This window comes from Lynx canadensis, chromosome B3, assembly GCF_007474595.2.
Source record: "Lynx canadensis isolate LIC74 chromosome B3, mLynCan4.pri.v2, whole genome shotgun sequence".
In the NCBI taxonomy this organism is placed as follows: domain Eukaryota; kingdom Metazoa; phylum Chordata; class Mammalia; order Carnivora; family Felidae; genus Lynx; species Lynx canadensis.
In genome coordinates, this window is record NC_044308.2 from 64,957,715 (window position 1) to 65,029,803 (window position 72,089).

Consider the following 72,089-nt stretch of genomic DNA (forward strand, 5'->3'; position numbering starts at 1 on the left):
CACAAACCATGAGATCATGACCTGAGCTGAAGTCAGATGTTTAACCAACTGAGCCAACCAGGTGCCCCTCACTTTTTTTTTCCCCTAATGTCTCTTTTCCTATATTATTTGGACTGATGTTTCTTCCTTCTTTTTACCTTTCTACAAGCTTGAATGTTATGTGGTCTCTGTATAGTCTTTTAGGTATTATTCTAAAAATTAAAACAGGAATATTTAGTACAGTTTAAAGTTAACATCTTTGTCCTTCTCCCAAACAGTATAAGCAGCCTAGAAAAATTTATCCTGATCACCCTCCTGACTTATATACTATTTTGTTTTCATTTCAGTTTTCTCTTTGTTAAAAAAGTTCAACATTATTAGTATTTCAGTCAGTTCTTCTTTGTTAATCTCTGTTGACATGTTTACATGTTTCTTTGCTATCATTACTTCTTACATTCTGTGTCATTTTTTGTGTGTGTCCCTAGTGCTTATTATTGAAGAAGAACTTTTAGAAATGTCCTTATTGAGAACCTGTGTGTTCTTTAGTTTTTGTTTGAAAGGAGTATTTCCATTTTACTCTCATTTTTGAAAGGAAATTTCACTGAGTATAGAATTCTGGGTTGTTAGGTTTTTCTCTAAGCCCTTTAAAGATTTTTTCCATTATATTTTGCTCTTGTTCCCCTCTTAACTTAAGAAGTCAGCTGTCTGGGGTACCTGGGTGGCTCAGTTGGTTAAGTGTCTGACTTCTGCTTAGGTCATAATCTTGCAGTTGCTGAGTTCAAGCCCCACATCAAGCTCTCTGCTGTTCAGGGGGGAGGGGGCTCTGCTTTGGATCCTCTATCTCACTCTCTCTCTGCCCCTCCCCATGCACTCTCTCTCCTTCTCTCTCTCAAAAATAAAAACAAGGAAATCAGCTATCCATCTTCTTCATTTATTTGTAAACTCTGTTTTCTCTCATTGCTTTGGGATTTTTATCTTTATCTTTGGTTTTTCAATTTTAAAACAATGAGTCTAGGTGTACATTCCTTTTAATATGTGCTAGTTGTCATTCACAGAACTATTTAAAACTGATGATTCTTTGGGGATCATTCATCAGCTTTGGGGAGTTTTTATGACATTCCCATTATATACTGTACTTTCCCCACTTAAAAAAATTCTTCCTTAACACAAATTAGATGTATGTTAGACCTTATTTTGTCTTATAGAACTTCTTTCTCATTTCCTTTTGCTTTCCCTTTCTTCTCTGTGCTATAGAATGGCTAGCTTTTTCATTTTTATATTCCAGTTCTCTTATTCTCTCTTCAGCTATATCAAAGCTGATTAGCGTATTTATTGAGCTTTTAAAATTTTTTGGTCAGTTTAGTTTTCAAGATTTCTATTTAGTTCTTTTAAAAATATAATTTCTTATAGTTTCTGGTTCATTATTCACACTGCATTCCATTTAGCAAAGATTAACTTATTCATGAATGCAGATAGGCAAATCAAAAGTAATCTACTCATGGTTTTATATCAACCTCTGATTCCACTTTTTATTTTATTTTTTTAACGTTTATTTATTTTTGAGACACGGAGAGACAGAGCATGAATGGGGGAGGGTCAGAGAGAGAGGGAGACACAGAATCTGAAACAGGCTCCAGGCTCTGAGCTGTCAGCACAGAGCCTGACGTGGGGCTGAAACTCACGGACCGTGAGATCATGACCTGAGCCAAAGTCGGCCGCTTAACCAACTGAGCCACCCAGGCACCCCTGATTCCACTTTTTAAAGCATAAGTGAAATGCTTAACTGAGTGGGCACACAGAAAATGTCTCCATTTTGTTACTTATTTCTATTTTTGTTGTTCTGAATTCTTTCTCTGTATACAATTATATTTTTGCTTCTGCTCTTCTATAAAAATAATTGTTTCCTTGAATTAAAACTTTTAGTAGTTGAGAAATTTCTTCATTTATAGTTGGAAATTTCTCAAAGTTCAGACTTTAGTAAATATGTAGTCTAAATTGACTGTATTTCTAAAGTTTTGTTTCCTTCCAATGCATTCTGCAAAATGTCTACCACCAATTTATTATTGCCCTGGGAATGGCTTCTGTTTGTTTAGGAGTTTCTTGAACCCTGTTTTGTATCTCTAATTTGATCCTTAGTGCTGTGTCTGGTGCTTTTTTCTGTTGACCTTTAGTACTCTCTTCTAACTTTTTTTTATTAGAAAATTAACCTATTGAATAATCTGAAAAGATATTTCCCTATCTAAATATATAGGCCCTCTGGAAGCACCTGGGTGGCTCAGTTGGTTAGGTGTCCCACTTCAGCTCAGGTCGTGATTTTGTGGTTCGTGCATTCAAGCCCCATGTCAGGCTCAGAGCCTGAAGCCTGCTTCAGATTCTGTGTCTCCCTCTCTCTTTGCCTCTCCCCTCCTTGCACTCTGTCTCTCTCTCAAAAGTAAACATTTAAAAAAGTATAAACATATAGACCCTTAGATACTTACTGTTTAATTCTATTAAATATCTTCCATGGCTCAGGCACATGAAGTTATATAATTTCATTTCGAATCTTATTATGTAAGCTACATAAGATCTATGGTGTAGATGCCTTGCCAATTCTTTGATTAGGTCAGTGTTATTCTAGAAAGAAGCCCTTGAAATTCAAAATAACTTATTGATAAAAGTGGCCCTCAGTCTGTCATTTTTTTTCTGTAATTGTTATGTGCATCAAGTCAGATCATTCTAACTAACATGGTCACAGATATTTACTAGGGTGTAGTGCCAAATGCAAACATTTATAGACTTGCTATAAGCAAGCACTAATCTGACCCTCATTGTGGATGGTGAAAAACTGACTGTGGTGGTTAATTATGTGTGTTAACTTGACTGGATCACAGGGTACCCAGATTTTTGGCTAAATATTATTTCTGGGTTTGCCTGTGAGGGTTTCTGGATGAGATTAGCATTTGAATCAGTAGACTGAGTAAAGCAGATTGGTCTTCCCAATATAGGTGTGTACCATCCAATCCTTTGAGGGGTTGAATAGAATAAAAAGGCAGAGGAAGGGAGAATTTTTTTTCTCTTTCTGATTGGTGGAGCTGGAGCAGGTCCCAACCTGTCCTCAGATTGGGACTTGCACCATTGGCCCTTCCTTTTTCAGAATTGCACCACTGGTTTTCCTGGGTTTCCAGCTTGCTGATGGTAGATTGTGGGACTTCTCAGCCTCCATAATTACATGGGCTAACTCCTTATCTTTTTGTATATATATTGTGTATTTATATGTAGATGACACACATACAGGTATAAAGAGATTATATCTGTATCTATATATTTTATACATAAATATCATCTATTATATATATGTGTGTATATATGTATATGATATATAGATACAGATATTTTATTATATTATTATAATATATTCTATTGATTCTGTTTCTCTGGAAAACCCTGACTACTACGCTGACATAATCAGATCTCCTGTCTTGGGTAGAATGGAAGCCAGAACATGTGGGCCACCAGAGCTGATAATTGTCAAGCAGTGTCCCCACTGTGTCAGGGTCACTTATCCTAGTTATGGACCACCAATTAAATGTTAGGAGATTGACAAGAGCCTCAAGATCTAGAGAAAAAAAAAGAACTACAAATGGATAGATTCCAAGGCCAATGCTATTTATTGCCTTGCTGTGGGTTTGAGGAGCAGAAATAATGTGAAGAAAAAATTAGTAGGACAACAACAGTGGGGCAAATGCTAGCTATAATCTTCAAACATACTGAAGTCTATATATTTTTTTAATTTGTAACATATTTTTGTTTTATAATGACTATGGTTTGTGAAAACAACATAACCTCCCTAATTCTCTTCATGTAGATGGGTGGATAGAGAATAGCAGTCTCTTTTTCTTACAGTTAATTGGTGGTCTGTAATCATTGGTTGATAGGCTACCCTATCACAATAGTGACATTATGGGCACTTGATCCTTTCAAACTCACCTCTTTCTCATCCTTCCTATCTTTCCTCCACATCCACTTCCTTTTATAATATTCTACCTTTTGACCTTTCATTTTCTTCTTGATTTAGAATTTCTTTTGCCTCTGCTTTTGGCCTATTGGTGAAACACTTAGACACTCTAGAGACACTCCAGGCTAAGAGAGCATGACTTATAACTACAAAGCATTTTGACACAAATCATGAAAACATGAGGCATTATCATCAGCACAGAATTTTTTAAAATCTATTTTAAAATTATTTTTAGCACTGATACGAACAGCAAAAGACCAGACATAGCTAATTTTATCCTAATATGCTGGTGGTTGTTTTGAAGTGCATATTTTTGTTGACCTGCGTATTTGGAGGTCAGTCTAGGTGGAGAGAACATACAAAATATAGTTAAACATTCCATTACTTAGGACAAGAAAAAGTACCTGAGGACACTTGAATTGTTTTCCACAGAATTTCTCACATTTTTATCACTTCATGTTTATTTTAGGGCACAAATCTTCCCTTGGCACCAATAGAAGATGTGGGTTGCTTGGGATGTGCTCCAGTCTGTCATTTCACTTAGCTGTCACAGAAAGGCATTTTCTGCTAAGTCATAACAGACCCATAGGGCCATATTTTTAGTTCATATCTCTTTAAATGTACACATGTACTTGCTACTACTACCAACACTGTCTTAGCAGCTTAAGAAGAGGCATCTTTCAGTCAGGGTGGGAGTAGGGGTGTTACTCCCTATTGTCATATTTGAAAGTCCAAAAATGGTGTTTGCAGACATTCTTTGGAAAACTGGACATCTTTAGAGTCTGTGATGAAGATATAAAAGATGGTAATAATAAGTCATGTTGGTAAGGTGAGTCTGTGTATTCAGAATGCCCAGGATAACCAGAGTCATAATTCTGTGGCTGGCAAATATAATAGTAGCATTCAGTCATTAACAGCCCTCTAGGTAAACATTTTTCCCCATAGGAGAATGTGTTAAGAAAATGATCTGGTAGGTTGCACATTATGATAGTCTCTGGAAGACATGCTTGCATTTTTCGCAGAAACAGAGGCTAGCTCTCTGCTATTCTTGAAAGACTGTGTTGCCTGTTTGGAGTGATATTTGTGAGAGTGGCTCATGTTCCGCATTGTAAGTTTCTTTGTTGCCTCCCCTGAAAAGTGGTTTTATCTTTTTAATCCTGTGCTCTGTGGATTTGAGAGTAGAGTGTAGTTGAGAAAAAGCATAGGCAGTCAGGGCCTTGAGACAGTTTTGGCAAGGGCAGTTCAGCAGTAAATGTTCTAGGGAAGGGGTGTGTTTATGTTTTTTTATGTTAGGAACAGTTTTCATTTGAACAAAAGGCTACAACAGCTAGGAAGTAAAAAAAAAAACCAACTTAAGGCATTTTTGTACATTCCATGTTTTATTTTCCCTGGGCAAAAAATAACAATAGTAGTTAAACCCTCACCCCCAAGGTACTCCCTGCTTGTCCCCTACTTTCTTCCTAGGTGCCATTAATGTTGTGCAGGAATAATTAGATCAAATCTATAACGCACTTTGAGCTTTGAGAGAAAGGCCCTCTGAAAATGCAAGATGTCATTGTGCTGGTCTCTTATAGATATATTCAACCACAGATGTTTCCATCTTAACTCAGGGCCCATCAATTTGTGATAGTTAAACTTTAGAAAACAGTTGGAGCTATCTGACAACTTCTAAAGAACTGCAAATCTATAGATCTTAGTGGGAGACAGAGCAGCAGGATAATATGCCCAGGAAACCAAATATGTATTCTTTATTGTTCTTATTCCCTCCTCCACCTTGTTTTCTCTGGTCACCCTCTCTCTTCTCAGCTCTACCTCCAGTCCTCTCCCCATATGGTCCCAAGATCTCAAAAAAAATTTTTTTAATGTATTAAAAGAGGTATCTTTATTAAAAGGGGTGGGTTTATTAAAAGGGTCCAAAGATAGATCATTGTCATCACTGCAGTCTTTCTCCCTCATTTAGAAGCTGGCATGAAAGGCTTGATGTACAGAACAATATCATCTGCTCTAATGATCTGTAGACTGGAACCAGAGCTCAAAGGCTCCAGCCTTTCTGGCTCACACTGTGAGAGGGAAACGGCTGGTGCTCATGTTTTATTGGAAGGATGGGAACAAAGGATGTTAAGAGGACTACACAGGGGCCATGTGAGTCATAACAAGCCTTGTGAAATTGTTTCAACTCTTTTCCTCAACCTTAGCTGTTGTGACAAATGTGTCAAAGCTTTAGACAGGGAATACTGGATGCTGATGGAGCCTGGGTCGATGTAGAACAGGATTGTGCCTCTAAGTTAAGATACGGAAGCAGGAAGGAGAGAAAAAAGGAGAGTCTTTGTAGAAAGATAAGGTTACTGACATTTACTCTTAAACTAGCAAAGTATTGCTAGTTTAAGAAAAATTTCATTTCTGGTCTGGAAAGCCACTTTGTCACAAACATTCCAACGGCTCTGTATTTGTATTGGTGCCATTACAATTCATTGACCTGTGATTGAAATATAAAGAACAACTGAGTCATCAGAAAAATGTATTTATCTCAAAGGGTGCAAGTAGCTCACTCTCAGGGTGTTCTTGCCTTTCCTAGGCCAGCTGTCATCAATCTGGAGATTTCATTTAGATTGTCTGTGAACGAGTATGTTTGGGTAAGTTGTGACTTCTCTGCAAGGGAACAAGACGTGCATTAAAGCCCACATGGCTTCCCTCTGGGGCATATATCTAGGGTTTCGCTCAAAGCGATGATCGCAAAAGTGCCCTAAGTAAGTTGCCAATGTTTCTGCCGCCTACTATACAGAGATTTCAAGTTCGCAAGCCTGTGAATTCTCCATGACTCTCCAGGAACACAGAGAGAAGTAAATATTGAGTTCTGCAGATGGCACCTTATTTTCTGCTCATTTCCCTTCAGATCACCCGTTAGTCGATGAAAGAACGCTAGTAGCCTTTGCCAGAGGGAGCAAAGGCCGCCACATGGCTGGGAACTGAACTTGAAGTTTCATTGGCTTAAGCCCCAATGTATTTCTAAATTATCATCCAGCTTTAAGTGAAAGTTAAAGCAGAAATATGCTTCTAATGCAAGTAGCTGGATTTTGGCTGGCTTCAAAGGGGATACAGGTCAGAGTTTTGTTTCTGAGTTTGAGAGGCTGCTTCATCACCAAGAAATGAGGTGGGGACTCAAAAGAAGTAGATTCTTTTTTTCTGTTATTGTACACAGCCTGATGGAAAATTGTACTTATTTTTTTTTTTTACTTTAAAACTTGCATCTGCAAAATGGGGAGAAGTGACCTTTGTTGACCTCTTAAGAACAGTGTAACCCAGGTAGTTAATGTCTGTAAGTCCAAAGTAAATAGCTGTTCAATCAAGAGAGTTTTCTTTATTATTATTATAATACCAATCGCAGAGTGGGCTCACACAAAATAATTGTTTTCTTTCCTGTCTAATGATACATTCTTTTTTTTTTTAATTTTTTTTTCAACGTTTATTTTATTTTTGGGACAGAGAGAGACAGAGCATGAACGGGGGAGGGGCAGAGAGAGAGGGAGACACAGAATCGGAAACAGGCTCCAGGCTCTGAGCCATCAGCCCAGAGCCCGACGCGGGGCTCGAACTCACGGACCGCGAGATCGTGACCTGGCTGAAGTCGGACGCTTAACCGACTGCGCCACCCAGGCGCCCCGAATGATACATTCTTAAATCTCTTAGGGAGCCACTTTCATCACAGAGTTAACTGGAGTCCTGTTGATTAGTCTTTGAAATTGAATGCAAAAAGATTGCTAATATCCAGTGGGGAAACAGGTACTCTTAGACACTGTTGGTGGGAGTATAAATTGGAACAGCCTTTTTGGAGGGCAATTTGGCAAATTCTATCAAAATTTTAAGTGCTCAAACTCCTTTAACCAAACAGTTTCATTGATGGCTTTCTTTTGTAGAGAAAAACTTCCACATGGGCATGAAGTAGCATATACAGCAATGGCCATTTGAGCTTTCTTTTAGATAGGAAAACGTTAGAAACCCTTAAATTTCTGTCAGTGAACAACTGGGAGAACAGTGATGGTTCACCTCTACTGTGACACTCTATACACCAGTAGGATAGAATGAAGATCTTTTTTACTGATGAAGAGCTCTTCAGATATATATTTGAATGGAGACAGAGAAAACAAGAGTGACATGTTCCTATTTATGTCGCAAAAGATTTATTTTTATACATAAATATATGTAAAGCTAGACAAAGTTTGGGAGGTTTATATACCAAACTGATGACATCTGAGAAGGAGAATGGAAAGAATACAAAAACAGGCAGGCGATTTTTACTTTTACTCTGTATTTCCATATCTTTTGAGTTTTTGTAGGCTATAGACAACATACTTAGCTGTTCTTATATAAAAATAATAAATAGATTTGAGAGACTTTTCCCTTTGGTCTGGAAAAAGTCTAATTAGCTTCCTCTGCTTCAGGTGTTTCATCTAAAAATTGACAAAATAGTTCTATAATATACCTCTGTTGTAGCTACCATCAGAAGTGATGAGTAGAAGCAGATTCAGAATTGTCAGGAGAAAGTCAAGTCTTGGATTATATTGTATTTCTTTAGAGAGTTCAGCCTCCTTGGTTACCCTTTTTTTCCATTTTGCCATAAAGAGTATAAGATCAAAGAGTATAAGAATAAGAAAAGTATGGAGTGGTATTTTTGAAAGTATATTCCACACAACCCTTGTCTCAGCTTTGATTGGAAGTCTTACTCAAAGCACAATCTATAGGACTCCATTTACTCTTCCTCTTTCTCAAAAGGAGCATATTTCCATGTTATGTGGTTTGGAACTGGCCCTACTCTTAGCTTCAGCAATGGGGCCTGATTGATATCAGCCATTACACGTCACCTTCATCAATTGAGGAATAATCAAACTTAAAATAATCAGCACAACACATTTCATTGGCCATAGCAAAAATGACCCATGGTGGACCTGTGACTTAATCAGAAGCCAGTAATTTTATTTGATGGTTGAGGAAAAGAAGCTTTCTCTCCTATTTGTTGGTAAATAAAGACTATCTGGGAGTGACTACGATTAGGCAAGCCCACTTAAGGATGAAACTGGCATAAGGAGGGGTACAGAAATGAGTGAATTTCCGGGACCAGAATTATACTCTTGGTGCCTGAAGCTCATGCTGCTTTTTTAGTTAAATGAGAATATGAACTCCTTTTATTGATTATATTGGTTTTGGTTGGGGTTTCTGTGATTTGTAAGTGAAAACATTCTGACTGGACATGATATGCCTCACATTGTGAAGAGATAATGTAAAGTGCTGGTTCAGAATATGACTTTAGTGCCAGAGTGTAGGATTTGAATCCTGCTGTCACTTACTCGCTGTCTAATCCTGGGAAGTAAAACAGAATTAATAATGGTACCTATTTCATAGTATTGTTATTGTGATTTAATAAATTAATACATGTAAAATGCTTGACGCTGTGGCTGGCATGTAATAGTACCTAACGAATTATTAGTACATCAGTAGTCATTGGATGAAAAAAAGAGTTGCATTCAGATTGGTTTTGGGGAATCTGTGTCAATCAAAATAAAGATAGTTTCTCCACTGCAGATCTTCTTAAAGCCTTTAATATGCTAATGTGCATTGTGAATTTCCAAGACTGAGATGTTGCATGTACTATTATCCAGAGTCATTTGTCCATAGGAAACATTTTCTTTTCTCTGAGAAATAGCTGACTGATCTTCTGCAGAATCTGCTTCCAGAAATACTGACTTTGAGAGAACATTAAATAAAATAGTACTCAGTGTGTCAGATGCCCAAGAGTCTATTGGTTTGACTCCATTACAACTATGTCCTGTTTCTGCAACTGGAGGTGTACACCTGAGGTATTTTGTCCTATGACCCCTGCACAAGAGGGACACTGTCTAATAGTCAGTCTTGCTTTTTTTTTTTTTTTTTTTTTTTTTTCAACGTTTATTTATTTTTGGGACAGAGAGAGACAGAGCATGAACGGGGGAGGAGCAGAGAGAGAGGGAGACACAGAATCGGAAACAGGCTCCAGGCTCTGAGCCATCAGCCCAGAGCCCGACGCGGGGCTCGAACTCACGGACCGCGAGATCGTGACCTGGCTGAAGTCGGACGCTTAACCGACTGCGCCACCCAGGCGCCCCATAGTCAGTCTTGCTTTAAAAATGTATTTTCATTTGCATCCAAAACTATGAGAATTTCAAGGCAGATTGCTTCTAATAATAATAGCCACCAGTTACTGAATAGCTGTAATGCACTATGTACTTTGCTAAATTCTTCACTTTCATTATCTCGTTAATCTTCTCAATAGTCATATGATGCAGGTATGATGATGCTCTCCCTTTTGTAGGTAAGATAACTGAAGCTCAGAGTGAGTCCATAATTGCCAAGGTCAGCAGTTGGTTAGTGGTAGAGCCTGAATTTAGAACCAGGTCTGTCACCACCTCCTGTAGTAACCAACACATTAAGTAGGTATACAGAACCCTTCCATTAGAAATTGTCTTTGAGTGCACATATAGATATTTTTAATCTCAGACTGGTGACCCAGTAGAATCCTTAAAACCAATCTGTGCATGGACAGTTAAGTGTATACATAATACCACTAGCCTAATGAAAGTGTTTCTTTTTCTTTTTCATCTTATATGGATTTCAAAGCCATCCATATCAAAGCACCATCACCTGAGAAACTGAAAACCCAACAACATGGCTTCTTTATCAAGGAGCATCTGTTTCTTACAGTGATCACATTGCCTTTCAGCCTTTTTCTGCATAGTTGATAATTCAGAAGCATTCTCCTATACAGTAATTAAAGATGAGTTTTCCAGCCCTGTTGAAAAACTCCTCAATTTAGCTATGACAGGTTATATTTTATAATGAGGTGAAAGGATATCACTGCTGGAGAAAAAAAATCCACGGACTCTGCTACTCACAAAAGGCTGTCAAATATCATATGCTTCAGTGTAGAGGCTCATTGTGGAGGAATGCTTCTGTGGGGTTTTAGATTTTCCTAGGTCTATCTGTATTCTCAGAACAAACAGTGTAGAGAAATGGTAAAGCTCTGGAAGGAGTCAAACTCTCAGCAACTGGCTGGGATGTTTTTCCCTCGGAACAGAAGCAAATGTTCATAAATAGCCCTTTTCACCATCTCTCCACTGCCCACTCAGAAGAGCCCTAATTAAAGTCCAGACCTTCACATTAAAGGCAAGGACATAGCTAGAGGATGGAAAAATTCACTTTGGGTTTCACAGCCTTTCTGTGGGCCTGGGATGTTTATTATAAACAGTTTTTCTGTTTTGGTAGACTGTCTACCCCCTGTCACACCCTTCTGTTTCCTCATTTGAGTGTGTTTTTGCAAAATTATTGTGATTTTCACCTTTGCCCTGACTGAAAGGTAACAATGACCTAATTATATTTCCTATTTAGATTTAGACCAGGGTATTTGTGGAGTTCATATTACATTTATTGGCTCTCTGTATGTGTTTTTTTTTTTTAGATGTGCACGTGTGCGTGCGCGCGCGCGCGCACACACACACACACACACACACACACACACACATTCAAGGCTGAGGCTGTTGGGCCAAGGCCAGTTTTCAGTTTTGGTGTGCCATCTCAAATGAGATCCCTCAGTCCCTAAGGGCTTGCAGCTACTTGCAAGTGCCTGACAGATTGGAGGTAGGTTCATTTCCTTTAGTTCTTTTAAATACAGCCAGCTGTGTGAAGACGAAACTTACTATCTTCCATATTGTTCCAGTAGGTGTTTTAGAAACTTCCTGAATAGGACTCTGTTAATCCCCCCTCTTTCTTTTTCCTCACAAAATTAAGACTCTTTTGGAGATATACATATAAAATGTATATATAATTTTTTTAAGAGAAAAAGATTTTATGGGAAGTTCATAGCTATAAATGAGAGATAAAGAGTCAAAAAGGAAGTAGAGAGACATGGAACACCTACTTTTGTGTTCACTTCCATGACACCAGGGAGTCCAAAGTATAAACAAAACCAAAAGGGGAAATTAAATTTGTCAGCTAGAAAATTTTATTTAAAAAATAGTCACAGTTATAGGAAATATTACAGATTGTGTGACACCGGATAGCCTTTATTTATCTGCCTTTTCATTGCCGCAGAGCACATGTTAACCTTGAGAGCACCTGAAAAAAACTCAAGACATCTGAGTCCTTGATTTCCTATTTACTTTCAATAATAATTCAGGTTTTGTGTCAAAATACTAATAAATATTGCCAAAAAGAGAAATTATTTCTGGACTTTGTTTCTTCAGAGGATGATATCACATTAAAACTTGGCAGAAAATGTGTTTGTTAAATATTAACTTCAATAGCTTGAAAGGAAAAATATTGAGAACCAAAATATGTTGGACAAATAACATTATATCTTCGTGTATCTAGAGAGAATCTAGTCATAAAGCAGAATCTTTAGTGATGTATGTCCCAGTGGGACAATACTATCTCAGTGTATTTTGTTTGTTTGTTGCACTATTCTCTGCATCACTCTAATGTTTATTGCATTTTGGTATATATTTAATCTTTATTGCTTTCTCTTAAAATTGTTTTATTTATAAGTTTGGGGCCTCCGCAGTACTGTCCATCCCAGTTTGTGGCAGTGCCATCTAGTGGCAGAATGATAGCTCTTTCTCACTAGATTTCAGTGGGGTAATGGATGAAGAGCATGCTGGGAGCAGAAGCCATTTTGTGAAGTGCAGTGCTTGCCTAAAATGGGCTGAGAACTCAAATTCAGCTATGTAATCCTTTATTTGCTTTTTGTGACTCTTTTATTTTTTCCTAAGAAGGAAGAAGATAATAAGCAAGGCCACTTTACCAATTCAGCACATACATATATACATATGTATATATGTATTTTTTTTGTTTTGTTTTGTTTTGTTTTTGAGAGAGAGTAGTGAGAAAACACAAGTGTGGGAGGGGTACAGGAGGGGAGAGAGAATCTTAAAGAAGCTCCATCCCAAGTGCAGAGCCCCACTCAGGACTTGATCATATGACCGTGAGATCATGACCTGAGCTGAAATCAGGAGTACTGCACTTAACTGACTGAGCTGCCCAGGAGCCCCTATCAATTTAGTTTCTTTATGAAGACTTATGGTAGCATTTTATATTCAATGAAAGCTAGTAATTTTCCTGTGTCTCTGTTCAGTCTCTCCTTTGGCTGGTCATCAAATTGATGATTACTGTTTTATAGAATTTATACCTTAATTGCCTCCCCAGTTTGTTTTCTTTCCCCATGTAGGTTTTCTTATACCATTTCATATAAGAGTCTGATTTTAAAAGATGTTTAAAAGAGGAGATATAAAGACCTTATTTATTTCCAGTGTTAAACAACTGAAGGAAAATATTCTTCATGCTAGGTATTTCCCAAATGTTGTATGCTGTATTTAATTCCAGTTTCCCCCCTTCCCCACCCCCACCCTTCATTTTCATTGTAATTTACTTCTGGGGAATTAAAATTGGTTTTATTGCCCTAAATTTGCAAGTCCTAGATATTTGTACCCAGGGAATTACATGATTTTCTCTGACTTTTCCATTCTTGCCATTGTGACTAGACCTCTGCTTTATGAATCAGTTGGAACTGGAGTCCTGCCCTTGACACTCAGCCAGATTTCTTCTTCAGAAATACAGGTTCTGGAATCAAAGAAGTTGGTACCATTTCCTGGTTGTGTGATGGAGGGTAAAACAGTTAACTCTTAAAAATCTGTTTTATTAACTATAAAATACACTTTTTAGAACATGGTTTTGAAGATTCAGTACTTCTTCACTTCTTGGCATATAGTAAGCACTTAATGCATTTCAGGTGTTATTATTATTACATATCTCTTCCTGCTAGAGGTTGGATTCTGTTCCCTCTAGCTACAGTCTCAGACTCAAATGGGATAGATAGGACTGCTGTGAGGAGACTTCTGTGCACTGGCCATGCCTTTCAGGGGACATCTCCGAGGCTGCCTCAGTTTTCCTAGCCATAGCCGGCTCCCTCCAATTTACCTTCTTTTCCCTACCTGTCCTCTTTTAAAGCTTCAGTGTGACTCAGAGGCGATCTCACCTGGGTTGCAAATGATAAAGTGTCTCCCCCACCACCCTTTTTTGAAACCCGCTTCCATCATCTGATGGTTAATGGGGGTTAGAAACTGATGGGAAGGTGACATCTGCACATGGTTTACTTCATGAAATGCTCAAAGCATGAAAATGAGACTCTCAGAATGAAAACACTTTTTAACATAGTTTTTACAACTAAACCAAGAGTGAGTATGTGAGTCTCTATTCCAGAATATCTTATTATATATATGCTTTGGTATAGTAATAGTGTTGCCCCCTTTTTGGCATCTTAGGAAAACCTGCTTTATTCAGAATTCCTTGATAGCAGTCACCATGGCTTTTTCTTCTCTGTAGCCCATGGAGAGCTTAGTACAAAGTCTCTCCTGTGATAGACACTTTTTAAATATGGGTTGAGAGAAGTGACTGCATCTCCCAATCAGCCCTCCTAGAAAGATCATTTCAGTAAGTAAAGGCACCTAAGTTTGATGGTTGATAGACTAGGCCCTGAGTATTTTGAAGTTGACTCTTGTCATTAGTATCATTGAATAACTTCTTGCCAATTTTAATAAAAATTCAAACTACACATATCATTAGTTAATTTTGATTTTTTGACATTTGGGTATTATTATTTTGTTGATTTTTCTGGTGTAACGACCTAATTCAGAAATCTAGATATCTTTAAGAAAGACAACTATGGCTTTATAAATTACAGTTACCCCAAGTGTTTTATTATTATTATTCCATGTGCCAGTGAATAGAACATCTGTTTTATTCTTCACCCTCACAATATCAAACAAGTGAGGGTTTATCGCCTGGAAAACATCAAACTTTTCATGGATAAAATTTGGTCCCGCACTTTGCTCATCCATTCTCTTAAGAGGAAGAATTATTTAGAAGACGTTGCAAATAGAGCTGTGTATAATTTCTCTTACCTGGTTTGGTTTTCTGCTTGAGCTTAAGATCAATGTGTGTTCATTTATTCTTTTCCTTGTTTATTCACTAGCTCATTTATGTAGCCAGCAGTTAGTGAGTGCCTTCTATGTGCCAGGGCATAGGGGAGTTCTTGCAAACCAGAAACATCAATTAAGTACTATCCTAACCATGATGAGCTCACAATCTTCTATATTGGAGAGTCAGGTAAACAAATATTTTGTCACAGCAATGTGACCTGTGGCCTGGTGAGATGTGAAGAGCTCTTTGGTAGTACTGAGGGAGGCACATTCTGTAAGAGCTGTAAAAGACCTCACACTGAGGTGGGAAGGGGTGAGCTTCACTGTGGGTCTTGAAGAGGAACTAGAGGTTTAGCAGGTGAAGAAATGGAAGAATTAATATGGACTTCAGAAAAGATTATTAACCTTTTGCCTTACTCTTTTAACACAAAACAGGGTCTTTACTCTAATTGTAATTAATTTTTAATTAGCCTTTTTTTTTTAACCAAAAGCCTGTAGTAAACGTGGAGCAGTGGGTTGAGCTTACCTAAAGATGATAGTTATGTAGCAAAGTAATTATTAGGGGAATTTTGCTCACCCATTATGCCGAATAATAAGAATAATTCACATTTAGTCCTTATTCTAATTAAGCACTTTGGGTGTGCTTTCCTTTGCAGGGACAGGAAAAGCAAGTAAAGTGACAAGTTTCCCAAGTTGCTAATAGCCAAGCTAAAAGTCATTAGGAGACTGAGATTTACCTTTTCCCAGTGGGAAGGTCTGTTTATACATGGTGATGGTGTTTGGCAAACTAGACTGTGATTTGTCTTTTCATATATAACCATGTATTTGTTTCGTTCATTCATTTAGTCGGTCCACAGGTATTTACTGAGTACCTGTATGTGCTAGCTACTGTTCTGTGTGATAGAGATTTAGTAGTGAAAAAGACAAAGTACCTACCCTCAAAGAAATCTATATTTAATTGTGTGTTTGTATGTTTGGATGGGGCATGGGGAGAGAGTATAATTGAAATAATATGAAAAAGGGGCGCCTGGGGGACTCAGTTGTTTAAGCGTCTGACTTTGGTTCAGGTCATGATCTCATGGTTCATGGGTTTGAGCTCCGCATCAGGCTGTGTGCTGACGTCTCAGAGTCTGGAGCCTGCTTCGGATTCTGTGTCTCCCCCCACCCCCACCCCCACCCCGCTCCTTCCAGCTGGCACTCCTTTTCTCTCTTTCTCTCTCAAAAATAAATAGACATTAAAAATTTTTTTAAAAAGAAATAATATGAAAAATATGTATAATATGATAAGGTATAAATGCCATACAAAATGTAATTGAATAATTTTGGTAGTGTTAAACGCCATGATGAAAAAATACATTAGGGAAGAGGAATAGAAAATATATTGTCTTGGGGCTTCCTAAGACCACTGTCAGGTTCATTGTTGATCTAGCAGGACTCACAGAACTTGGAAAGCTGTTATATGCACTGTTACTTTTTGTCACAACAAAAAACACATCAGATTACAATATAAAGGAAAAAGATGCTTAGGGCAGAGTCCAGAAGAAACCAGGAATCAGCTTCCAGTTGTCCTATCCCAATGGAGTCACATGGCTTGTACTGAGTTTTCCTAGCACTAAGTGTGTAAAACTTGGAAAGTCTTTCCAACCAGGGAAGCTCACCAAAGCCTTGGTGTGCAGGGTTAGTTATGTAGGCATGTAACACCATCCTGACTGAATTTAGCTATTCAGTCTCTAGGCTGCTAGAGGTCAAACTGCTACAGTGTGGCTCAAAGCCCAGGCATGCAAAAATAGGCATTCACCATAAATCCCATTGTTAGCCTAAACTATTATGGCCCTAAGCTTCAGATATACAAAGAGACTCTTGTCAGGATACTCCAAAGTCCCAGAGTTCTTCTCCCAGGAGCTACATCAAGGAAGGGTAGGGTTTAAGCAGTGTAGGTATGCTAAGTTAACTGTTTACTTTCCAAAGAGAGGCAGAAGGATTTTCTAATAGGGATTTTCCTTTTAATCTCTTCTTTAAATGTAACTCATTTTACATTTCTTGGCTGCCAGTTCTCCATGTGCTAATCTACTTTGTTTCTTATTCCAAGACACTGCTAAGCACCAGTGTGTGTCAGTGCGTACGTGTGTGTGTGTGTGTGTGTAGTATTCTAGTACAAGGTACCACTAAATGTATAACTTATAATTTATTTTCATCGTATATGTTATAAGAGTCAACACTGAGAAACATAAAGCTTTTCTTTTCCTTATTTTTATCAATGAAATCAGTTGATGTATACCATGAAATCAAAAGAGTGCATGAGTGCGGGAGATGACAGGGACTGGAAAGAGGGAAGATACAGGATATACCTGTAGGTTTAGTAGAGAATTTTACAATTGGTAGCTATTTGTACATTAGCTGCTTGAAAAAAATCTGCTTCTTCCAAAAGTGAAGTGCAAATTATATAATATGCAGTATGTGTATTTATAGAAAACAAATACATAGTCATTATAGCCTCTCCTTTAAGGTCATTATGCTTGATGAAATTTACATCTTTCTGAAAACACAGTCATGCTCATCTCCTAGAAAATGTACAGTGGAAGGCAAAGTCCTTTCCTTCTGCTTCTAATATCATGCATTTGTACTTAGAGTGGAAACCCATAGTTGTGAAAATTAAAGAAAAAAATGGAGGGCCAGCTGTGTTTCAGTGGTAAGGAGGGCTTAAATTAATAAACCTATTCCCCTGCAGCTGGAGGACAAGTATCAAGTCTGTGAACAGGAGGAAGACTTTTGCCTTCCACACCTGTCTTTGAGCAATAGGTTTCAGAGAATGTTACCTAAAGGCATCATCACTGCTCCCCACTGACCACACTGTTTGCTTGTGATACCTTTCTTGTGAACAGAGAGCCTTTCTAGTGAACAGGGAGTTTTATGTGGGAAGAAAATGTGGATCACATGTTAGAGTCACTTAATACGTGTCACTTAATAGTAAAGTAAGGTGTGCCCTATTACATATATACTATACACACATATCTCATATATATGATATACACAGTGACAACCAATTTAGTAGGGAAAGTTCATATAAAACAGTTTCACCTCATTTATACCAAATTGTTAAGTAGTTTTCTAATTTTTTTTTGACTTTCATGATGTTGCCACTTTCTGTGGAGCTGCCTATATTTATGACACAGAGGGTTTTTTTGGTTGGAATTTCTAATTTGCCACACTCTTAGCTACCCATTTCCCTTACAGCTTCTAACATAACTGCATGCACCGTCACCTTGAGTAGGGCATATTAACTTGTCTATCTCCACGTTTGGCTTCTAGGGTCTTCTCCAATCTTCTCTTCACATTGTTTGTTCTACACATTGTTCCTTCTCTGTAAAATCTCTGATTGTGCCCCTTGTCCTCACTCTTGGCCGAGTACCAGCACTCCCACTCAAGAAATCCAGTTTGCTCCCATTGTGTGCTGGCTGCCCCCACCTTGAGTCATACATTCTTCTTCATTTCCCCACACATTCTTTGTGTGTTCCACTTCTCCTTTTCCGCCGAGCCCTTCCTCTCAGCTCAGCCTGCCCACACGCTCAGATCTCAGCCTCTCCAACCCACTGCCGCCCACTCTTGCTGCCACTGCTCTGAGTCCTCCCTCCCTGGTCTCACCTCACTCGGCACGACTGGGTGGCTGCCTGGCTCTTCTTCTGCCTCGGTTTTTTTCACCTTTCCAGTCTATTCATCACACTGCTGACTGATTAATCTTTTTAATATCCTCATGTCACTTTATTCTCAAAAACCTTTAATGGCTCCCCAGTGCTTATTAATAAAGTTCAAACTCCTTAGCTTTGCGCTTTGCCAAGCTTTCCCCATGACCTGGCTTGCTGCCAGCTTCCTCAGCCTTCTCTCCCTCTACTCACCTTTATTTTCTCTACCTTTGGTCCACACCACATTGTCAGTTGTTGTTCCCTGTGTATGCCCTGCCCTTCCCAGTGTTCTTGTCTTGGCTCACATCATCCTTCAGCCTGGATTCCTCTCTTCCTTTCAAGTATGTCTCCTTCCGCTGCCCCCTGCTACTCAAATTTCACATCTAGCTCAAGTTTACCTCTTCCCAGAAGCTTCCCTAGCTAGAAATGCTCTCTTCATTCCCATGGCTTTCTGTAATAGGGGTAGTTTGTACCCCTCTTACAGTACTTATTCCATTTTGTACTGTTACTGTTATTTATGTATACAGCTTCATTTCTCCTAGATTGAAAGCTCTTTAGGATAGAGTGTATACTTCTTTGTTGTGTATTCTATAGTACCTTTTTAGCACAATATCTGAAAAACACTAATGATATGTTTACTGAATGAGTGAATAAATGAATGCATATCTCCAGAAGAAGGAACTGCTGATGGAAGTATACCTCATATCTTAACTCAGTATCTAGGTGTGAATAAATTAAAATAATTACCCTCAGCACATCAATTCTTCCGGATATTTTGTAATTGCTCTTATCATGTAAAGCATATCAAGGTAATTGGATACAATGTGTTTACGAGCTGTAAGATATATTACTGTCCCAGACTGAAATTTGTTTCCATCTAGATTAGTAATACTGCTTTCTAATGACCTCTGAATCTTACAGCACAAGTCATTAGGGTATTTATCGGAAATAGAAATCAGATGAAAAAGCCGTTGTATCTTTTCCCCTATCTCTACCCTCACCTAAATGCAGAAAATAGTATCTTCAAAACATTTACTGTTCTGTGGCTTTTAAGAAAGCCCCAAACTTAACACACAAACACATTGTGTGCCTCTCTTATATCCTGACCTATAAAATTGCACACTTTAAAGTTATTTTGAAACCCGGAAATAGAAATGGGAGCATCAAAATGCAACATTGTCAACACATTTAAAAATTTTGTAGGTTCGAGCTTTCTGAAAGGGACTTCTTATTTTTATTCCTCCTGCTGAAACTCCCATTTGTACTGTGTTGCCTTCCCCAAGGATCCCCAATAAGCTTCACCCATTTTCCCACCACTGAAAAGAGAGGTACCCCTAGGCTGGAGAGCAGCTCCCATTTAATAGTGCATAACAACAGAACCAGGGCTGTCAAACTCTGACAGCTTGAATGAGGGAAGATTTCAAACAATTATGAGTGGGATTTTAAATGCCTCACCTGAAATACATTGCAGAGTCCTTATCACAAAAGGGAGATACTTTGGAAACTGCCTGAAAATTCATCCAAGAGGAATTTAAGAGAAACTTGGCAGGTGCTCATGACACAACAGTTGAGAATAAGAAATGAAGCAGTGCACTGAAGGGATTTAGGGAGGTTGAACATAATCATTGATGTAAGAATGAGGCCAGGACCCAGGAGATGCAATCCCTGCCCTTTGTTACAAGACCTCAGGGACTGCAAGTGTCTAAACCCTTCCTTGTTTTGTGTTTCGTCTGACGCCAAGCAGTGTTATTCTTATTAGCTAAAAAATAGGAATTGTCTTGTTGAGCAAAACCTATTCAGGACTGGACAGAGAGGGACATCACTACTATTAATACACCATTCTTTAAACACATTCATTCATCCTTAACAACACTCTGCTAGAAAAATCCATGATCAATGCAAGTAGGTCTGTTTTGTGGATAAAGACTGTAAGTGAATAAGTAAATACGAATTCTGTTGTAGTCAGGTTCTAGGTGAGATTGTTTTTTACAAGCCGTGCCCTCTATTTTTTGCAGACAGCCATATCAGTGTGCTCCAATAACTTGCCAGCTTGACTCCAATAACGTCTTGTAATTTTTTTTGGCATATTGCCCAACAATTTATTTAGACTGTTTTGACTTTCAGACCTCTTTAAGTATACTTTTATAAGCAACTTTATTCTTTCCCACCTTTATAAATAATCACTGAAATGAAGACTTCAACAGATGAACTAAGTGACTTTAGGTCAAGCCATTCTAACCATCTACTTAACTGTGATTTAAATATTTTAATTTCCTAAAAGGCCAAGGAAAGAAGAATGGTTTCTTAATGTCCACATGGGCCCACAGTCTTTGTATCTAAACTCCTTGAGGCCAGATGTATTTTAGAATCACAGTTTTTGACTTTTAGAAACTGTATACAATGCGTATGTCTTATACATTTACTAACACTGTTAGTGGCATCTGGGCAGTGCCTGTAATCACTATATTAATATTTCTGCAGTGAAATGTGTACATATTCATATCAGTTTAGGTCTGTGTTGCTACCAAATGAGTTACAACCATCTTGGTTTTCTGAAAATTTTAAGTTTCAAATTGCAGATAAAGGACAGATATTTACTTAATTTTCTTCATTCTTTAAAACAGGTAATTATAAACAAAACCAACAACAACAAAACCTCCAACATTCTTTTTATTTATAAGGAACTTGAACCTCAGTGAAAGATGGGTCATCTCCTAGCTTAATGGTAAGATTGCCCAAGCAGTGGTACCCGGAGAAAGTTCTCTTAAAGATAAAATTTTATAAACTCTTTAGGCAACCTACTGATAACCACACTGGCAGGAGATTTTCCTTTAGATCTAACTTGACACCTTCTTGTTGCAGTTTAAATTGATTCTTGGGTTTAACAAATGCCATCCTTGTTCATGAAGGAGTATCCATTTTGCAGTAATAAAGCTGAAGTCTGGGAAACTTCATGATAATACACGTTAGATTAATTCTAGCTTGGTACAAAAACAAATTACATCAGTGTTCAAACTTCTAAATGCCATAGTCATCTTAATTTTTTCCTGGCCACAAAGGCTGTGTATGTATGTCTGTATATATATGTCTGTGTATATATGTCTGTGTACACACACACACACAAACACACACACACACACACACACACACACACACACTATGCATATAACTTTACTTATGAGTACACTTAACCCTTTCCTCAAAGGGCAAAATTGACTTTACAATTTGAGGGCAACTTGACCGTTCAGCAGTGTAAAGGAAAATACCATCTCTCTGAAAATTCATGAGTCCTTGTGCTTAAATTCTTATCAGCATTGTAAAATAGACTAAATATATTGTTGCACCTATTTTTCTTGAAAAAACACAACCCTGCTCTCATGGTCTTTGAATGCATAAAATGAATTATGGAAAAAAAACCACGCAGTCTGTATTTTAAAAAGTTAGACAATATTTTCAAAAGACAAATTATAAAGTGGCACAGCATTTTAATCAAAAAACCATGGTGAAGCCCTTTAAATCCAGACTGTTATCTCCTGGTAAAACTGCTTGGTAAGAAAAATTATTCAAAGAAAAAGATTTCCATCATTTCCCAATGGATTTGGAAACTCTTTATATAAAAAGAGAATTGTTTTGTGCAGTTAACATCTTTAGACATATCAGAGAGCTGTAACACTGCCTTTTGTAAGGTCAGCGACGTCATCAATTCAATTCATCCTCTCAAATATTCTCTAAGTTGCTCAAAAGCTTGTTGATGTGATGGCATCAACAAGAAGGGAGAAGCAAGACTGGCATTCTGGTGGACTCTGTCATTATCCCTCTCTACACTATCAAAAGACTTGGAGTCGTATTTTTAATGTCTCCTCATTCTATTTCAGTTATGTTTGCTTTTGTAAATATAGTCAAGAAAGAGCAAATGTACTGTTTGTCACTGTTTCTTTTGTACATCTGTTTGCCTAGTGGCATAACAAACTCTGAAAAAAATAATGTATGTATTTGACATATGTATAATATATTATTTACATATCAGATATTTCTATATTCAGATCAGTTTTGTGAATCATGGGCATTAGCTTATTATAATCTTTCAATGATTGGTTGTAGTATTGGAACAAAAATTACAGGGTCTCTTCTTTGTCCCCACACAACTTTGTTAGGAATTGTACCCTCCTCGTAGAATGCTTTGAATCACTCTCTAGGAAGATTTTCTTTCTGGTAACCTGTTAAACACTTTTACTTTATCAAGAATAAATGTAGTTTAAAAACATAGTAAATAAATGCCTCTGAATATATTTTAGGGCTTTTCTTTTATAATACATAAAGTACTAGTTTCATGTTTCCACCTGTTCTAATAGTGCTTTTTCATTTATAAGAAACCTTTACTGAAGTGCTTTATTTAAGTTTAGGGACGGGGAGAATTTGGAGAGCGTCCAGGTAGAGTAATAAAAATCAGTAAGCCTATATGCAAATACATTTTGGGAAAATGGTAATGCTTGCCAAGATTTTAGTCAGCCTGCCAAAAATTGCATTTTACAAAATGCAGTGGTGTTACTCATGTGTTTTTCTGCACTGTGAATGCTAATGAATAATTCCCAGTGGTTGTAGAGGGGACTGGTCCAAAGAAGTAGCTTCTGGGGCTTATGCACAAGTTGCAGGCTTAATGTAGATGTGGTTTAAGACTTTTCTTTTAACATTGGGCTCCATAGGTATCTAATTCTTACTACTCTGTGTTATGGAAATGAACCTAAAGGGCAGAAAAAATGTAAGAAGAAATGTTCTCATTCCAAGGTCCTAGTTGTAGAAAATTTTTCATTAACTCATCTACTTTAGGTTTGCTAAAAGAACAGCTATAGGAAAAGTAAGTGTTTCTCCTAACAGTGTTGAGTTAGTGCAAGACGTGTATCCTAATTTTACCGTCCTGGTTTCCCCAAGTCTAATCTTCTCTTGTAAGAGACAGAAGGAAATAAGATTCAGTCCACTATTCCGAGGCAGCCTTTCATAGTGGAAAGAGTATGGACTTTGCCATTCAGTTTGCTTGGCTACCAGTCATACCACTGCCCATATTTATTCTGTAACTTGTGCTAGCTTTGTAAATGAGGATAATAATCGGTATGTAGCTTTTTGGGTTCTTGCAATGATTAAATAAAGTGAAGAAAATGGAAGTACATGGCTCATAAGAAGTGTTCTTTAAATGTAAGCCTTCTTCCCCAAAGCAATTCCCATTAATAGAATAGTCTAATTTAACTAGGAAATTGAAATCCAATCATACATTTAGAGGAAACGAATTTTCATACAAACATATTTAAGTGATAAAATGGAGAAATTGAGGGAAGGAATCATTGGATATCCACAAAACAGACACCCTTGCAATTTTTCACATTCCAGATGAACAAATAATAGGGAACTCTTCTCTTCATTTGCTTGTCTGCACTCTTGGCTAATCACATGCAATTAAAAGATTTGAAGCTATTCTTTAGGAATCCATTTCTAAAGCTAAAAGGTATGTACTGGTATCAGTGTGGGTAAATTGTGTAGGTATAATAGAAAATGATTGCCTAACTTATGTAAGTATTTAAATAGATCTGCTCATATAAAAGTTTTGTATTTTTTAAGGTAGACTTTTTAACTAAGTTCATAGAGTTGTCAAAATTTATAAGATGTCCAGTTAAATTTGACTATCAGATAAACTGAATTCTTTTTTAGTTATAAGTATGTTCTAAATATGGCATGGGACATACTTATTTGTTTATCTGAAATTCAAACCTCACTGGGGCTATCTTATATTTTCATTTACTAAATCTGGTGACCCTACTCTTATTTTAAACTCTTACTTATACATTTTAGGATTACACTATGAATTATAAAACCAACTTCTTTGCTCATAACTGATCTCAGGCCTTTTATACATATCATTTCTCAGTTATTTCTTGAGACATTTTTTTCTTCATATGGGGAAGGGATGGTAAAGTTAAAATTCTAGGAGAACCCTGAAGCTAAATCGTCTATGAGAAATAACTTGTACAAACTGCATAATGAATATCAAGCTACATTTACATTGCTCTATTTTAATAACTGAGAGCAAAGATCTCTAAAAGCAGAAGATAACTGATATCATCAAATTCTACTACATGGCATTACAAAAGAGGGAGAAGGAGTAATCAATCCAGAAGTTCTGAAAGACTCTCCCTTCGTAGGTTGTGTGTACGGCTGGGCAGGCTTCTCCGTATGCAGCAGTATAATGAAGCTGCAAGAGAGAGAGATTATTCTTTCAGTTTATTCATATTATGCACAAGACTTTTGAATTAGTTTTTTTGGTGGGTAAGCACCTTAAATCACCCTTAAAACCTCAGCTTTATTGCTCAGCATTAAAGAACAGAAGAAATAGCAAAGAGTTTGAAGAATTAAATGAATACACAGGAAACTTGTTCATACACGTGCCTTATGTTTTAACAGTAAATGTCTAACTTTTTAGACCTGGAACTGCCTGCCAACGCTGAGTTCTGGGGGAAAAAGAGCGAAAGAGAAAATTTTGCCTGCATTGGAACAGAAAATAATGTTGAAGCAAATAGAACTCTATATACTTCTGACAGTTCAATGATACATAAGTACACAGGCTGACAACGGCTGGTTTGTCCCTGCAGTTCACTTCGCTCAACTCTGCATGGTTCTGTAGGACAATGAAATTCAATGCACTTAGAATTTCCAAAAAAAAAAAAAAAAAAAAAAAAAAAAAAAAAAGTGAGCTCAGATTCTTTTAAAAGCATTTCTATGAGAAAACGGATCATTTACATGCCAAAAGCACTTTTAATGTGACATATTTAGCACATGTATTATTTAGAACGAAAGCTGCTTGAACTTAGCGAATTTTAAAGTCTATAAAATGGCACCCCACTGAGCATAAAGGTAGCAGTTCTCTGTTATGTGATTATGTGGAATAATAGACTTGTACATAACTTTTTACGAAATTAAAGGTATGACATTTACTTTCGTTTAGCCCCATAAATTGCACTTTAGTACATAAAGAATGGGCTGATCTATGAATTTGTTGTTCCTTCAGGCAATTTAACTGATTTTTAAAGAACAGTTTTGTGTTTTCATCTATTGAGTAACACATCAAATAGTTATCTTAGTAGATTTAATGAGTCTTATGTATCACTTAACTCTTCCAAGAAATGTTCAGGGACCCTTAAAATGAGAAAGGCGGACATCCCAGGTTGGTTTTGTTTTCTGCTTGCACTGGAGTCTAAACCCAAGAGCACCAGCTCAGCTGCGGAGGTGGTTGTACTGGAGGGAGTGTGGTTTCCCATCAGCCACTGCACATACCTCATGGTGAGCTCTTGGTTGGCCTTACATTTCTTTGGAGAACCAAACTGGGATTGCAAATCTGATAAGATTTTGGACATACTCTTCTGACAAGCATACACTTTGCCAAGAAAATCCTCTTGTCAGAGCACATTAACTTACTTAGAGGAAGCATTTGGAAGGTATTTGTTTCTTAGGTATAACTGTGGACAAATCAGCTAAGTCTTAAAAAGTAAACAGAGATCTCTTGAAAAAGGACCAAGAGCTCTTGACCCTTCCTCATTTATGATAATTTTGCCTAAAATGAAGCGATAATGATAAACTAAGCTGAATACACACACGCGCACACACACACACACACACACACACACACACATATGCTGGGCTGAATTTCTATGATGCAGGCAGTCAGAAGGATCTCTGTGCCTGTCTGGAAGTGATTCTCAAAGTGGAATCCTAAGAAATGGTTTATCATACAGATGCAAGCCGGACTATCAATAACGATAGATAGATATAGATATAGATATAGATATAGATATAGATACAGATATGTTTCACAATCAGTGTCCAACATGCACACCTCTGAGTTTAAAGACGTGAGTGACTCACTAGCTTCCTATTAAGAGTGTTTCAGTGGTACACAAGGCTGTTTCACGATTTCCATTTTTAAAACTCTTTTCACTACCTCCTTCACCCCCTCCAGAGATTTCAATGGTAGTGTTTAAATTTGCTTCAGGCTTGAATTTTGGCATTCAGGAAATCAGCTCAGCGACTCTTGAGTGATTTATCTGGGTTTCCAGAAAGATTCTTTTGGTGCCCTTTAAAGATAGAGATGCTTGATTGAGAAACAAAGTGCTATGGTAGGTCCACACACAGGGTGTGTTGTTTTTTTTAAAGGAAAGTTTGATTTGGCTAATCCACAACAAGGTACTTTTCTCTTCCTTTGATTTTACTGAATTAAAATAGACAAGATTTTGGTGTATTAGAAAATGAGCCCTAGTAAAGCACACTGTTTTTACTATTTGTGTTCTCATGTCTGCGTTGCTTTTATAACAGCTTTGTTCAGAGGGAGTTGGAAATAAACCAGGATCTCAGTCCAAAAGGTGCAATTATGGTCATTTAAGCCAATAACATAATTATGTATAGAGCGTATATATTTATCAGATATGTGCAGCCATTTTGAACTCTTTATGTGTTATCATTGCCACTTTGCAGCTTTCTTGAAACAATTTTCAGCATCATCTAAGTAAGAATCACAGAGAAAGTTAAATGCTAAAAATACACTTTAAGATTACATTGAGTTTATGGCTTAGAACCAGAAAAATCAAAGAATTTTTAACTTACCATCCTTTTCTATTTCCTTGAGATTAATTAACATCAGAAATTTAATTAATTCCTATGGTTGTCGGCAGTCTTTTGTATTTATTTTGAGGAATATGGTTCAATAGAATGCTTACCCAGAAGGACTTAAATTGCAAACCTGTTTCAAACTCTGTTCAGAATCTAAGTTTACTACTTTGAGTGTGACATTAAATTTCCATTCTCAGAATAAACACTACACCACCTGGGATTATGGTGACTTTTCATTTTTAAACCCAAAATTTACCATTGTTTGAAGTCTAGTTTATTTCACACCTTTCCAAGGCTCTGTTTAATGCAAGCAGGTAGGATCCCTAATCTTCCCATCCTGCTGCAATCCAACAGTTACTAATATTCACATGTATGTGTTGGTGAAAAGGAAGGTTGCTTTTAGCAAGCATGAGGCAAGGTTTTAATTTGTAGCTGATAATTTGCTACTGGAAGCTTACCCTGATTAGTCTTCTTACTGCACCAACAGTTTTTGAGGTGGTGTGAATTACCTGCTGTGTATGTTTTTACCACTCACTCAGGGATGAAAATGAATTACAACCTAGCCCTCAATTAAAGCCCGAAAAAAGAATACCTCAAACTTCTTTTATGTCTGCACTTCTAAAGAACAGAATTAGTTGCCTCTGATATCATTGGAATTGTAATTCACACTCTTGGAAATCCTGCAATGGATCTTTCAGCCCCACTCACACAAGCGCATCTCAGCTGTTACTCAATTACATTGCCTTTGCTCCAAGTCAAATCATCATCCAGCAGCTGAGAATTGAAACAAACTCCATTTGTGAAAATGAACCATGAATTTATTGATAATGTGGAATGTTTATATGTGTTATTTCTCGTCATCCTACAGAAATTAGTATGTTATTTTTGGTCCGATTAATTGTGAAATTTAGGTAATGGAGTCATGGACTTTGATTTAATTTGTCATTAATGCACTGTTTAATTTTAAGCAGTGCTGGAAAGAAATACAGTAATGAAAACTTTGAATAAATATTTTTGGAATACTGTTGTTAGATCTTTTGAAAAAATGTCCATTACTTGTAACCACTTTATTATAAGTCTATAAAAGCTTGTATTGTGTTTGCTGGGTGATCTGGACATCTCAAAAGGGAACACACAGGCATTCAAATACTCTATGAGTTTATTCATTGGTTCCATTTTTATTTGGCACTTATTATGCTTTGTTTGCTCATGCTGCATGAGCATTTTCATGGAGGAAAACTAGAGTTATCCCACTCACTTTCAGGGAGGAAAATGTCTCGTGAAGGCATTGTACTTGCAACTCGTCATATATCCTGAATCTGCTGTTGTTCTACAAATGTCTTATTTTCCTCTGGAAGAAAAGCGGAATACCTGAGAATTTTCTCACCTAAGATCAGCATAGTAAATGGCAAGACGTGGGAAAAGCAAACAGAGACTGAAGTTGTAGGATGATTTTCTGCTGTAATGATTGGGAAAGAGTAATAGATATCAGAGAATACCTCCTTATTTACTTAAAAACCAAAATAAGTGTGTTTCCTTGATGTAGCGGTGGAAATAACAGACTCCATTTGAATTCTGAGAGAGGAAACAGAGGGCTCCTCAGCTAGAAGGAGATCACTCACAGGGCTGTGTAGGAAAGAGGAATAATCAGAGGAGACAAAGCCTGGCACTTCCAGATTTTAAGCTCCTTGATAAACTAGGTCTGTTTTTGTTGTTGTTGTTTTTGTTTTGTTTGTTGTTTGTTTCATTTGTGTTTTCCATAACATCTAGTTCATGGCTGGAGTCACAAGTGGCATAAGTCTGCTTTCTTGATTAACCCCCATGTTGCAAGGTGACAACTCGGGTTTACAACACCAAAGGAAAGGCAGTTATGTCATATGCTGGATGCAGTGTTTATAGCAGAATTTACCTTACTTTTGATATCAACAGAATTACATCAAATTTACCAACTAATTTTAATTTCTTTTCTCTCCTTTGGAGTCATAATTTTTTTAGTTACAATTCCATTCTGCAACGTCACAAGAAAGATGATATGTGAAGCTGTTTGTTCGTGTTCCTAGAAAGAGGAAAATTATCTTTCATCTAGTTCTTCGTCCTTCCTTTGCTATCACATGACAAGATTGTTGATAAGTAGCTATATATTATGCAATGTAACAATATTCCTAGAACTCTTTAATCTTAGGAATAGAGAAGTAGATTTCCAAGTTGATTGTAAATGGAAAATAAATGGACTTTAAGAAGAGAGTTTTTTTTGTGGGGGTGCGCTTCACCTTTCTGGAGTTCTGTGCATTGCTACCGGCTGATACTGTGATTCTCTTTAAGCGATGCTTTAATGTTTCACTTAAGGGAATCTTACCATTGGATTTTGTTTGATTTAATGTAATTATGAAGATTAATTATATCTTCTCAGACTTAAGTTATTTTTTTTAATATGAAGATAATACCTAGGCCACCATTCATTCAGGGTTAGCCTGAAATTGGAATTGGACCGTTGTGTGGTTGATTTTATTGCCAACATATTGGGTGGTAGCTGAGAGAAGAATAGAAATGAAATCCCATGAGGTTGTATGTTAGGTAAAAATTGTCTGTACCTGGCCACTAACTTGGGAATAAACTTGGAATTAAGCAGAAACAGGAGTGTGATATAGTTAGGAACATAAGGTCATTTTGCTGGAGAGCCATGAAAGAGTTTTCCTGTCTGTCTCCTTGTTTACTCTCCTCTATCTCTTGTTTATTCATTTGCACTCTTACTTTCTCCATTTCTCTTCTCTTTCTCTAGAAAATTCTCTATCATATATCAGTTGTATATTATTACAGAGTATTTTTTCTCTAGCGGTTGGGTAAAATAAGAAATTCATTATGTATTTTTTATTTTAGATATGTGACACAACTAAGCATGACAAAGACATGTACAGCCAAAAACTTGGCCAATTGTACATATTAATGTACGGATAGTGTTTTTCTAAAAACAGGTGAACTCAGGGTCCATTTATGACCTTCTACAGGCAATGCATAAATCAAATGGGAGCTGAATGAGCCCCTTAAATAGCCTACTGATGTTCTGTCACCCACTGGATCCTTTGAGGGCATCGGTAGCCTCTGTTGATAGAGTTTTCATGATCTTACTCCTCTCTCTTTCCTGCCCCATATCACATGAAAATATGTTATCTCTCCCAGCCCAAAATGTTGGAGTTTATCAATTACATAGAAGTTAGGAATTATGAAATATGATATTGATATATCAAGCTGATTATTTTTGCAGCCAGCTGCATCACTAAAGCAGAACTACTCAACTATTTAAAAACTGGTTGTTTTTGGGGCGCCTGGGTGGCTCAGTCGGTTAAGCATCCGACTTCGGCTCAGGTCATGATCTCGCGGTCCGTGAGTTCGAGCCCCGCATCAGGCTCTGTGCTGACAGCTCAGAGCCTGGAGCCTGCTTCACATTCTGTGTCTCCCTCTCTCTCTGACCCTCCCCCATTCATGCTGTCTCTCCCTGTCTCAAAAATAAATAAACGTTAAAAAAAATTTTTAATAAAAAAAAATAAATAAAAACTGGTTGTTTTTTCTCACATGTCAGATAAAAATCCCAAATACTCTGGAGAAGATAGCACTGCATAGGGCAAGACAGCACTGAAGGAAAGTTTTAACTGCTAATACTTCAAAGTTTTTCTTTGGGAAAAACGTGGAAATGTGAATGACTTCTGATGTGTATAACATTTAGGTGCATTTTGCTTGCCTGTTAGGCAGTTTATTTTCACTTAGCATACAATACGTTATCATAAAGTAAGATGATTTTAAAAGATGGAAAACAGTGCAAAAGAGCAATCCTTTCAGAGTTCACACATGAGTGTAGAGCATTTAGAAAAAGCATTTTGGACATTTAAAACTAACAAGCTTTGTGTTAATCATGGTATAATCCTGGCCTCATTCCCAAATGAGACAATTAAAAAATTAATCTATTATCAGATATATAATTTTTAATAGATGCAACACTGTGAGACTTATGCCTAACTTTAAAAGAAAATCTTGAGTTCATTGGGTAGGTTTTCAAATTATTGAGTTCAATATATGTGAGAAGATACGATATTCAAAACACAGCATACTTGCGAAGATTTGCAGGCCTGTTTTTCCTATTAAGATAATGAAATTATATTCCTTCCCAACCACACACCAGAAAAAAATCTGAAAACACTGTTTGGGTTATGTCTATGAAGTTTAATCAGTGCATGAGTAGAAGCCTTCAGAAGAAGCAGTATGGGTAAATTAAGATATTGTGGGTAATGCCACATTTTAGAATGAGCCCTAACTCTGAGGAGTAAAGACCTAAGTTGCAGAACTTTCTTAGCTTCTTACCAGCTGATTGATCTTGGGTTTGTCTTCCAAACGCACTTTCTCATCCATGTGGGGACAATAATGCTTTTCCTACTTATATGTTTTGAAGTGCAAAATAAGAAATGTGGAAGAGCTTAGGAAGACATAAATCATTATTCAGATGTGAAGTATTGTTATCTTCTGTTTGGGTATAAGAATTAAGCTTATTGATATCCAGTTGGGTCACTGTATATTTTTGTCATTTTCCCCCCACTTTTTATCTTTCATATGGACTCCAGGTTTATTTTAATTAATTAATTAATTAAAAAATTAATTCCAGTGTAGTTAACATACAGTGTTGTATTAGTTTCAGGTGTACAATATAGTGATTCTACAATTCTATACATTACTCACTGCTCATCAGGATAAGTGTGCTCTTAATCCCCACCACATATTTAACCCATCTCCCCACTCACCTCCCCTCTGGTAACTGTCAGTTTGTTCCCTATAGTTAAGAGTCTGTTTTTGGTTTTATCTCTCTTTGTTTTCCCTTGTGTTCATTTCTTTTGTTTCTTAGTTTCCACATATGAGTGAAATCCTATGGTATTTGTCTTTCTCTGACTGACTTATTTCGGTTGGCCTTATGCTGTCTAGCTCCATCCATGTTGTTGCCAATAGCAAGCTCTCATTCTTTTTTATGGTGGAGTAATATTCCATACACACCCCTTCTTTAACCGTTCATCTATTAATGGACACTTGGGCTGCTTCTATTATATGGCTATTGTAAATAATTCTGCAATAAACAGAGGGGTGCATATATCCCTTCAAATTAGTGTTTTTATATTCTTTGGGTAAATACCCAATAGTATGATTACTGGATCATATGGTAATTCTGTTTCTCCTTTTTTGAGGAACGTTTATCATATTGTCTTCTTTCACAATGGCTGCACCAGTTTGTATTCCCACCAACATTGCACGAGGGTTCCTTTTTCTCCACATCGTCACCAACACTTGTTTCTTGTATTTTTGATTTTAGCCATTCTGACAAGTGTGAAGTGATATCTCATTTTAGTTTTGATTTACATTTCCCTGATGAGGGGTGTTGAGCATTTTTTCATGTGTCCATTATCCATCTGGATGTCGTCTTTGGAGAAATGTCTGCTCATGTCTTCTGCCCATTTTTAATTGAATTATTTGGGTTTTTTGGTGTTGAGGTGTATAAGTTTTATTGTATTTTGGATACTAACCCTTTATTGGATATGTCATTTGCAAATATCTTCTCGTGTTTAGGAAGTTGTCTTTTAGTTTTGTTGGTTATTTCTTTTGTTGTGCAGAAGCTTTTTTTTTTTTTAAATGTAATTTCAATAGTTTACTTTTGCTTTAGTTTCTCTTGCCTGAGAGACATATCTGAAAAAATGTTGCTACAGCTGATGTGAGAAAATTATTGCCTGTGTTCTCTTCAAGGATTTTTATAGTTTCAGGTCTCACACTTAGCTCCTTAATCCATTTTGAGTTTATTTTTGTGTATGGTGTAAGAAAGTGGTCCTGTTTCATTCTTTAATCCCATGGAGTGTCCAGTTTTCCCAGAATCATTTGTTGAAGACACTGTCTTTTTCCCATTGCTCTTTATTGCCTCTTTTGTTGAAGATTAATTGACCATATAATTGTGGGTTTACTTCTGAGCTTTCTATTCTTTTCTTTTGATCTTTGTGTCTATTTTTGTGTCAGTTTCATGCTGTTTTGTTTACTACAGCTTTGTAATATAACTTGAAGACAGGAATTTTGTGGTTCCATACAAATTTTCAGATTGTTCCAGTTCTGTGAAAAATGCTTTTGGCATTTTGATAGGGATTGCTTTAAATCTGTGGATTGCTTTGTGTAGTATGGACAGTTTAACAACATTTGTTCTTCTAGGTCTATTTTAGAGTCTGTCGTAAGTTCTTTCATGTAAGGCTGAACACAAAAACTGCTGTTGCAATGTTGGTGAATAAGTTCATATTTAACCATGTAACTATTCAGTGCATATTTCTTAGTGATTATTCCATGCAAGCATTTTGTTCAGGTGGTACAAAAATAAATCCAACACAAATACTGTCCTCAAGAAGATTACAGCTACAGGTAGGAAACACAGACTATATTGTTGTTGTGTCTGGGACTTAATTTTACCCTACTTACAAACTAGTAACTTCGTCTGTTGCTGTTTCATGGATGCTGGTAGAATGCATGCGATTTCTGAGACAAAGGATTTTCTTATATGCTACACAGCAAATGGCAGCATGTTTGTGTTAGTTCTCTTTACCCCAGTCTCCCCCAGTCCTAGGGAGGTGGCATGAGGTGGCAAGGTAGATACTGTACATGCAGAAGTTTTGTTCTGCGGCTGAGGGACACTGAGCTTGTGGGACCTGCTGTTGTACAGTAAACACTAAGCAAACACACTCTTTGTCCTGGGGGAGATATTACTTCATCCCTGCAAGACTGCTGCAGATACAACCCTAAGACATGTTCCCAGTAAAGCACAGTTAGGGCCTTACATTCTTGGTGTACCCAGCAAGATGTGTGGGTACACGAAAGACCTACAAACGAGTGTCTCGCAGTAGTCATAAAGCAGAATGTGGCAAATGATAACGCTCAGTAATTCAAGGGATTTTAGTCCTGTTCCATGTCAAACACAAAGTCCTCTGCTTTCTTTTAAAATGTATCTGATTGTCAGCTGTTTATTGAGCTCCTACTGGTGTGTGTATCTTATGGTAGAATATAATGGTGATAAAGGACTTTAATTCCATGGAGTGTCCAGTAAGAATTCTCCCTGTCTAACAACTGAATTCAGTGAACTCTCCTCACTTGCATTTGTATTCTCTCTCATAAGCACTTTCTGGGGTCTCCGTGGATCATTTTTTTAATCATAAAACATCCATTTTATGACAACCATTTCAGTATGAGATATCAGAAAGTCAGTATCCCCACTTAAGGTATTTTTTGGGTTTCTCTATTAATTTATATTAGGAAAAGTTGAATTCAATTTTCATCTCTTAGCGCTACCTAGATTAACAAGTTTATATTAAAAGAAGTAGCATGGTGGGTTGATACTTCTTATGACCAAGCAGAGATTCAAACTGGTCTCTCTCCCAAGTCTGGTCTCATTCCATGTACACCACCTCACTGTTGGAACTGCAAGACATGAGGTGGAGAATAGCGCTTCTCAGATTTTTCGGAGCGGTCTTCGTTTTGATGAGAGGGTGTAGGGAACAGTGTGATCTCTCAAATATATGATGATTCCAAGAAGTTTGTTTTTAGCATTTGGAAAGTGCCTCCCAATTTGCTGTTTTGAGATCTTGATGAAGATATTGTCCTGAGGCGGTTGATAAGAGAAAATAATTTCATGAGAGAGCAAAAAAAGAGAGATTTACTATTAAGCCAAAATACAGAGCACTGTACAGGAAAACCTTCCTTGGGAGACAACATACTCTTCAAAAGGAAAGTGAGTTTGTTTTGGCAGGGGGCCTTGGAATTCTAGTTTGCAATTTAAATCTTTGCTAAAAATTGCATTTTAAAGGCAGGTGCTTGTGTAGCACAGGTGGTTACTGTAGCAATCACTGTATTGACAGAAAAATATTATGATGGGGTATAGAGATACCAACCTAATGAAATAAAGTGAAAGGAACAAAAAAATTTATTCACCTCTCTATTTCCTCCCTCTCGTACTTCTCCAAATAATTGTAATTTAATGTTCTATTCAGAAGAACATATTTATAACAGGGCATCTCAATATTAATCTTAAACTAGAAAAATAACTTGTCATTTATTTAACCCCAGCCTGATGGGAGGGTAGATTCACTACTGAAAGTCTGTTACAAATAGCCAGGACATTCTAAGGGCACGAAATGATGGCTGTCATTTTTGTATTCAGCCCAATGATGAAGGAGCTTTTAAATGTTTGGACATTCAATCTATGTAGTGGCACGACCTGGACATACCCTTTTACTAAACACTAGCCCACTAAATCCTCTTAGAATGTTGTTTACCTCCAGATAAATCAAACATGACAATGTAGGTTAACTTCACTGATTCATTTTTCAGCCACAAATGATTAATAATTTTTACCGAATGAAAGCTACAGACTTCTTATTATACGGCGGACTACAGGGAGTGATATAATTCTTAGATGTCTTGTGAAATGTGAAGCCATTTCTCTGGAACTGATGTTCCCAGTTCTCTGCTAAGCACGGTAGCTACCTTTACTTCACTAGAGGATCATACAGCAGGAATGACCTTATCAATTACAGTAAGTCAGCGTCTTTCCCCCAGAGTTTGAGCAAGCTGTTGTCTGCAATTTGTACTGGTGGCCCGGGACTAAATCCGAATCCATTTCCAAGCCTAAGCATGTCACATGATGTAGCAGTGAAAGACATGTTGCTGCAGTAAGCAAAGACATAGGCTGTGCGAGGAGAGGTTTTCTGGCTGGCCACAAACCCCACACGTTGGAGAAAGCCAAAACACAAAGAAGAAAAATGAGCAGAGAAGGGAAAAAGAAGTCCTTCTTTTTACCTGGGTGGTTTCACCCTGGAAGGATTAAGTGGCAGATTTTGCCAACGTATATTTCAGTTTTGTTTATTTTGGCTAGTTTCCCCTTCTCTGTTTACTACCTACCCAAATAGCCCTGGAGTCCATTGCGGTTTTAATAAAGATTAGGAATTAAGGTCAGCATATGTTTCTGCTACAGGTGTCTTTAAAAGTCACCTGCTACTTGGTTTGCACAGTGAGGCTTCTGCAGTCCACCTTGTAATTTTTTCCCATCTACTCTCCCTCCAACACTTTGTAAATAATATTTTCCATTTATGTCATATTTCCAGGGTGGCTGAGCTTGTGAATGGTTTTATTTCTTTGACTTTACATTCTGCCGTTCTTGAATAACTAATAGTGGTGATAACATTTTCCACATTTAGAATTGCTTTCTGGTAACCTGGAAGGAAGAGATTTCTCTGAGAGATACCGCATATATAACCTTTCTTGACATCAAGGGCACAGAAATAGTTGCTAAAATAGATGATTGATTACCTATGCTGAGCTCAGCACTTAGATTTTCGATTCGTTTCAGAAACTTCCATTAGGTTCACACCTGGAAAGTTTTGGCATTGGCCCTTAATATCTTTATCTGCTGGGATACACTTTCATATTCCTGCTTTGGGACTGGCTGCACTTGAAAAGAGCAGACTAAGTTAAGGACATTTTCCCCCTAAAAATATATTAAAATCTTAATAGTAACTCTTTTGGATTTGGTTGATGTTCAGGTTGCAGCTTTAGATTAGTTCTACTTTTATCTCTACTGGTTTGACCAAACATATTCTAATCCCATATGAAAGCCAACATTTCATTCTTTTATAATAAAATTATGGTTTACTGTATAGTAGTAAGAGCTCCATCCATTATGTGAGACGTAGATTATGCAGACATGGGACATAAGGATGAAATGGCTCCTCTTCAGCTGTTCTTTTCTACTGTGTAATTACATAATTAGGATGTAGACTATCCATCATACAGTTCTTTTTGTAATTCCATGGGAAAAGCTACTGAATATGGACAACAGATGATTCTTAAACCTCAATATCACAGCTGGTTTACATTTTTTACCCTAAACCCCATAAGTGGGCAGGCCATGTTACAGAACCCTTTCATGCCAAATTTCCTTTTTAAAAATTGAAACCACTTTGGCATTATCCAAGAGAAAGAGAGTATTTAAAAATAGTTGACTATTTACCTGATGTTTATAAGACCGTCCACATTGTTTTTTCAGCGAATGTTTTCCTTTCTCTAAAAGATATTCACCATATTTAATCCCCGTTGTGGCTTTTTTCATCCTCTCCCTCTCTCTTCTTTTTTGCCATTATGTGTATTTTCCACTTAACTCTTTTCTTTCTATTTAATACCTTCTCTGTTACTGTCTGATGCAGAGTCAAGCTACACTTTAAAGTCTTCTAGATTCTCTGAGCAGGGTCTCATCCCAAGTTATCCTCTTTTTAATCCCCACTGTACCTCCCATCTACCTTGTATCATTTCACCTCTCCCCAAAAGTACAAAAAATATTTTTCAGACAAAATTCAATTCAGTCACTTGTATTAGTGATTTAAAAAACCCACTACTTACCTTTAACAGAATTGGTCTTAAATAGGTTTTTAAATTATTGACATAATAATATCATCACATAAATTGAGAAAAATGGGGACTTACTTTGATGCAAGAAAGAGGCTGTGTTTCCCACTATCATAAATCTGGCCAAGTTGCACAACAGAAGGATGTAGTCAGTTTTCGATTCTCTTTTGTACATAATTCACAATGAGGGTTAGGCCAAGTGGGTCTCTCTGCTGCTCATTGCCTAAGTTTTTATGGCTGTAGAATGAAACTATATACCAAGAATAAAATATGTTTTCACACCAATTCAATTCTATCAAAATAGTTTGAACATTTATTGTGGGCGAGATACTCATCCAGGTGTGTTAGGATGGAATTGCTTATATCATGGTTCCTTTCCCTCAAGTTTTTTTTTTTTTTTTTTTTTAATTTTTTTTTTTTTCAACGTTTATTTATTTTTGGGACAGAGAGAGACAGAGCATGAATGGGGGAGGGGCAGAGAGAGAGGGAGACACAGAACCGGAAACAGGCTCCAGGCTCTGAGCCATCAGCCCAGAGCCCGACGCGGGGCTCGAACTCACGGACCGCGAGATCGTGACCTGGCTGAAGTCGGACGCTTAACCGACTGCGCCACCCAGGCGCCCCTCCCTCAAGTTGTTTATTTGTAGTTGGGAAAGTAAGAAAGATGTTTATTGCAGATAAATGGAAGCACTGACATTGGAACTGAACCTTAATCAATGGGTGTGAGTTCAAAATGCAGAGCAAGAAAACTATAGTTTAGAGGAGATTAAAGGGAGCAAAAGAGCAGAGGCAAGAAACAGAGGCCTGGGGGTAGAGGTTGGGCAAAATGAGTGATAGTGTGTGGGAGGTACAGGGCTCCCCCTGTGGAATGAGTAAGTCACAAGGGTGAAAGGTACTGCACAGGGAATATGTTCAGTGGTATTGTAATAACATTGTATGGTGACAGATGGCCGCTACCCTTGTGAGCACAGTATACTATGGAATTGTCCAATCACTCTGCTGTACACCTGAAACTAATGTAACATTGTGTGTCAACTATGCTTCAATTAAAAAAAAAAAAAAAAAGAACAGAGACAAGAAGGTTCAGGGAACATTTAGAGAGCAATTAGAAATCTTATGGAAGGTAAGATTAGAAAAGTAACATTTGATTTCAATTATATTTTTATTGATACAAGTGCTATTTCTTTTTTTTCAAGCCTGTTTTGTTCCTCTTTAGAGTTTCTTATTCCTTATTCTACTGTCAAGCTTTAAATATTCTTTAGGGATATTAAACATAGAGTCTTATAACCTATCTGATAATTACAACATCTGAAATGTTAATAGACTGGACTCTGCTAGCTGCTCTTTTAGCTTACTCTCAGAAAGATTTGTTACGTGTTTTTAGGTTTTAAACTGTAAGTACCTAATTTCCTTGGACCTGTATCTATGGGAGTTTTGAGGTCTGAAATGAAATAAGTTATTCAAGAATGGATTTCCCTTCGCTCTTGAGAGCTGTGTGGTAGCATTACCGACATGAGATCACTTTAAGTAAAACTTTATTTGAAGTTTTTTGACTACAAAGGTATCAGGAATTCAGACCTATAAAGCCGTGAGAAGAATCTACATGTATGTACTTCAGAAGGCAGATTTCATTCCTTCCACTTCACCAGGATCCTTATAAACAATTTTTTTCTGGCTTTCTCCTGTTTACTTCTTGTCATCCTTTCACTAAGTGCAGTGACGTTTAGGATCCTACGTATATGCGGCAGTTACCCATCCTCCCCTGTGGGTGAGGACCATGTTTTATCGATTGCCTCTCAGGCATAGTGCGGCCATTACAGAGGAGCTCAAGATCATTAGGCATCAGTGGAAAACTCTGACCAGTGGAGGCTTTGGTAATTGCTTACCTACCAGAATCCTCTTTTTCACTTCGCTTTTAGCTTCTGGAGTATTCTTTCATGTCAGCTCAGGAATAAATTTCTGCCCAAGACTATTTTTATCATTTTAATTGTTAGAGCTGGGAAGGTCATTTGGGATATTTAGTCTGCTAGACTACCAGAAATGAAAGTTAGAAAGGTAATTTTTAGACCAACATCAGAATTTTATTTTTTCTGGTTAAAAGTTTAGATAATATTTAGTAGTTCATATAAATGCAGTGGGATTTTTTGTTTTGTTTTTTATTATTTTTTTGTGTTGTTTGTTTGCTTTTTGGGGGTGAAAGGAGATTCTTAGAACTGTTTCGGGGGGAATTGAGTTCAGCAGTGTATTATCAGAGACTCAAGACAAGTTAGACTTTGTATTAAAGCTTAACTAAAAGGTACAGAAATGTGATCTGGGAGGGTGACACAGGGCATGGAAGAAAGTCTGAGATTGAAAAGAATGTAGTTGAAAAGTTACACTTTTTTCCCCCACTGGTTAAATCACCTTGTTGGGATGTAAACTAAAGAGATACGTTATTGAAGACATTAACTATAGAGGGTTCTGGGGAGCTATGTCAATGTAAAGTGTAACTGAAATGCTAATAAAGTGTCTGAAGGCTGTCCTCTCTTTTAAAATAAGGTTATATTCATGTGATTAGACTTTCTACACAAGAATTCCACTAACAATTTTTCTTAGTCCAGGCTTATTTGGGTAGGAGAGTCCTAACCTACTGGAGGTATGACAAATGCCAGGGAAATGTCACCTTGCTTTTTTTTTTTTTTTTTTTAAGTTTATTCTTGAGAGTGAGAGAGACAGAGTGTGACCGGGGCGGGGGAGGGGCCGAGAGAGGGAGACACAGAATCAGAAGCAGGCTTCCAGCTCTGATTTGTTAGCACAGAGCCTGACGTGGGGCTCAAACCCACAAACTGTGAGATTGTGACCTGAGCCGAAGTCAGATGCTCAGCCAACTAAGCCACCGAGGTACCCCTCACCTCTCTTTTTAGAATCTGGTGAAGCATCTCGCTTCTGTAGTGAATTCCAGTTGGAATTCAATAAACTGCTCTTAAGAGGCTGAACATAGATCACAAATTCACAATTAATCCATTCTTCAAATTGTAATCTTGCTTTTATACAGCAATCTGAAACAAAATTTACTTTTTCTAAGCAACAAGACAACAAAGGGTACAGAAACACTAAGGAGGTAGAAGTGATTAAAATATGTGAAATATATGTCTCATTTGTTAGTGTTCTTAAAAGTTACCAAGAAATTTGTTTTATGATGCTAGATTCTGGTGGCTTTATTTTTGCTGTAGAGAGCACGATATTTATTTACCTGTCAGTCTCCCAATTTCAAGCTCACAAGGCTGTCTTTCTGTGAGACATTCATAATTAAATTTCCCTAACAGTCTTAGAGTAATGGGTTGAAGATTAAAAATTCTTAGAATTGAAAGCTTCAGGAATAATTTCTTTAGACTTCCCCTCCCCCTGGGGTGGAGTATGGGCTTAAAGAATGGTGTTGTGGCACTATTAGGGAATCTAAGGTCAGAAACACATGGCTTCAAATCCCACTTCTCCATTTTACAAAGTATGTGACCATAGGCAAGAGACCTTCTTCCATGAGCCTCAGCTTCTTTATAAAAATCCCAATGATCATGACAGTTTCATAGAGTTGTTGCATTAAGTATTTACGTGCCTAGCAGAATGTCTGATAAGCTACAGGTACTCAGCAAATAGTGACTACTGTTACAGTTATTTCTTGATTTCATGCATCTTCTCTTAGATTATCTCCAATAGTATAATCTGTTATATTTTTGTTATGCATTTTATTTTAGGTAAAAAAAAATCTGACTCCCTGAAACTTCCATTCTTTGATCCATGTTCTGCCCTATGAAACAGCAAAGGATCCATATATTTTTTCTTCTGGAGGACAAACCTTCAAGTGTTTGAAGATAGAAGTGATGGAGACAGAATTATTAATTGAGCCATGTCTCTGAGATGATTGAAAGTGATGGGCTTCAGAGATTAGGTGGAGAAATAGTCCCTTTTCCATTATACCAGGAGGAAATAAAGGAGTCTCAGAAGAGGTGTAGACACACTTGCAAATTTGCTGAAAATTCAAGGACTTCTCTTTTGTCTGTGAGATAAGCCCTTCAGCTGAAAGAGAGGGGTATCTGCAGTGGGGTTAGACATTTTAGGAGAGTAGTAAGTAGACAGCTGACCAGGGATTATTGGGCAGCATTGAGGGCCCAACTGAGGTTGAAGCCCTGATATTGATATTGTTACCAATTACTTGGTCGTACTTGGAGGTATGAGTTGGTGATCTTTGAGTTGACTCAAGTTTGAAGGTTTTCCATGTAAGTGGGACAAATCATTGATACGGCAGGAGATTTGAGGAAGATGGAAAGAAAGTGCTCAAAGTATTGGACCATGGGCTCTAAGTTGAAAGAGAAAGAAGTAAAAACGAAAGGTGACTGATAGCTAAGGGGGCAGAGGTCTCTCTGAGTTCGGAGAGTAGTGTGACATCCACTTATTGAATGGACTTTTATGAATTGGATCTTCTCCTTTTAACCAAGTTGAGTTTATTATTTTTTTGAAACAAGTTGAGTTTTAATGGGTATGTGTGTGTGTGTGTGTGTGTGTGTGTGTGTGTGTGTATACACACACATATATGTATATTTGTGCTTTTGTTTGCATGGAAATCTACTTTTTAAAAGGTAATTTCATATTATTATTTCCAGAGCCATTCATCATTTTAGCATTGAAGCTCTCTGATCTTTTTACTACCCATTTCCCTAGTTTTGCAGCAATTGTGAGAATATGCTGAGAGTGCAGCTCACACAGGTCTTGTGCTTAATAATGAGACTGGGGATTCTGTGCACTTCAGGGTGGTATGAGTACTAGAATACAGTGCACAAAACTGAGGTTTGCAGCGTAGTCTTGCCATTAAATTACATTCTGGTATTTTTGAAATCTTACGCACCATGATTTTGATTACACTTATTTCAACTTGCTTAAATCCATGGAACATAAAAAGACTCATTGCTCTTTAGATTTTTTTCTCTATCTTTACTAGGAAATGAGAAAAGATTATTTTTTATAAATAGACAGCTCATACGGATTTTAGAGTAATGTGATGGTGATGAGTCAAAACAAAATGTATTTTCTCTAAACTCAGTGCTAGTTCACCAACAAAAATTTAGGAGTCATAAAAACCCACACAATTTACAAAGTAGGCATCATCTACAGTTCTAAAATGATTTCCCGGGGCGCCTGGGTGGCTCAGTCAGTTAAGTATCCGACATTGGCTCGGGTCATGATCTCACTGTTCATTAGGTTCAAGTCCCACGTTGGGCTGTGTGCTGATGGCTTGGAGCCTGGAGCCTGCTTTGGATTCTGTGTCTCCCTCCCTTTCTGCTCCTCCTCCACCCACACTCTGTCTCTGTCTCTCTCAAAAATAAATAAACATTAAAAAAATTTTAAATGATTTCTCAAGAGAAAGTTGGTTGAATTGAGTCAAAGAACATGTTTTTTTTGTGAGAAAAGTGATTTCTAATTTTAACTAAATTTATTCATTCGGAAATAAATATTGCATGCCTCCGTTATGCAGGATTGGATACTTCTCAGGTGTCTCTCCTTGGCTTGTAGATGGCTGTCTTCTTGTGTCTTCACATGCTCTTCCCTTTGTGTGTCTATGCACAGATTTCCTCTTCTTATAAGGACATCAATTATGGATAAGGGCCCACCCTTATCCCTTTAATCCTGATCTCCAAATACAGTCCATTCTGAGTTAAGGAGGGGTAGAACTTCAACATTTGAATTTGGGAGAGAGAAAATTCCCAATCTGTAACAGTGAACAAAGCAGATGAAATTCCTGCTCCATGAAATTTACCTTCTAGTGTAGGGATTGGCAACCACTTTCTAAAAGGATCATATAGTAAATATTTTAGGTTTGAAAGCCACATAGGATCTCTGTTGTTGTTGTTGATCTGAGTTTGGCTTGTGGGCCTTAGTTTAAAAATCCCTGCTCTAGAATAACAAATTAACAACTGGATATATGACATAATATCAGATGCTAATAAGTTCAGTGAACATGCATAGAGCTAGATAAGTGCATAAAGAGTGATTTAGATACAGTGGTTGGGAAGAGGTACGACATTTGAAAAGTTTCCTCTTGAACAAAGAATGAAGTATGGGCCTTCTCACTTGAATTAAGTGAAGGAACCAGTGATCCGGAGAGAATGGCATATGCAGCATGCTCATGTGGCAGCATGCATGGGATGCTTAAGAAACAGTACCAGGGCCCCTATGGCTGGAGTGCTCCTGAACTGTATTCACGTTGTTAGTCTAAACACAACCAGTTATTTGTATTCAAGCAAATTTCCCCTAGGTAAACTTAAGGGAGGAGCAAAGCTTGGGTACTCGGAAGAATATAAAAAAATGAAAATTCAGAACTTCTTAAGTAAAAATTCTTTGAGACCTGAACTTATGCAGAATTATGTAGAATATGAACCACCAGTATTAAATCTTTTTCATAACGATGTTTTACCCCGAGGCTAACCTACTAAGGTTGTGCTGTAAGTTGCTAAGGAAGTGCTACACCAAGGAAGTCAATTCTTTCTCTTGCCAGGAGCTGGTCACTCAGCATTTGACATGTCCTGCTTTGTCTTGGAGAGTTCAAAGTTTATTCTTCTCACTGCTACTACAGACATTTTCCCTAAGACCCTAGCTGATATTTAGCATGAGCTTTTACATAATCAAATTTCTTAAAATCAGTGTTTAAAAAGTCTTAAAAGCAACTAGAAACATACTTTGGTCATTATTTCCTGAGATATCTTTTCTGTCTTTGGCTTGTCATTGATTCCAGTTACATAAATATTGGGCTACACAAAGTTGCTCCATAGCTCCTTGATGCTGTCTTTATATATGTGTGTGTGTGTGTGTGTGTGTGTGTGTTTTTCTCTAAGTTTCATTTTACAAGGTTTCTATTTTGCCTTGTCTTCAAGTTCACTATTTTTTTTTAATTTTGCAGAGTTGAATCTGTAATCTGTTGTTAATTTCATTTGCTGTATATGTTTTCATTTCAGATGTTATTTTCACTTCTAGAAGTTTGATTTTGGTCTTTTGTGTGTCTCCTTTAAATGTATATCCCTTTTTGAACGTATGAAATATTGTTATCAAATACTATTTTAATGTCCTTGTCTACTAATTTTGACATCTGTTTCAGTTTTGGATAGGCTTTGAGTAGTTGATTATGAACTATAGTTTCTTGCTTCTTTGCATGCCTGGTAAATTTTAAACGAATGCCAGACAGTGTAAGTTTTACACTTGTTGGGTGTTCGATATTTTTGTATTTCTATAAATATTGATAAGCTTTGCTATGGGATGTAGTTAAATTACTTGAAATAGTTAGATTCTTTTTTGTCCCCTGAGTCTTGCTTTTAAGGTTTTTAAGCCCACATCCACAGCAGCCGTTATTTTAGGGTTAATTTTGTCCTACTATCCTACTATTCAGACAATACTATTTCTGAGCACTCTACTTGATACCTGGTGATTTACAAGGTTTTAATACTCTACCTTGTCATAAAATGAAGTATTCCTGGTCCTGTGTGAGCTCTGGGGATTGTTCTCTCAGGTTTTTGAAGGGTAGAATTTTTCCTGGCCTTAGGTAGTTAGTGCCTTCATATCATGCACTGATCATTTCCTGAGATCCTCTGAAGATTTGGCATGCTCTCTGTAAAGCTGTCTTTTCTCTGGTACTCTGCCGTGAGTAGTCTAGTTGCTTTGAATTCTGCACACTCCCAGTTCTGTCTTCTCAACCCATGAATACTTAGTATGTAGTTCTGGTTTCCCATTTGTTGTAACTGGGTTGGAGATTTCATCCAAGTAATAAACTAGAGCAATCTTAGGGCTCATCTCATCTAATTGCCCTCTTTTGTCCTGTAATGCCTGATACACAATATCTGAAAACCATCATTTTATATATTTTGCTTGTTTCTTGCTGTTGTTGTTTCAGATAGGAGGGTCAGTCTATTCCCTATTGCAGTCTGTTTCTCCATTGTGTTGAGAATTTGAAGTTCTCCACTATCATCATGAAAATTTTTAAGGGATAGATCATTGGGTGAATATGAGAAACTGGATATAGCTTTTAACTCCAGAGAAAAGGTGGTAGAAGAAATTAAGAGAGGAGGGTCAGCCTCCAACTGTCTGAAACAAGTTAATGGTTGGGATTTTGTCCCTAAGAGGATGTTTACAGACACAATAGTAGATAGGAGAAAAGGTAGAATGTATTGCTCATGGAATTCTATCCTAAGAGTATAAGGGAACTTAGGACATTTGTCATCGTGGTGTTTTGGGACATCAATTATTTCTAGTCAGATTATAAATTTTATTTTATTATGTTTTTACTTTTTTGATTTGTAATTTGTAATTTTATTTTTTATTTATTATTATTATTTTAAGTATAATTTATTGTCAAGTTGGCTAACATACAGTGGATACAGTGTGCCTTTGGTTTTAGGGGTAGAGTCCCATGATTCATCACTTATATACAACACCCAGTGCTCATCCCAGCAAGTGCCCTCCTCAGTTCCCATCACCCATTTTTCCCTCTCCCCTGCCCTCCCGCCCCCCATCAACCCTCAGTTTGTTCTCTGTATTTAAAGAGTCTCTTTTGGTTTGCCTCCCTTCCTCTCTGTTTGTAACTATTTTTTCTCCTTCCCTTCCCCTATGGTCTTTTGTTAAGTTTTTCAAGTTTCACATATGAGTGAAAACATATGATATCTATCTTTCTCTGACTGACTTATTTCACTTGGCATAATATCCTCCAGTTCCATCCACATTAATGCAAATGGCAGGATTTCATTCTTTCTCATTGCCAAGTAATATTCCATTGTATATATAAACCACATCTTCTTTATCTATTCCAGGTTATAAATTTTAGTAGGACCTTTGTTAAACATGCAAATGAGAAATGAGTCCCTAATATGTAGTAGAATGATTTCCCCAAATCACACTAAAAATATAGAATAAAATATACTCCATAAACTCTTACAAATAACAAGAGGAGATAAATGTCTACATGATGGTGAATGAAGTCAGCTAGACTCACTCACTAGTCAAGGAAATCAATTCTCACACTACAATTTTTGGCAAAACTATTTCTATATGCCACATATCTTTGGGGCTGCTTACCAGTAGTTGAAACCTTGAATGCTAAATGTATGAATGTCAAGGTTTTCTATTGTTTTGGGCTGCTGTTTCCTGGATGTCTTAAGATATGGAGGTTTGGTAGGAAATTGAAAGGAAGGAAGGAAGGAAAGGAAGGAAGGAAGGAAGGAAGGAAGGAAGGAAACCAAAAACTTTAAGCCAGTTTTTTTTTTTAAATTTACTCTTGGTGGATTTAATATTACCCTGGGAATGCAAATTTGTAATTAGAACACAGGATGACACCAAAGTGCCCCTGTCCTCTGAAGGGCCAAGCAGTGTTTATCACTGCACTGCTTTACTATGTGCTGGAAAGAGTTAGCCAACCCATCATCTCTTTATATCCTCTTTAATTCTTAGATCTTAAGTGTTACTAGTCCAGGAAATAGGTGCCATAAATCATCTTTAGTGGTTGGCCATCTAGTTCATTGAAATAAGCTTCTTAAAGATGGTCTTTAAAATAGTTCTAAATTGAGGGAAAGCACATGGCTGTGTGTTTCAGACCTGGGATGCTGTTCAAGGCATATGAGTTGGCGTGGAAGAGAGAAATGAGAGAGTAGTTGGCTGAGAGATTTATTTAGACTGCATGTAGGGGAAATGTGATGAAATAAGATTTACGTTTTGAGGGTCTGCATAGTTTCTGGCTATTGGATTCCTACTCTCTGAAATTGGGACCATTTAAGCCTCACTTGAAAGTTAAACTCATCCTATCCTCCAGGACCAATTTGAACAGAGCTGTATTCTCAACCATGACACATAAATACATATTGGCAATAAATATTTCTGTAAAGTCTTATTTATGTCTTACCCATGATAAAAACCATCACAAATGGTTGACATCAGAGATCAACTCAGGTTATTTTAGAATTTGGCTATTCAGAATTAAACGTTGGTTAGAAAATCTGAGAAAAAATTGGGGTGGTTTTGCTAATCATTTCTATTTATAAAACTACTGTTATTGATATAACTTTTCAGAATCCTACCTCCCCCCCCTCCCCTTTGAGCTAATGCTTTGGAGCTTTAGTTAAAATTGAGGAAGTCTCTTTCCTTTTTGTTTAGCATTGAATTTACACACATGTATGATTCAGTTCAGTAGGTATTTATTTTACAACTACTATGCTTACGGTGGCTTATAACTGCTGTGGGTAGGCATAAAAAGAAATAAAACCCAGCTCCTGCCATGCAGGAAAGGTGAATTGTGAGCCAAAATACACCTGTTCAGTGACAGATAAGTAGGTTACTGTAGGCAGAGGCAGGTCATGATGGAATGTCAAATGAAGAGAGTGTTTCTTAGTGAAGAATTATGGAAACTAACCATGGATGGGGTTATCATTTCACTGGGACTTGGAGGATAGTTTGATTTTGAAAGCTAGCCCAAAAGTTCTGGGGAGAATAGAGGCTGGGAACGTGTTCATATAGTAGAGAGTGGGGTCAGGGAGTCAGAAGAAAATGTACACTATATACAATATTAATTTGCACAATTTTATCACAAATTTTAGCTGAGTTTATATAAATTCCAGAATGTGCATACTCCTTTTTATTGGTCCTGGATCTTGAAAAAGAAATTACTCATCTCCCATTCCTGACAGGGACTTAAATTTGTGCAAGTGTGCTAGCTCGTGTTTTCCAATACAAGCTGGTATTCAGCCTAGTGCAGAACATAATAGATCAGTAAGCAACTATTTATTAAAGGAACATAAAGTTCCCAAGCATCTGAAATGTAGGGTAAAGCATGAAACATTGGGGCAAGGATTCAGTTTACTTAAGACCTGGTTTTGTTTTGTTGTAATAAACTTCTGCCTGGAGTCCTGAAGATAGAATTGTGCTGCTTTATGCTGAGTATTTGCTTGGGACTCTTATTATATGCCTACATCAAAGGACCACGCCCTGAGCTGTGTTAGCACCTCATTAACGCTCTCTATACAATACTCTCAGGTATTGAGCTTATCACATCACGTTTGCTCCCTACACTTGGGCATAACTTATACCTCATCCTGAGTTAAATGAGTCTTTGTTTTCTTTGGAATTTTATGTTTCGGAAGGGAAGGAGGAAAAGGAAGAGGCAGAATAGTAAGTGGTATAAAAGGGTAATGCAATTTGTTTCTTATTTGATTATTCTGTATCTAAATGAGAACATTGTTTTTAAATGCACAGTATTGATTTATCGTAGGCATTTTTTTTAAAAAAGGAACATAAGATTAAATGTCTAGTCAGTTGATGGCTAAATTTAAGGAATCTGCAGGTATAAGAGCAATTGTTTTTAAGACATTACCAATTCTTTTCACTTTTCCTTTCTTGGAATGCTGATTAGCCATAATGGATAAATAATGATTATGGATGGAGATTTACATAACAGATGAATCTGTTTATAAACTATGCTGAGCTTCCGACCATCCTGCCAACCTTTTTAGAAATCCATTCAAACTATTTATTGGTGTCTACAGCTCCCAAATAGCTTCTCCTAATTACAAGTATTTAAACATAAATGAAAGTGGAAGTTTAGAATTGATGCAGTGGGCTATTCTAATAAAATTTCGAATTGGCAGGAAGACCCAGCTCTACTCCCGCTGCATGCTAATTTCCCCCCCTATTTTGTAATCAACAAAATTTGTTCATATAAATGGCAACAGATCCCAACTGGGGGTGGTGGGAGGCGTAAAGGAGTGAATTTTTGACCTTCACAGATGAGATCTTTTTCATTCTTCTCCACTGAGATACATATGAAAATGCAAAACCGTAAATGATATGTTTTTTCCCCTATCGATTTGGTCAGTTGGTAAAAGGGGGATGGCAATAAGAGGAACACACAGTCCCCCATGTTCTGATCTTTCTGAGGTTGCAATAGAGAGGTTATACATTTCATTTGAGCTGACAGGAATTTGAAATGTTATAGATAGGTTTCCTGAGCTCACCCATTATTTACCGTTTGACTGTAATGTCAGTTTCTTTCTGCTTCTTCAATATTGTTTTCACTTTACCTTTGTGAAAAGGGCCTTGATTGAGCCATGCAAGGGGAGATATTTCTATCTTTCTGCAAGATCAATGAAGATGTGTTTACAGGTCCCCTGCACAGTGTACACACCACAATAATGGATTTTAGTCCGTGTTGACTGAAAGCTCTTTTTCTTTGTTACTTGTCAATCTTGTATCTATTACTTGATTGCAACATAAAAGGCTATTTGGGCAAACATGAAACAACAACGGTATCAGGTGAACTGAAGTGGTTACCTGAACCAAATGTATGCAGCCCTTAGCCAGACAAGGCACTTACAACTTGAAAGCAGGCAAGACTTTGCCTCTTCATTTAGGAAGAACTTCATGGTTATACTCATCTGAATTTTTTCCCCCTCCTTTAGAGGTTTTAATTAATGCACAGTTGTGATAGCAAGGGGTTCCAGTCTCACTTTAATCAGAGAATTCTATGCATAATAATAGGTCTGTTATTATTTCTTGAGGGAGAGGCCTGGATTCCCAGAAGGAAAAGTTCCACACACTCATCAAGATCACTTCTTCTTTGTGATGAAGGCTGGTTTTTGAGCTTATAAAGAAAATAAGGACTATCCCGACTCCACATACATGTATGACTACTTAGAAAATGATGCTGAGATTAAGGATGAAAAATTTTTTCTTTATGATCATTTCATTGACAGATACATTACACTAAATTAGATGCTTTTCTCTTAATCATTTAACCCCTAGAGCAGTTAAAGTTTTGGCCCATTCCGTATCGTCTTGAAGATGGCTGAGGGTATCTCAGTCAGTACTGACTCCATGTCCTAGGCTCAGATTATAATGATTCTTAGGTTAAAACAAGCATTAAGGTGGCCCATATGGTGAAGATGATTGTATATGGGGAAACTTTTTCAAGGAAACCATTTCCTCATCACATTTTTTTTTTTTTTTGTAAAAATACCTAGTACCACTTGCCACTCATCTGGGGAATCATGGCCAGTGGGTTTAACAGGAAATTCTTTGAGAATAGATAACATGGCTAATCCTGCAGCCCAAGTACAGACTATAAAAAGTAACGGGAATAAATTTTACTGCTACATGCATGTATCTTCACTATAGGAGATACTTTAAAATGGTTTGTATAAATTAAATCTTAGTAAATAGAATTGTGCTTTAAAGGAGACAGGGAACTCACCATTAGAGAAAAGTTGCATTTAATCTAGTTTTTGTGTTAAGAGCCTCTTTTGTAATACATATAGTCAACCATTAACTGTTTTATAAGTCTGTATTTTTCTAGAGCAGATGAAGTACAATTAAATACACAAATACTCTCCCTTGAAAAAATCTGTGCTGATTTTTGCACTTTAGAATTTTTGAGTGTGATGGTACCCTTAGTTTTCAGACAGATTGAGATTTGGTGCAATTAAATGATATATTCAAGTACCTGTCGTAAGCCAGGTTTCTAGAGTCCTACTCTAGTACAGTTCTTCCCCTCTGTTCACTCTGAGGAGGTGGCAAAGGCAGCCCATTTGGGGTGACATGGGTCTACCAGGACAAAGTACCATGAACTGGGTGGCTTACACAGAAGAAATGTATTGTCTCATAGTTCTGAAGGCTGGAAGTCTGAGGTCCTCGTGTCCCCAGGATTGGTTCCTTCTGAGGGCTGTGAGGGAGAATCTGTTCTATGCCTCCCTCCTCTTCTGGTGGTTTGCTGGCCATCTTTGTCATACCTTGGCTGATAGATGCTTCACCCCACTTCTGCCTTGGTGTTCTTCTGGTGTTATCTGTGTGTCTTCAACTTTTCTTCTTCTATAAGGACACCAGTCGTATTGGATTAGGGCTCACCTTCATGACCTTATTTGAACTTGATTACCTTTGCAAACATTTGTAAATAAAGTCACATTCTGAGATACTGGGAGTTAGGACTTCAACATATGAATTTGGAGTGGGGAATACTGTTTAACCCAGAAGAGGGGCTTTTAATTTCCTTTAATTCTCAGTCACATAAGTGTCATTATTTTAGAAGGCATTGAAGGGAGAAAGAAGGAAGGCAAAATTTTACTGAACAAAGAATTAAGAGTATGATCCTGACCTTATTTCTTCTTCACAATGTAAACTGACAGACTGAACAGCAATCAAATGGAGTAAACAATAGCATAATTACAACTAATTCTTAGCAGTTAATCAGTGGCTCCCTAAGATTCTATTTTGGACAATATTCTATCCTCCTAACTTGAATTAATCTACCTATTTCCTCATAATAAAACTGCGATGAAAGCAGTTGTTAATAATCAATGCTTTTTGCAGATCCAGTCAACTTCAAAAATTAGCAGGATTTAAGATTTAATAAAAAAATAATGCGCATGCATCTCCTGAAAAATTCTCTGATTAGCCACTTTCAGTAGATTCTTGTTCCTTTATCAATTTCTTAAAGTTTTTGTTTACTGTAGCCATTCTTAGCTGTCAAGGCCCCTGATTATGAACAAGAGTTGTGTCTGATGTATGCTTTCACATATGGACCCAGGTTCTGGGGGGAGATTTTATCCCTGGTGAATGTTCCTGTTGAGAATCTAAATAATTACACCTGCCGTGGAACTTAACACAGGGAAGGGTGGGTCTAGGCAAGAATAGACGAGTTGGTACGGAATGGTGAAGATTAATAAAGAGGTGCCTACTAATTTTATTTTCAACTGAAGCTGCCTAAGCGTGATGTTTTGTATTTCACCACATGAATAAAACAAAGAAATGTGGCTGACACACAGAAAAAAATTCTAACTATAGTTTCAAGTTACCCATGTAAGACTTTAAAAAACCTTCAGCTTGGGGTGCCTGGGTGGCTCAGTCAGTTAAGCATCTGACTCTTGACTTCAGCCCAGGTCATGATCTCATGGTTCATGAGTTTGAGCCCCGCATTGGGCTCTGTGGTGACAGCATGAAGCCTGCTTGGGATTCTCTCTATCCCTTTCTTTCTGTCCCTCCCCCACTGACTCTGTCTTTCTCTCTTTCAAAATAGATACATAAAAACTTTTTTTAAAAAAGCCTTTAATTTTTTGAGGATGACGGGGACATACAGATCAGTACTTTTCTGAGGGGAACCACGAGATTGTAGGGCATGCTTCTCAAGCTTGTATGTGCATGACACCTCCCCCCACCATATATATGCAGTTCCCAATAATGTTTTGTGAATAACAGATGCCATAGTAAAAAAACAAAAAACAAAAACCAATGCATCTCCTTAGATTGGCAGTCTTACTAGACATCAGAGGTAGGTGTCCTGATTTTTTAAACTTTTTAAAAAGTTTTATTACATGCATGCAAAAGTAGAAAACCAATGAAGACAGCATTTATGTAATGGATAAATATACGGTACTTCTGTGTTTTGTGGGTTTGTGGTGCTTTACTGTTATAGAGTTGTCCTCATGAACAGGATGATACACTGTGGTAGAAAGAGACTAGGCTGAAGTGATTGGCTTATACCATGAAGGCTTGTCTGCCAAAGTAACACATATTTGAGTGTAAATATGTGATTTTTTTCATCACGCTTACAGATATCCAAACAGTTAATTATATATATGTTCCTTGATTAGTGAAAACTGAGTTAATCCCATTGCAAAGCAGCATTAAAGAAGCACTTTGATTACATGAAACATCACTGGTTCCTACAATTCTGTTCATATTCTTTATGCGATTGCAGTCACCAATCAATCAAATATTTGCTTATAGAACTGTGAGCATGAGTATCATCTTATTTAGGTTCTTCCTTAAGCCTACCTGAAGACAAATATTTGAGTGTAAGTGGTTTAGTTAGGAGGTAATCCTGGAGACATTGCTAGGAAGTGGAGAAGTGAGTCAAGGAAATGAAGGAAACTAATAAAGGGAAAGAGTATTATCAAGCCAATTATCAAATGTGGAAAACTGGGACTCTGTCCCACTAGGAATTCTGGAATGCATTATAGATCACATCTCAGAGTCAGCATGAATTGAGAGGCCAAAAAAGTAGAATATTTAACTAACTTCTATCTGTCATGTTTGACAGAGGCACTTACAGATGGTCTTGCTCCCTCAGTGAGTGTGCTCCTAAAGTCAGAAAAAAGAGCTCAGGCAGAGAGTTGCAGGTGTTTCCGGTAAGCAGTCTTTAGTGTATAGAGATGAATACCCAGAGGGCGGAGAAGGGAGGGGATCCACAGCATCTACTAGAGCTACTTTCCCAGTAAACAGCAACAAAAATTTGCTTGAAGTCTCTTTCAAAGGCAATTTCAGAATTATTCCTCAAAGTGGAACTCACATAATGGAAACATTTTATGATACTCTATGTTGTAGATCTGGTCAAATGTGTTTTGGATCACAAAGAAACAGGCATATTGAAAGAGTTGGCCTTACTGAGTGCTCAAATGATGTAGTTCATTGTGGTCCTAGTATAGTCCCCAGCAACTGTTTAAAAAACTGAGGTTAATCTGGTCTTTAATATGAGCCAAGAAAGCTTATATTAATGTTCATCCTTAAGCTCTATTTTATGATGATGGCATGTATGAAAATACGCTAATTAGAAAAGTGTTAGAGTTACAAACGGTGGAAAAGTGCTCAGCCAATAAGCATTTTCACAATCATGGTGTTGACTGGGAAAAACCAAGTGCAACTGAGCCAGATGGGGCAAAATCCAAGATATGAAAAACTTGCCTTGGAGGTCCTGCTGCTCTCTCCCCAAGGACAGCCGTCACAGTTCAATCAGAACACCAAGCCAAAGGTTGGCCTTTTGATTTTCTAGGTGTGTATAATGATACACTAAAAGGTAAGATTTGTTTAAAGCAATAGCTTGAATGACTTTCTTTTTTGAAAATTTGTTATATAAGCCCTCACAGTTGGATCTCACTGTTACTGTGGTCCAAAGAACACAGTCACAGCAAGCAATTTCCAAAGAATATTTCTTGTGTTTATTGAACAAAATGAAAGAATGCAATATAGTATTTTTGTGTTTCTTTCTCATATACTACCTCATAAACTATACTTCTTTTTCTGGCTCCCCCAGATTTCTAGAGGTTTCCTTCCAGAACTCACCATAGAACCACATGTCTTCTTTCCTCTCCATTAGGGAATAAGGAATCCCTTCAAGGGCAGAAGGGAGTAAAAAGAGGTAAAGCAAAGTTAGAAATTGTACTAATGAACAGCGAAAGAAGAAAGACTAAAAACAGTAATATATAAAACACGTTTATCCCTTCAAATTTGTAATGAAAAAGTGACTTTGAAAGTGTGTTCTTCTAGGGGCGCCTGGGTAGTTCATTAGGTTAAGCATCCAGCTATGGCTCAGGTCATGATCTCGTGGTTCATGCGTTCAAGCCCCAGGTCGGCTCTTCGCTGACAGCTCAGAGCCTGGAGCCTGTTTGGATTCTCTCTCTCTCTCTCTCTCTCTCTCTCTCTCTCCCTCTCTCCCTCTCTCCCTCTCTCCCTCTCTCCCTCTCTCTCCTTCTCTCTCTCTCTCTCCCTCTCTCCCTCTCTCCCTCTCTCCCTCTCTCTCTGCCCCTCCCCTGCTCATGCTCTGTCTCTCAAAAATAAATTTAAAAACTTTAAAAAAAAATAAGAAAGAAAGTGTGTTCCTCTCAATAAATGGATGTAATATAGCATAATGGTTACAGTGTGAGCTTTGGAGAGCCTGAGTTAGAATTCTGTATCTATGTGTGATACATTCATTTTTTTTTTCTAACATAAAATGAAGGTAATTATAATACCTACCAAATGGAGTTGCTTAATGTATTAAGTAGATAATCCACGTAAAGCGATTACACATCACTGCCTCATAGTAAATATAACATAAATGTTAGCTGCCATTATCATTCTTTTTATTACATTGGCTTAGCATGGAGAACGTGCTAGAGAAGGTAGCTTCTGTGTGTGTGTGTGTGTGTGTGTGTGTGTGTGTGTGTGTATTAAACTGGAGAAAATAAGACATCATAGTAAAGGATTAAAACCTGGATAGAATGCATTTTTCACCTTTATGATAAAAAGTAGCTCACCACATTGACTTATTTTGCTGACTCTCTTAATCAGCATAGATATGGTAGGACTCTAAATGATTTCATGTTACTTGACATAATCAAATAGACATTAAAATCAGAGTTGAATGAAGAAAGTTGATGTAGCAACTATGAGTTCTATGAGATGTAATTCACTTAGATCTGATGAAAATTTCAGAATTAGCATCAATTACAGAACATAGTTACAAGTATTTTTCCTCATTGGAAAAAAGACCTTTGGTAAGTATTTTCTTGATATAGAAAGGAATGTGCCACAGAAATCTCAATTTCATAATTAGGAACATATCCTAAATTAAAAATATTATGAAGTGTTAATAATATGTATATGATGGTAAGAGTGTAAATTCACATTTATTTATTTTTGAAATAAAACATCAGTCTTCAAAGAAACTTCTAAGTTTTGGTTAGTCACTGTGTTTTATACCTCTAACTCTTCTTTCTCCTACCCGAGGGTTTGTGTGGGGAAACTACATATAGTGGTATTTGAACATTTGGTAGGAAAATTATGTGAATATATGATTCTGGTGCTCCTTGGTCATACTTGATCTGAATGAGTTTCAAGTCAACATTCAAATCAGAGTGCTCTTTTTCTGACAAATACGTGTATTTGTATCTATTATAGGGTAGTAGAACCTCAGAACTTGGGATCAGTTCCTTTGTACCTTTTATCATCAGACCATGAAGATGTAATGTTTTCATAAAGGCCTAAATACAGAAAACATACATCAATTTGGGAAAAGTGGTGTTGCAGGGAGCATGACATGCACAGCCAGAACTTAGACAGATTGCGGGAATTTATTGCAAGCAACCAGAAGGTAAAGAATTAACAGCTGATTGCAATGACCTCTCTCCACATCAATATCAGGATAAAGATTTGCCTCCTAATGGGAAGTTCATGCATCTCAGCAACAAATCCCCCAGATGCCTCTAAAGCAGTGAATGGCAAAAAAAAAAAGTATTATTTCATAAAATATAAAGAAGATCAAAAATTTGTAAAGTACATTACTTTAAGACATAGTACAGAAATTTAGTGTTAATTTGGCATTATTGGGGGGAGGTATGGTGAAGACTGGCAGGATTTAAATAACTTATATTTTTAAGAGGGGTAATCTTGGCCAAACATAGTATTAGAGTATTTGAGTAAATTTCTGGTTGATGCATCCAAAATGCCTAATGAGAGAAGTTTTGCACATAGGACACATTTAACCCATTTCCAGCTTAGTACTGTGGAGGATTCCAAACTCCTTCATTGCTCATGAAAGTACTAGAGACCTTGCAGGTTATCTTTTTTCCCAGTATGGGAAGTTTATGTTGTAGTCTTAAACTGCTCATAACATGACCAAGTGTGTTTTTTCAGGTTGGTTGTTCTAGGTAAAAAATGGTAAATTCACTTAAAGTTAAAATTGTAATTGTCCTAGAAAAGACTATCTTTGGAATTGATGTGTACCAGGATAGAAAATGAAAGTAGATTCCACCCCCTGCAAGTATTGGAGTAACGTTAAATCAAAAATGAAAACATGAAATGTCTGTTGTTCATTGTTAAAGATATGAAAATAATGCAGATAGTGAAGCGATTGGCATGATAAGTGGCATGTGCCATTGTCATTTGTTAATATTTTTGGTTGAATGAAAATTCTTGCATTATAACAAAAATAATTATAAGCTTCATCTGTTTGGCTTATTCAAAATGAAGAACTTTGTATTAAAAATAGTAGGGTGGTTTTTGTTTTTTGCTTATTTGTTATATATTCATTGATTACAGGGATAGAGAGAAAGTAAGAAAAGAAATAATATAAAGCTTAAAATACAATTATACCATGTGGCTTTACTTAGTTTTCTGAAATAATAACAGAATTACAATATTATCCACCCCTTTGATAAACAAAATATCATGTCAATACTGATTGGCTGTTGGATAGAGCCCTCCACTCTTTTTTTCTTTCCTTCTAAAATTGATGTAAGATTTTCTAGAACATTTTGAGTATGTCAAAGAGGTAAAGAATCAACAAGTCAATATTTATTTATTTATTTATTTATTTATTTAAATATTTCTTTTTTTGTGAAGGGGGAGGGGCAGAGAGAGGGAGAGAGAATCCCAAGCGAGCTCTATGCTGTCAACATGAAGCCTGAAGTGGAGCTTGATCTCACAAACCGTGAGATCATGATCTAAGCGGAAATCAAGAGTCATGGGCTTTAGTGACTGAGCCACCCAGGCACCCTGGTTACTATTTCATTTCTCCTTTTTGTTAGTAATAATTGCATGACAGATAATTTGAGTGTGTGATAAAAATTAGTCTTATAGAATGGTGTACTCTTATAGAATGTTGTAGAATGGTGTACAAGGAGCCTCAGCATCTAGTTGAACACTTCACAAAACTAGCCAGTGGTACACTAAAGAGGAATAATACTCTGTTTCCATTTTTGGTTGTATATATTCTTAGTAAACAATTTGCATATAAACTGGGGATCATTAGTAGTCATGAACAAAGTAAATAATTTTACATATATTTGTTTCTTAGCATCAACTATTTTATTAAAGTGGATACTCTATGCCTAATACTAAGCATAGTATGAGAGATTTTTAAAATAATTTTATAAGATATGAGTTTTTTACCTTATTTTTTGTGTGAAAAGGTATATACATAAACTTTTTAATAGAAAAAGCTTATAAACTCTCTCAGTGTTTGTTTATAATACTTGGATTTTTTCATTCATATACATGTTATCAAATGTATATCATACATTTGATCATATTATATATATTATGTTTATGTGTTTGTTCTGATAGCAAATATTCATTGAGTGCCTGCCCTGTGCATGTTCTGTGCTAGGTTGTGGATACAGTAGTGAACAAAAAGGTAAAGTCCCTTATCCTCAAATGGCTTACCTTTTAGCATTATAGAATAGGGTCAAGGAAGCTCATTCGGGGTGACATTTTCAAAATGACTTGAAGGAAAAAAGAAAGTGAAATAGGAATTGTGAAGAATTGGGGGAGATGAACAAAGCCTCAAGGTGAAAATTAGCTTGGGGTGTAAGAAACAAGATAACCAAAGGAAAATTGATAGGAAATTGGGATAGAGATGGTATGGTCTTTGGGTTTTATTCTAGGTATGAGAAAACATAGAACAGGGTGAAATAATCTAAGTATTCTTTTTTTTTAACGTTTATTTTTGAGACAGAGAGTGACAGAGCATGAACGGGGGAGGGTCAGAGTGAGAGAGGGAGACACAGAATCTGAAACAGGCTCCAGGCTCTGAGCTGTCAGCACAGAGCCCGATGCGGGGCTTGAACTCACGAACCACAAGATCATGACCTGAGCCGAAGTCAGACACTTGACCGACTGAGCCACCCAGGTGCCCCCCTTTTATTTTTTTTTAAATTTTATTTATTTATTTATTTATTTATTTATTTATTTAGTAAGTATTCTTAAAAGATTAATCTAGCTGATATGTGGAGAATAATATATGAGGGAAGGGTAAAAATAATAATTCGGGAGAGAGAGAGACAACAATTATAGGAGAAAGGTCCCAGAGTAGGTGAGAGGGGATGGGACCTACTACACAGTGGTTGTGTGTGGGGCCTTGGCATTAGAGGGAGCACACAGACTGCAAACCTACTAAAACAGGAGGCTAAGTGGGGTATTTAGGCAGATTCAGGTAGGGAACTGAATTTGATGGTGGGGGGCACATGAAAATTTTCTTCTCATTCTTTACATTTTTTCGGTGAAATAAGGAACAACCTAATTAGCTGAATATGAGGAGGAGTGGTGTTGAGGTTTGAAAGGAGAAAAGATAATAAACTAATCCAAAGAATGGGGCAGTGAATCAACTAGGTATACATAAACGTGTAGATTTATATATCTAAGATATATGAATATATAATATATATGGGTATATGATACATAAATATATAAATATAATATATAAATTTGGAGAAATATATCCAAACATGTATAATAAATATCTAAGCATATATAATCTACATTTATATATATGTGTATAATCTAAGCTTATCTGCATGTATACATATATATACACACACATATATATATACATATATGTATACATACATACACATGTAAGATTAGGTTATATATAATTTATATAATTACATAACATATAATTATATATATATTTACATATATATGCAAAAGCACATTTTAGATTGGTTAATCTTGAAGGTAAAGTCTAAATTGTGATGTCTAAGAGCCAATATATTCTTCTCAGGTCCTGATGAGCTATGCTTATTTGCATTGTATACTATTTCTGACATTGTTTTTCACTGTTGATCAAGTCATTGAAATAATCTGCTAAACAAAATAAAGGTTACGTAAAGAAAAAGCAATATTTCATAAACCAAAACACTTAGCATAGGCACTCTTTGATTCTGGAAGTATGCTGAGAAACCATATTTCTGGCTTCACGTGATGTGCCATTTCTTACTGTCATGAAATCAAGTGACTGAGGTAAAGAGAAGAAAAGGACAGTACAGTCACTGAGAACATTATATCAGAATGTACTATATTCACTCTGCTCTAAATGTCTCTTTATAAACTATTCTTCATTTTTTCACTTTTCAGGAAGAAACAAATCTTCAGAAGAACAGTAGTGATACTTGGCATGTGTTAGATTCACTGTTCAATGCTTTTCTAAGAAGCTTGAGACCTATGGCACAAATCTTGGTTATTTTGGGTTTTAGAAAGTACTGTCAGGTCAAGGACATTAGTAAATAGTGGTGTAATGAGACAATGTTAAATGGATTAATAATGTAGGGTTTTGGTGAGCGTTAAATTTGATAAACTACGTAAAGCCTATAATGCCAGGTACATACCAAGTACTTCAAAGCCACATTTATTATTATCATCATCATGATTGTTCTTAAAATTTGCTGGTATGAAAACATCTGGATAAATGTCATGAGGTTTATTTTGTATATAAATTTATCTCCTAAGATATAGCCAGGCTAGCTTTATTTATTGTTACATATTGAAGCACATGGTGAGGTTTTAGGTGTAGACTCATAACCTTTATGAATAAGCCATATCTTAGAAGGTCTTACAAGCCAGGATAATGAGTTGGGAGTTTAACTGGAAGGGAATGGGTAGCCAAAAGGTGGTAACACAACAATGACAGGGTAGATTTATCTGAAATTATTGGCTTTCTGCAACATGGCCGATTGAGTAGGCACGGCACCACATTCCATTCAAAACATTCAGAAATTCTGGGTAAAATAATACAGCAGTGAAATATTTAAAATGCTTAACCGGGCTCAAAAGAAAATGAAATCTTCATGTACCAGAGATGAGGGGGAAATTCAAAGATAAATTGTCTCCCATGAGGATCATTTCACAACTCGCAGTGCACAGGACTCACCTGAGGAAAGCAATCTCCATTGATGCTGAGTTCACAAGTGAAATACAGCATAGTATCCAGCAAACATACAGAAAAATTGGAGTTCTATAAACTTGTGATAAGGGAGCAATCTAGAAAAAGACTATTACAATTAATGTTTAAAATAATTTAAAAAGGGATAAAAATCTTCATTGAAAAAGGATACTATGAAAAAGATCAGGGGGGTGCCTGGTTGGCTCTTTTGGTAGAACATGTAACTCTTGATCTCCTGGTTGTAAGTTGGAGCCTCACGTTGGGTATAGAGATTACTGAAAAATAAAATATTTAAAAAAGAGGAAAAAGAAAATATCAGATAGATTTGAAAGAGATTCAAATAAAACCTTCTAGTATTTAATATACACATATTGATTAAAAACTCAAAAGATGGTTTCATGAGAAATTTAGATACAATCAAAGAGAGAATTAATAAACTTGAAAAAAATCTAAGAAAATTTTATGGAATGCAGCCTGTAATTAAATGATTGTAAGTAAGGATATTAAGAGACATTGAGAACAGTTTCAAAAAGTATGAAAATTCTTAATGAAATTCAGAGGAGAAAATAGAGAAAATGGGATACAGAAAAGAACACGATATCTCTAGTTAAAGAACCAAAAAGGATCCCAAGTCAGATAAATAAAAAAAAATTGGAGGGGTGCCTGGGTGGCTCAGTTGGTTAAGCGTCCAACTTAGGCTCAGGTCATGATCTCGTGGGTTGTAACTTCAAGCCTGGCGTCAGGCTCTGTGCTGACAGCTCAGAGCCTGGAGACTGCTTTGGATTCTGTGTCTCCCTCTCTTTCTGCCCCTCCCTGCTCACGCTCTGTCTCTCTCTCTCTCTCTCTCTCTCTCAAAAATAAATAAACATTAAAAAAATTAAAAAGAAATTGGTAATAGAGATAACAGGAAACAAAGGGGAAATATATGTGGATACATATATATGCACATATATTCCAGAATAATAAGTGAGATTACCTACAAAGCATCAACAGAGTAAAAGAGCAGTAATATATTTCATATCAGGTAAAAATGATAACAGAAAATAATGTACTGAATTTAAGAGTGCTATGGAAAAGTAATCTTTGAACTGGAGATCCATACTTAATTAATTCAATCAAGAATAAGGCAAAATAGGTATTTTTAATATGAATACTAAAAGATTTATTTTTCAGTGATTTAGAAAGGAAATGATTTTCAGGGACATACATGAGGAAGAAGAAAATTCATTTCAGAAAAAAAGAGTAGAATGCAAGAAATAAAGTGAGAGTAAATTAACAAAGTGTGGAAAAATAAAAATAGCATCAATAGGATGATTATTCATGGATGTTGAAAATAGGTGGCACTGAATAATTGGAAATAATTATATGGAGGAAAGAGTGGTGATTGGAGTTAAAGTGGTTTAGGATTTATTTGGGGGCCCCTGGGTGGCTCAGTCCATTAACCATCTGACTCGATTTTGGCTCTCAGTTCATGAGATTGAGCCCCACATCAGACTCTGTGCTGCAGTGCAGGACCTGCTTGGGATTCTCTCTCTCTCTCTCTCTCTCTCAAAATACATAAATAAAAACTAAAAAAATTATTTATTTGGAAGGAGAGTATAGAACAATATTGGTAAATTAAATATGCATGTTGTAATGATAATAACCATAAAATAGAAAGGAAACTAGTAGCATTTAAACAAGGAAAGAGAAAAAAATAAGCAAAGTATATTTGTTCAATGAAAACTAAGAAAAAAGTAAGATTTAAAAAGCAATAAATAGGAAATATAAAAAAAAAGAATAAAAGTCTATACTGAAAATGTAGGTAAATTAAACCACCTTCCTAAAAGTGAGAGGTTCTGGTATTGAATAAAAATACATCAAATCAAGAAACATACACCTAAAACAGATTAACACAGAAAAATTGAAAGTAAAACATGAAAAAAATTATATGATTACTCACCTAAAGAAAGTTGTTATGTAGCAAGATCAGTGTCAGACATCTTATATAGTAAGGCAAAAAAGTATAAAGAGAGTCATGACTTAAAACTTCTCCCTACAACGACATCAGTGGGAAGGTATAATAATTCTTGAACATTCATGCCTGTAATAATAAGACCTCAAAATATAGAAATCAAAAATTAATAACTATCTGGAGATGTGGACAAACCCTCAATCATAGTAGAAGTTCATAGCACATTGCTCAACAGAAACTGGTGGATAACAAACAGAAGAATTTAAGGATATGGAAGAGGTGAATTACACAAATATCAAGCTTAGTCTGCAATGAAATGACTATGCATTACTCCAAGCACAAACATGGGATATTTACTTGACAAAAATGAATCAAATAGGTAGGCCACATAGGCAAGTCTTAAATACAGCAAATACCAAAGCACTAATAACATGCATTTTATGTTATCTGATCAAAATACAAAAACATTAGAGATTCTTAACAAAATGACCGAAGAAAACTCTATACATTTGAAATAAAAAATATATAAATAATTTATGTGTCAGATTAAATTATCATGGATGTTTTGAAATATAGAACATTACAAGGAATCTATATATCATTATTTGTGAGATGAGATGGGAAAAGCAACTATACATCTTTTTAATAGGTATTAGAAAAGGAGAAACATCAAGCATTGTAAGTCATGTTCAAATTAGAAAAATACTGACAGAATCAACATGGACTATTTTATGTGATAATCATTCCTTTGTTTTTCTTTACTCACCTTTGCCTTCATTTCTAAATAACACAGTTTAGTTTTGCCTGTTTTCAGATTTATATATGGGGAATCATAATTTAGGTATTTTTGTGTGTGTGCCTTGTGTCTTTGGCTTAACAAGACATTTACGAAAGGTGCTGATACATGCATCTTCAGTTAGTTTATTTACATTGTGAAATGATATTTTATTGTTTGAACTTGCCACAAACTGTTTAAACATTATAGCATTAAACCATTGGGTTTCTTCCTAGTTTTGGCTGTACAAACAGAGGTATAATGAACATGTACATAACTCCATATGCACACATGCCCTTTACTTTGCTTCTGAATCTATTTGACATGACTCTTGTATTGTTTGTATGTTCTCTGACCCAGACTTGGATTCAACCATTTCTCTAAGGAGCCTGATTCCTCTTTAGTAAGAGTAGTAATTAAAAAAGAATAGGTGTTAGGGGCTAGGAGTGCTCCCTGGTTCTAGGTTAGTCATTGTTGCTAACTTTTCAGCAGATACAGCTATGAAATATGTATTAATTTAACATACAAAGGCATAGTTGTTTCTGAATCAAATTTAGGACCATAGGGTTTTCAAATTCCATTCTGCATCTATTTTGTACACCTAAAATCCCTGTTCTCCAAAGCACTAGTGTAATTACTAATGTTTCTATTCCCTAAAACACACATATCAACTACAGAATAAAAATAGCAACACTACAGCCATTAATATAATTAGCTAAATATAGATGAAGTATTTTTTTGTTTGTGTGCTAGTGATAATTACTATATTTTAGAGTCACTTGCTATAGTTGACATCCTTGGGTTGCAAAGGTTTTTAGCCAAACTACACAGCGTGAGATAAGAGCCCACACAAGACTTACCTCACTTCTGACACCAGACCCAAGTTCAAGGGTCCCAGGGCTACTCTCATTCCCCATCACCTGGGTATAAATTTGAGCATTCCCAGAACCACCCTCATGTTCAGTGATTCATAGGACTCTGGACAGTGCTGTATTTAAAATTACAGTCTAATTACAATGAAAGGATAAAAATTACAACCAGCCAAGGGGAATGACACGTAAGTTGATGTCTTGCCAAGTCCAAATGTGAAGTTTCCAGTCATCCTCGTGCCATGAAGTCCTAACAGTATTACTTCCTCCAGGTTACAGTGTATGACAATAACTCAAAGTATGTCCCCAGCCATGGAAGGTCACTTGAGCCTTTGGTGTCCAGTGTTTTTATTGAGGTTCAGTCACACATTGCCCCTATGGCTTTCCTTCTTGGAGGCCAGAACTGATAAGTCAATAGCCCACACAAAGATAAACAAAGATACTCCTGTTATGCAGAACATTTCTGGGCCTAGAGATCACCCCCCAATAGCTCAGGGTAAAGGTCAGACCTCTCTTTGGGTGAAGCTAGTTCTTTATTTGCAGTGATTTTGCTACCAACTAGATATGCCATTAGGTTTGTTTCTTTCTGTTTTTAGTTGTTAGAAATTACTTTAAAAATAATTTGGTTTGGTTTCATAATTTTATAAAATATTGAGGGTTCTGAAGTCAAATAAGTCTAGTATCTATCTTTATCTCCTTACTCTTTTCCTTCACTTTTCTATAGGTAACATTTTATTTCATAGTTTATCCTTTAATTTTTTTTAATGTTTATTTATTTTTAAGAGAGAGAGTGAGCATGAACAGGGGAGGGGCAGAGAGAGAGGGAGGTGGAGGATCCAAAGGAATAAAACCCCTAGAATATTTTATGTGATAATCATTCCTTATGTTATAATCATTCCCCGATGCAAGGCTCAAACCCCTGAGCCATGAAATCATGAACTGAGCTGAATTCGGATGCTTAACTGACTGAGCCACACAAGTGCCCCATTTTTTTTTTGAATATAAGAAAATACAGGAGCACCTAGGTGGCTCAGTCATTTGAGCATCCAACTTGATTTTGGCTCAGGTCGTGATCCCAGGGTCATGGGATAGAGCCTCGCATCAGGCTCCACACTGGGCGGAGCCTGGGTGGGCCCTCTTTGAGATTCCCTCCCTTTGTCCCTCTCCCCTGCTTGCTCTTTCTCTCTCTAAAAAAACATAATAAAATAATAAAAAAAATACATATGTGAATCTTTCTGTATTCTCCCTTTTTAGATGAATATTAGCAGCACAATTTAGTGTGGGAGGGGAGTTATTTCTTGTACACAGATTTGAAATAGCACCTCTGTCATATATCATATCCATAACCTAGGAAGCTCTTTTTACACACACTGTTCTGTTCCATTGATCTATCCAATGCAAATACCACATCATCCTGTATATTTTAGCTTTGTGTAAGTAAGACCTGATATTAGGTAGGGAAAGTCCTCCTGATTCTTTTACTTCAAGAATGTCTTGGCTTTTTCTGATACTTAATTTAAAATTTAGGTGTAACTTATTAAACTGCTCCAAAAGTATTGTGATATTATCAATTGTGACATTGAATTTATATGTCAGTTTTGTGAAAATTGATATTGCTACAGTATTGTCATTCAATTAATGAATGTGGTATATCTGTTCATATATTTAGAGCTACATAAGTGTTTTTCCATTAAGTTTTATAATTTTCTCCAGAATCATCTTAAGCATCTTTTGTTAGATTTATTTCTATGTACTTCATAGTTTTGATGGTGCTCTAAATATTTGCTTTCTTAAAATTTTGATTTTTTATTTCTGACTAGTGTACAGGAGTGACATAGATTTTTCAAATATTGATTTCATAACTAGCAGATTTACAAAGTATTTTCCCACATATTCTAACATTCTACCATAATTTAAAAATATTTTTTTGGTAATCATGTAATTTTTATAACAATTATATCTATTTTTTTCTTATACCTTTCTTGCAAATCTGTATTGGCCAGGATCTCACATTTTTGACCTAAAGAACAGCATTTCCTTATTTAGAATGTCAAGGGATTGTATTTCAGTATTTTAATATTTTCAATGTGCTTTTTTTTTGCAGATAAAAAGGAAATCCTCTTTTGTTTCTAAGTTGCTAAGACGATTTTATTTTAAATCAAGAATAGGTTTTGAATTTAGTATTTTCATTTTCTCTATTTAAAAATCACATGCCTCCCTCTCTCTTTTTCCCCTTCCCCTATTTTGCTTCTTAGATTCCACTTTCTCTGACTGACTTATTTTGCTTAACATGATGTGTTCTAGCTCTGTCCACATCATTGTAAATGGCAAGGTTTAATTCTTTTTGATTGCTGAATAATATTGCTCTCTCTCTATATATATACATAATTCCTTTATATACGTATATATATAAATAATTATATATACAAATATATAATTACATATATATACATATTCCTATACACACACACACACACACATACATACATACATACATACACCCTACCATCATTATTCATAAGTTGATGGACATTTATGCTCTTTCCATAATTTGGCTTTTGTTGAAAGTGCTGTTATTTAAACATTGAGTGGGGTGCATGTGCCCCTTCAAATCTGTATTTTTGTATTCTTTATGTAAGTACCTAGTAGTGCAATTGCTAGGTTGTAGGGTAGGGACCCTTACTATAGAGAACGAACAGGATTGATGAAGGGAGGTGGTCAGGGGATGGGTAAATGGGTGATGGCTATTAAAGAAGTCTCTTGTTATGAGCACTTTGTGTTATATGTAAGTGATGAATCACTAAATTCTACACCTAAAACCAATTTTACCTTATATGTTAACTAACCAGAAATGAAATAAAAACTTAATATAAAAAAGACCAAAAACATAAAGATTACATGCTTCTTAATAACTCATTTTATTTTATAATTTTTTTAACACTTATTCATTTTTGAAAGATAGAGAGACAGAGCACGAGTGGGGGAGGGGCAGAGAGAGAGGGAGACTGAATACAAAGCAGGCTCCGACTCTGAGCTGTCAGCACAGAGCCCAATGCACGGCTCGGCTCGAACTCACGAACTGTGAGTCATGACTTGAGCTGAAGTTGGATGCTTAACCAACTAAGCCACCCAGGTGCCCCAACTCATTATTTTATTTTAATTTCAATAGATGAATGAATTTGTTTTCTAACCTTAAACCAACCTTACTTAAAATTAGAGTTATTTTGTCCTGTGGTAATTGGTTTAGTTCTGAGTCTTTTCATAGTTTGTTGAATTTGTTTTGCTGATACTTAGTTTAGGATTGTTGCATCTTTGTTTATGACACTTTGTCCTTTTCTAATTCTGTCAATATCAGGGTTATGCCAGCTTCTTTAAATGTGTTAGTATCTTTTTATTTTATTTTTTTCTGTTGTAGCGTTTGTAAACAATTAAAATGATTTGCTGCTGGAATGTTTGGATCTGGAGTTTTCAGTGTGGGAAAATTTTTGTGAGTACTGAGAAATGAAAACAAAAAGGTGTCATTTTGTAGGCAACCTTCAGTGTGTGTCCATTATAATAGAGATATTTATTCCTACGTTTTAGCTATGTTCTAACAACTCGAAACAATGCTGAAACAATGTGAAAGTACCTAGAGTGGGTCCTGGCTTATGTATACATTTTTCTTTCCTAGTAGAAGCTCTCTAAGCTTGTCTGGCAGCTGCAGTGGTCATCACCAAGTCATAATTTTATGGGAATCTCGTTAGAGGACAAGAAATATTGTCAGCTGTTGTGCCTCCTCTCTGTCCTGTTCAGGTGCCACACTGGTAGCCTCTGGCCCCTGTGATCCTAGGACCTTTGGAAATGAGAAGCCTTACCTTCTGCTAAAGCAAGGGCCTGCTGCCTAGCTCAAGAGAGTCTAGTTTTCATAGTATAGCTAGAGACTCCATGCAGAGGTATGGCAGTCCCCCACCTTAGTAGCAACATAAAACAACTGAAGAAGGGATCCTAACTTTTCCCAAGTTTCCTTTAATATGACATGTTAGTTCTTTGGGATGTTGAAATCTGGGTTCTATTTTTGGCTCTGACACTTTCTGCATGATGTTTGAACCAAACATTTAACCTCTGTCAGCCTCAGTTTCCCTGTGTGGGTTACAGGGAGATTGGATTCGTTATCTAAAATTTCTTCTGGGTCTGAGACTATATGCTTTCTCTGACTGCATCGAAGTTCTAATGTGACACTACTTTGGCAGTTTGGGCTGACTTAAGCATTTTTTTTTTTCTTTTTTCCCACCTTAAGTTAACTTTTGAGCTGTTTGGCTGTTGGGACTGCTGAGTTTCACCTCAGGGGTTGTAGCGCTGAAGCTAATTCCATGATCCCTTATGTAGACTGTGAATATAGAGTGATATTGGCTGCAAGCAGCATGTGATATTGTTTTCACGAAAAAAGAATTCCTCATTTCTTCTTCCTTCTCTAAGTTCCACTCTTTATCTTTCTAGTTGGCTCAGCAAAAATACGAAACATCGCATGTGTCTTTTGCTTTGGGAATTCAGAATGAAATATATACTACGGTAGTAGTATTAGGGACAGATGGGAGGGGCCGATGGCTGGCTGAAGGGGTGCATCTCTCATCCGTGGCCCGTTACAAGCAGCAGATTCCGAATATTTATATCTTGGGCTCTTTTCTGATCTCACCTTTGACAGATCCGTGTCAGGGTGTTGGTGCTGCCACTGTCAGTCTCTGTCAGATTCTCTCCCTGGTGCTGTTCACAGTGGAAAATTAAAAAGAGCCATTTCCTACTTTGAGTTTAAAAAGAGAAGTATTTTCCCATTAATCAACAAACCCTGAATGTCAGCACTATCCGGGTGAGCAGAAACACGTGCAGCCGTGTGCATGTGTATGTGCAGGGTGACCGGCGGTGACCTCTGCAGGGTGGAAAGCACTGAACCTCTAGGAAGTAAGTCGGCATTGGTTCAGGCCAGTCCTGGTTCGTGACTCTGAGGAAGTGCTTTCTACTCTGAGGCCCTTAGTTTCTTACCCATCTGCAATGGAGAGTTGAATGAGATCGTCTCCATGCTTTGGTGGTAAACATTTTTGATGCAATGATTTTTCAAAAAAGATTTTATTTATTCATTTATTTAAGAATTTTCTTCAACCGAATACATTATTTGATATTTGTTTCAGTGTAATTAACATACTTGTTACAGTAGCTTCAGGTGTACTCTATGGTGATTCAGCAATTCTGTACATGACTAGCATTCATCCTGGTTAAGTGCACTCTTAATCCCCTTCACCTATTTCACCCATCCCCCCGTCCACCTCCCCTCTCATAACCATCATTTTGTTCTCTATATTTAAGTGTCTGCTTTTTTTGGTTGGTCTCTTTTCTTTGTTTTGTTTCTTACATTCCACATATGATTGAAATTATATGTTATTTGTCTTTCTCTGGCTGACTTATTTCACTTAGCTTTATGCCCTCTCGATCCATCCATGTTGTTGCAGAGGGCAAGATGTCACTCTTTTTTTATGGCTGAGTAATATTTCATTGTGTGTGTGTGTGTGTGTGCCACATCTTTTTCATCCATTCATCTATCAGCTGACACTTGAGTTGCTTTTATAATTTTGGTCTTATAAAATATGCTGTCATAAACATAGGGGTGCATATATCTTTTCAAGTTTGTGTGGTCTTTGGGTAAATAGCTAGTAGTGCAATAACTGCATCAGATGGTAATTCTGTTTTTAATTTTTGAGGAACCTCCGTGCTCACAGTGGCTACAGTAGTTTTCCCACCAACAGTGCATCAGGGTTCCTTTTTCTTTTTTCTTTTTCAAGATTTCTTTGGCTATTTGGGGTCTTTTGTGGTTCTGTACAACCGCATCTTCTCCAACACTGTCTCTTGTGGTTTTGATTTTAGACATTCTCACAGATGTGAGGTGATATCTTACTATGGTTTTGATTTGGATTTCCCTTATGATGCGTGATGTTGAGCATCTTTTCATGTATCTATTGGCTATCTGGATGTCTGGATGTCTTCTTTGGAGAAATGCCTGTTCATGTCTTCTGCCCACTTTTTAATTGAATTATTTGTTTTTTTTTTTTTTTTTTGGTTTTTGTTGTTTTTGTTTTTCTTTGGTGTTGAGTTTTATAAGTTCTTTAAATGTTTTCAATACTAATCCTTTATCAGCTATGCCATTTACAAATATCTGCTCCCATTTAGCAGATTGTCTTTTAGTTTTGTTGATTGTTATTTTTGTTGTTGTTGTGTAAAAGTTTTTTATATTGATATAGTCCTAATAATTTTTGTTTACTTTTGTTTCCCATGCCTAAGAGGCATATCTAGAAAAATGTTGCTACAGCTGGTGTCAGATAAATCACTGCCTTTGCTCTCTTCAAAGATTTTTACAGTTTCGGGTCTCACATTTAGGTCTTTAATCTTTTTTTTGAGTTTATTTTTTGTACAGTGTAAGAAAGTGTTCCAGTTTCATTCCTTTGCATGTTGCTGTCCAGGTTTCCCAACATCATCTGTTGAAGAGTCTTATCTTTTTCCCATTGCAGATTCTTGCTTCCCTTGTTGATGATTAATTGACCAGATAGTTGTGGCTTTATTTATGGGCTCTCTATTCTGTTCCCTTGATCTCTGTATCTTTATGCCAGAACCATACTGTTTTGATTACTATAGCTTTGTAATATATCTTGAAATCTGGGATTGTGATACTTGCAGTTTTTTTTTTCTTTTTCAAGATTTCTTTGGCTATTTGGGGTCTTTTGTGGTTCTGTACAAATTTTTGGATTGTTTCTTCTGGTTCTGTGAAAAATGCTATTGGTATTTTTGTAGGGATTGCATTAAACCTGTAGATTGCTTTGGTAGTATGGACATTTTATATTTTCCTCCCAGTCCATAAGCATGGAATATTCTTCCATTTGTTGTTTTTTTTTTTTTAATTTTTTTTTTCAACGTTTATTTATTTTTGGGACAGAGAGAGACAGAGCATGAACGGGGGAGGGGCAGAGAGAGAGGGAGACACAGAATCGGAAACAGGGTCCAGGCTCTGAGCCATCAGCCCAGAGCCCGACGAGGGGCTCGAACTCACGGACCGCGAGATCGTGACCTGGCTGAAGTCGGACGCTTAACCGACTGCGCCACCCAGGCGCCCCAATATTCTTCCATTTGTATGCATCATTTGATGCATTGATTTTTAACTATAAGTTAAACAATGTGAGCTATCATTTTACCTCAGTTATCAATTGCCTTTGTGTGAATCACAGTCTCTTTGAGGTATTAGTAA